Source organism: Colias eurytheme, chromosome 7 (genome assembly GCF_061535395.1).
Source record: "Colias eurytheme isolate Ceu_HAF_F1 chromosome 7, ilColEury1 Martin Lab GWU primary, whole genome shotgun sequence".
In the NCBI taxonomy this organism is placed as follows: Eukaryota; Metazoa; Arthropoda; class Insecta; order Lepidoptera; family Pieridae; genus Colias; species Colias eurytheme.
In genome coordinates, this window is record NC_142986.1 from 7,748,484 (window position 1) to 7,820,572 (window position 72,089).

The 72,089-nt window shown below is 34.4% G+C and overlaps 2 protein-coding genes across 2 annotated transcripts; both read left to right on the plus strand.

Annotated features, from left to right (window-relative positions):
* The first annotated feature begins 4,387 nt into the window (after positions 1–4,387).
* LOC149907183 (uncharacterized) lies at positions 4,388–9,784 on the plus strand. The gene has a single exon (XM_090103864.1). It carries the CDS (start codon positions 4,388–4,390, stop codon positions 9,782–9,784), a length of 5,397 nt encoding a protein of 1,798 aa, XP_089959990.1.
* A 9,866-nt stretch (positions 9,785–19,650) lies between these two features.
* Positions 19,651–54,848, plus strand: Cph (BCL11 transcription factor chronophage). Its single transcript, XM_090103553.1, has 5 exons — positions 19,651–20,430; positions 40,757–40,933; positions 41,220–41,420; positions 41,817–42,002; positions 51,522–54,848. Exons 1-5 carry the CDS (start codon positions 20,394–20,396, stop codon positions 53,510–53,512), a joined length of 2,592 nt encoding a protein of 863 aa, XP_089959679.1. The 5' UTR covers positions 19,651–20,393; the 3' UTR covers positions 53,513–54,848.
* The last annotated feature ends 17,241 nt before the right edge of the window (positions 54,849–72,089 follow it).

Here is a 72,089-nt window from a genome sequence, read left to right on the forward strand (position 1 = left end):
CACATAAGGAACAAAATAAAATTGACATGCTATTTTCCGGCTCTCTAATGGATCAAGATATTGTACTCTTTTACAATAAAACTCCTGATAGAATTAAAGAGTTTAGTATTGGTAATTTTAAAACTTAAATATAAAACGTATTAGTTCAGTGAGCCTATTGCAGCATTAAGGAATATAATATGTATTATGGAGAATAAAAAGCCATGGAGGCTTGTCGCGTGGGATCCACGGGACGGTTCTTTGGCATCATCATTATGTTATATGTTAAATTAAATGTAATATTGTCATGATGTTAGAGGAATAGCTAAAGGGTTTCTTGCCGGTTCCATTCATGAATGATGCTATCCGAATTGGTGGTAAAGCGTGAAATTATGTTGCGACGGTTCAAAGAGCTTCTAGAAGAGGTCTTATTGAATGAGTAAATGTTGAGTTTGTGTTTTTATTTAACGAAAGGTATATGTTTCAACAAATAAAACTGGAAGAAGGAGAGATATTCGAGAAGTTGTAGGAAAACTGCGGAACCAAGCTGGAAAGTTGAATATACAAACAAGCTCCGAAGAACAAACGATGAAATGAAATTCTTTTGGAAAACAAGGGCATTCTCTGGAAGACAGAAAATAAAGATAAAATTTCCTCTCGGTTGTATAACGAACAAGAATTTGACAATTCCGATGTTAGAAAAAGGGGTTAAAAAACAATAGAAAATAACATACAGATAGAAAGAGGAGATTTTAAGGTCAATAAAAAGTGATAAAGTATAATATGTAAAGGAGATGGAAAAGCGTAACAAACTGACAGCAAACTTTAAACCAACTCGAAACAGTGTAGAACGATTAGAAGGTGGATACGTACTTGTCAGAAACGTGGATACTAGCCAAAAGCATAGAAGTAATGTAACTTAATAAGAACAGAGGGAGAATGGAATGGAAGGGGTCCAGAAAACTTAGGATACAGGTGGAGACAACGGTGATGTAAATGAAAGCGAAGAATACCGCTTATGAAATACCGAACTAAATCAGTCTGATAGCTTTCTATAATGTATGTCTATAAAGTATGTTGTAAACGATTATATTTTAATAAAAGAAAAAAAATAGAATAAGGAAGGGATGTAGTGTTTGAGTAAAGTATAGGTACTATATCCCCGGATGTCTCGGGTTCGCGGGTAGTGGGGAGCATAGTCACGCAGCAGCATCAGGCGTGAGCGGACGTGTGTTTACCCTAGTTACTGGCGACGTAACGAGCCATTCCCATCCATTGCGTATACGAGTGTGAACACGTATCTACACTACTTAAAAGTAAAACAGTCATTCAAACGAATTACCTACGTCTTTATTTTGTGTGACGCTAATAATAATGAGTACCCATAAAATCTATAGAATTTCGTTAGTTACAAAACCAAGGAATGACTAGGCAGTTTGTATTAAAAAAATATTTTAAAGCTTTTTGCGAGGGTTAAAATTAAAAGTTTGTAGGTACAAGGATTAAATTTTGAGTAGGTATTAAAACAATAATAATCGTCCATTATTACAATTTTTGTTACTTTCTATCGATTCATCGCTCTATAATATTATTCACAATGACCCTTTCGCGACGACAGCCTGCCTGCCCACGCGCATGCTCATTCTAATCACCCTCTTTACCAATATATTTTAAACAATAACATATAGTTGAACATACACTTTACTTCAACGTTCATTACTGCTACAGTATGCATCGTGCTTTGATCGTTATCAAAATAATCGTCAATGTACGTCGAAGTAGGCTATAGACACGTCATAGCGCAACACAATGGTAAGAGTCACACCTATCGAAGCTTACACCGTCGTCCATTCATGAATATTTGGTCGATTTTTTATTGCTCTTTAAACGCACGAGTGTGCAGACGTTTTGTTTTATTGTAAAACAAATTCGATGGCAAATTGCTTTATCATTGTAGCGGACTTGAATGGATCGTTTAAGCGTGTATTTTAACGTATGCGAGTTTCGATATTTTTTGTGTATTAACAACTGGTTATAAATGTTATTGTATAGGTATAAGTTTAGCCATTAATTTTTATAACGTTATTAAATGATGAATGGATGAAATGTTTAAAATTTTTAAACAAACATTTTTCGCAACGTTGACAAAAAGTATTATAAGAAAGTCTAAATTGTGATATAACACTACAATAAAATTATTATCCGTAAACATATTTAAAAACATGATAAATATCGTTAAATTGAATGCTCAAACCTAAATCTTGCGAAAAGTAGAAATTTTACAGTTTTATAATTTATTATGCCAAACATATCCTGTACCTATCCAAATTGGATGAAGCTCTAAGCTCTACTATTGCAATAAAATGTCCACTTAAAGTTTTCCATAATAGTACTAGAAGACCTCAGTTGTCAATTTTGAAGCATTGACCCATCCAGATGCAGACCGCGCCAACAATTGCTTACCATTCAACAAAAGAAGAACACAACTGACCATGCATTAATATTCAAACATTTTACGAATATAAATGAGATTTGTTTACATTGTAGTTATTTAAATCGCATTATGAAATCTTAATAATCATCAAAATAAAAATGAGTGACAGGAAACAAATTATAATAATAAAAAAATATGAATGTCAGTCGCTGACCAGTATGCTAATCGCTTACAAAATGTCAGCCTTTGTGATGTTGATGAGTGTAACAATCACACCCTCTATTTTTAAATAGTTTTATCGGTCATCTTTTATTACTTGAAACATTTAATGGATGGTTTAACTTTAATAATGTTGCAATATTTTGAGGAGCTTTCTATTGCTGTGCGGGTAAATCGTAAAACAAGAAAAATTACGCTAAGTACAGTCAGCCGATACTTAATAGCATAATATAAAATTGAATTTTACTACTTACTGGTATAGAAACGTGTATTTAATTAAGAATCTCCTCTTAATTAATATTGCTTTGTTTAGACACTTATAACTATATTAAGAATATGTTAAGAAAATGTTTAATTAACTACAATAAAATATTATTATTTCTAAATTTGCATTTGTAAAGTGAACGTTAAATATAGTCTCTTCCTATTAGAATCTGCCCTTTATCATCACATTGTTTTTGTTTACGTGTGTCATTTAAGGTCAAAGTTAAGTGACCTTTCACAACCCATTTCGCAACTTCAACCATCCATTACTCCATTTCACTTCACCTTCCTAATATAGAGAACAATCCTACGCGCCGTGGGTCGAATCTTCTCTTACTCGCTCATTAATTACGCGTCATTTGGACTCATTATAATCGCCAAAACCAATTACATATTTCATAACGTTCTGTCAATGATTAATTCCACCTTTTGTTTCGACAGTATTCAGTTAGCCGTTAGAAACTATTGTGATTTGTGAATATTTATCGTCCGATGTTTCGCTTCCATTTATAAATTAAGTGCTTTTAAATGTTTTGTTCTTGGTGTATATTTTAGATGTTTTTAATTAGTTTCAAAACGCAAGTAATAACTTACTCTTACTCAACTGAGCCTGTATGATTGAAAAGTCAAATTTGAAAAGGTGGGATGAATAAAAGTGCCTCAAAACGATCCACTACGCGATGCGTGTTAGCCAACATAACATTTTCGTTCATACCACATTGACCCCTGTAATTGCAAGGTCCACAAATGCTATTCTTCCGAGGAAGTCATTACACCATAGCGTAGCATTAGCCACATGTCCATCGATTACCGTTTAGTGGATACCGAAAAATTCATGAGCTTTGCGGTTAGCTATATTGATTAAGTATTTAGGCTTGGTCATTTTGCTTTCACCTGCTGCGGTTTTGGCTTGCGACAACAGTTGGTTAGGCTCAGCTTAGAAATTAGCATAATCAACATATCCTGCACATGGGATGGCATTTTTCCCCTTGTTTGCTTTGTTACGGTTGAGTTGTGCAAAGCCTAATTTTACCGTTCGTTAAATGATGCTAATGGAAGGTAAACAAATATGTGTATGTCCTTCATAAGTAACAAAAGGTAATAAGGTTGGTGTTGAGGAGCGACGAGCGGCCAGACAACGAGGCGTCCGGCTCGCGTTGAACGCGCGGAACCGGAACTAAACCCGGTAGTCGACGGCGCGCGCGTAGGCGACGGCGGGGGTGCTTCCGTCCCGCAATATCGTTTCCCACGGCTGTTTAGCCACCTATGTTATTATACCATTGTAAATTGTTTAAATAAAGTGAGATTTTGTTGTAAATTTGAGATCAAGTTTGGAGGAATAAAAGCTATCAAGGAAGAAACTGAGTTTTCATCAACCTACATACAGTCCACAATATTCAGTGGTCCATCGAGCACCGGATCAAAAGTACGAGCGAGCTGAAACCCTACTGGAAGAAGAAGCCATCGATATCTACGGGTTAATATCGAAGCATGGTCGTCACACGCAGCCAGGGCGAAGCCGCGGACATGGAAGACCGGGCTATGGAACAAGTGCGGCAGGAGAGGGCTCGACGCTTAATACTCGACCCTCCGGCCTCACCGTCGGAGTTGAGGACTACCACAGCCACCGAATCGGCTGACGTAGCGCAACCACGGCGGCGATCACCTACGAGGTCCGTCAGATCGGCACGGTCCACGGGGAGCACGGCCACACGAATTAAAATGGCGGAATTAGAGGCGGCGGAAAAACTCGCGGCCATTCACCGCAAGGAGCTCGAGCTTGAAAAAGAGCTCGTAAAGAAGCGTCTTCAAGTCGAGGTGTCGGCAATAGAGGAAGAAAATCTACAAGAAGACACCACCACCGCACAAGATGAACATCAGAAGGTGGACGACTGGCTACAGGCGAACCCCATAAACACACGGGGGGAGCCGAACAAAGACGAAAGACAGCTACGGTTCGGCGTGCAACGAGGGCGATCTCCCACGCCGACTAAGTCCCGAACGGGCATCGAACAGTTAGCAGCGTCGTTAGAGAAAATGGCACGACCGCGGCTGCGCCACGTAGAGCTCCCAATATACGCGGGCGCTATTGAAGAGTGGCTGCCGTTTCGCGCTGCATTCAAAGACACGACAGAAATGTACAACGTCTCAGACGCGGAAAATATTCAACGATTACGCTCGTGTCTGAGAGGCGAAGCAAGAGACGCCGTGGCGGCATTACTACACACCGCGACGTCGCCTGCACTGATAATCCGAACACTCGAACAATGCTTCGGACGGCCGGAGATACTCATCGATAGAGCATTGGACGAATTAAAGAAAATGCCGAGGCCGGGGACATCGGCGAAAGAATTGAATAGCTTCGCCGTTAAGCTACAGAATATAGTCTGCACAATACAAACGATCGACCGCAAAGGATATCTATTTAATCCAATGCTAGCGAGAGAGGTGTTGGACAAGCTAAGTCCACATATTCGATCGCGTTGGTGCGACTATGCGTTCACACAAGAGGGAACGATAGATCCAGAAATCATCGTGCTATCTCGCTTCCTCATGCGAGAGGCAGATCAGGCGCTGCGATACACGTACGCGCCTATGAGCAACGCTACGACAACAACGTCGAAACCTGCGTCACGAAGGAAAACTGCAGTCTTCAATATTGTATCAACAAATGAAGAAAAGAAAGAAAAAACATGTCCGTGTTGTGGGCGTGACCACGAACTCACTGCGTGCCCGCAATACACAAAACTCAGCGTAAACGAGCGATGGGCGCTAGTAAAACAAAAGGGAATTTGTTTTAAATGTGCTACAAGGAAGCACAGACGCAATTTCTGTAAGGCGAAGTTGTGCGGCGTAAACGAATGCCAGCGCTCACATCATTCGTCATTGCATAACGAAGCACCGAGGGAGGAGCCGTCGACACCTGCGGAAGAAACCGTTATGTCGGTTGCGGACCGCGCAACTACACATCGACGCAGCGTGTTACTGAAGATGTGTCCCGTCACCGTGGTTGGTCCACGGGGGGAGATCAAAACTCATGCGCTATTGGATGAGGGATCGACTATATCTCTCATAGACGAGGATATCGCTCGTCAAATCGGCGCAGAGGGCCCCACATTGCCTCTTTGCATACACGGGGCGAACATGGAACAAAATGAGAAAAGCAGCAAATTAGTTTCCATTCAACTAAAAGGAAACAACGAAGACATCACACACACGGTGAAAGCGCGAACGATGAAAAATCTAAAACTTCATCAACAAGCCATACCGAACTCGCTTCTCCGGTATGAACATTTGCGCGATATACCCACCGATGAAGTGTGTTACGAACGAGCGCACGCGGGCCTGCTAATTGGTACAGATCACTGGGAATGCATCGTATCGCGTGAGCTGCGCACGGGCGGTCCCGACGAACCGGCCGCGTCAAGAACACAACTCGGCTGGGTGGTGCACGGAACCGCACCTCAGAGAGCACTTATAAACAAAAATAATGTGCTACACGTGCACGACAGCGAGCATCAACAACAACTCGACGAGCGACTGCACGACATGGTCGCCGAACATTTCAAAATAGAAGCCTTATGCATCGCTAACAAACCACGCATTAGCGACGCCGACGCAAGAGCCACAGAGATAGTTCAACAAACTATAAAACAAATAGAAAATGGTTATGAAGTCGGACTACCGTGGAAAAGAGACAACACTATCATGCCTCTCAGCTACAACAACGCGCTTCGTCGCCTAACAAACATCGAAAGGAAAATGGACGCGTCACCGGAGTTTGCCGACGAGTACACGCGACAAATAAATAATTTATTTGCAAAAGGATACGCGGTACCGTGCGACGGATCGGAAGCAAAAAGCAACGTGTGTTGGTACTTGCCGCATTTTGCCGTTACCAACCCGAACAAGCCCGGCAAACACAGACTCGTGTTCGATGCGGCGGCGAAAAGCTACGGAGTTTGTCTCAACGACGAGTTGTTAGAGGGACCCGACATGTTGCTATCTCTACCGGGCATACTCTTCCGGTTTAGAGAAGGAAGCGTGGCAGTAACAGCGGACGTGCAAGAAATGTTCTTACGAATCAAGATTCGCCCTGAAGATCAGCCTGCACAACAATTTCTGTGGAGAGGTGATAAGCGTGATTCACCACCGCAACAGTACAAGATGACATCGATGATCTTCGGCGCAGCGAGCTCGCCATTCATGGCACACTACGTGCGTAATCATAACGCACAAACCCACGCCAAAAAGTATCCGTTGGCGTGGGAGGCTATCACAAACGGCCATTATATGGACGACATGGTCGTTAGCTACGACAACGTAGAAGAGGCGTGCAGAGCCGTAGAAGAAACAAGAAAAGTGCACGCTGTGGCAGGCTTCACATTGCGTGGGTGGAGCGCGAGTAACGAGTGCGTATTGCGAAATATACCGCAAGAGCTGCTCGCCACCGCGCCGACTCAGCTAGGCGGCTCACAACCAACGCCCAAAATACTCGGCCTCATATGGGACGCCGTACGAGACGAATTGGGATTCAATACATCTATGAATCGCGTGCCGGCGGAGGTGCGAGAGCGAGAGCGACCGCCGACAAAGAGGGAAGCACTCAGCGCTGTCATGTCTATCTACGACCCGCTGGGACTTCTAAGCCACTTCACTATACGGGCGAAGATTATACTACAAAGCTTGTGGCGCCTTCAGATATCGTGGGACGAAGCGATACCGGCAGAGGAGGGCGAGTTATTTGCGGATTGGCTTGCACAATTGAAACAAGTCAGCAAGCTACGCCTACGACGGTGCTACGACGCTACGAAGGCGCGGGGCGTCGAGCTACATGTTTTCTGTGACGCGAGCGAACAGGCCTACGCTGCAGTCGCGTATTGGCGTACGCTCAAAGACGACGGCAGCTACAACATCAAATTGATTGCGGCTAAAGCAAAGGTAGCTCCCCGACGCACACAAACCATACCGCGTCTAGAGCTACAAGCGGCGGTTATCGGCGCGAGACTCGCCGATACGATAAAGCGGGAACATCGCTGCGAGATCAAACGTACGGTCTATTGGACGGACTCCTCAACCGTCGTCCAATGGGTGAGGAACGACGCGAAACGCTACACTCCGTTCGTCGCACACAGGCTCGGTGAGATAGCCGAGCTAACCAACAAGACCGAGTGGCGATGGCTGCCTACGCAGCATAACGTCGCGGACGACGCTACGAGACTTTCCAACGTCGACGTAGACCTACGTAGATGGTTTTACGGACCGGATTTCCTAAACGAAGACGAAGAACGGTGGCCCACCGAACGTGAGGAGTACGAAGAGGACGACGTGGACGTACTACACATCGACGAGCGGCCTACCTTGTACAACTGGCTGCCAGACCCCGCACGTTTCTCAAAATACGAAACGTTAGTGCGTACTATAGCGCGTGTGTTAACCTTCATAGACGTGCGTATTAAACGCACCGCTACAAAGATGGAGTATCGCCACATTCAAAGCGCAGAGCGAATGCTCATTCAGCGCGCACAGCACGATAGCTTTGGCGACGATATAAAGAGACTACAGGAAGCGCGCTCAGTCACCAAATCGAGCAAATTATTCAAGTTAGACCCAGTATTAGAAGAAGGAATCGTGCGAGTGAGAGGGCGCATCGACGCGGCTACGGCGCCGGTCGAAACGAAGCGACCGATTATTCTAGACGGCCGACATCGAGTCACACGACTGCTAGTTCTAAAAGAACACTGCGCAGCGGGACACGCAAATAGGGAGCGTGTGACCAACGACCTAAGGCAATTGTATTGGATCATACACTTGCGACCAACAGTACGTGCCGTCGCGAGAAGCTGCGCGTTGTGTCAAGTGCGACGTACGAAACCACAAGTCCCAGCCAAAGGGGACTTGCCTCGCGCACGATTAGATGCATTTCACAGACCTTTCACTAACTGTGGAGTGGATTATTTTGGACCAATGCAAGTGAAAATTGGAAGACGGCGTGAAAAGCGGTGGGGCGCGTTATTTACATGTCTCACGTCACGCGCCGTACACATCGAAATCGTCGCATCGCTGTCTACCGACTCCGCAATCATGGCGCTAAGACGTATGGCGGCGCGTAGAGGCTGGCCGCGTCTCATTTACTCTGACAATGGGACTAACTTCAAAGGCGCCAGTGAAGAATTAAAGAAAGCACACGGCGAGTGGGCAGCGGCACTGAGCGAAGAAGCGTTGCGACACCGCACCGAGTGGCGTTTCATACCGCCGGGCGCGCCGAATCAAGGCGGCGCGTGGGAGCGGCTAGTACGCTCCATCAAGACGGCGCTCGGCGCTACGCTTCACGAGAGGGCCCCCAGCGAGGAGTTACTACACACGCTACTTACGGAGGCCGAGTTTTCCGTCAACGCACGACCGTTGACGCATGTGAGCGTCGACCCGCACGACCCGGAGGCGCTTACGCCTAACCATTTCCTGTTGGGCTCATCGGCGGGCCTACCTACGACGACACAATGCGACGTGCAAGACCGGCAGATGTGGCGAGCGAGTCAAGCGCTCGCGGATCATTTCTGGCAGCGCTGGGTGAAAGAGTATTTACCCACGCTGGTACCACGCGGCGAGCCACGAAACACAGCAAGGCGCGTACTAGAAGGCGACGTGGTTGTAATCATAGACCACACGTTGCCCCGCAACACATGGCCGATGGGTGTCGTAGTGCGCACTCATGCCGGCCCCGATGGCGCTGTGCGGGTGGCAGAGGTACGAACAAGGAGCGGCGTGTTTAGAAGACCTGTAAGCAAGCTCGTCGTCGTGGCCAAGGAGGCTACGCATGCTACGCCGGGGGGAGAGCTGTTGAGGAGCGACGAGCGGCCAGACAACGAGGCGTCCGGCTCGCGTTGAACGCGCGGAACCGGAACTAAACCCGGTAGTCGACGGCGCGCGCGTAGGCGACGGCGGGGGTGCTTCCGTCCCGCAATATCGTTTCCCACGGCTGTTTAGCCACCTATGTTATTATACCATTGTAAATTGTTTAAATAAAGTGAGATTTTGTTGTAAATTTGAGATCAAGTTTGGAGGAATAAAAGCTATCAAGGAAGAAACTGAGTTTTCATCAACCTACATACAGTCCACAATAGTTGGGATGTCTTAAGCCCAGCGAAAAAAAATTGTTCTTATATACTGGTAAAATCAGGATTCTACTCACTTTTTAATTTTATTTGTCATGTTTCACTCGCATTGTAAGAACTATGCTTGAAGTATGTAGTGGTTATAATTCGGTTTTTACCGAGTATAATAAAATCATTATTCAATTTCTGTTGTCAGATGACGACTTTTTTTTTTTTTTTTTGTGTGGTGTCTCTCAATGTTAGCCAGAAGGGCTTCTACATGTTAACGCGGACGCGGGGGTGAACTGAAGGTTCACCCTGGTAGCGACATGCACAAGGGCGTCCCCCCTTGACGGGGACCACGAACCTCGGCTTGAGCTGTCGCTTGAGTGGAGGAGGCCGGAAGGGCCCTAATCGGACGGGAAGATGACGACGGCTCGAAATTGCTCTATTGATAATGCAATAAATTTATGCAATGCTTTGTCCGAAAACAAAAATCATTCTTCGATCTGTAGAGTCGACATTATTATTTTTATTAAGAAAATTTTGAATTTGATAAAGGAAGACTAAAAGAAGACGCCTTGTATGTATTGGTGACTACCCTCATTTTATTAAGATTTGTTTCTATAAAACAAAGACAATATTTTTTTCTTTAAAATTTCAACACAAGCATTAATGGTGTTATATTATTATAATAGTTATAGTTCCACTTACAACATGAAAAGTGATCATTTTTTGGTCGAATGATGACTTTACAGCACAATATTGCTACTCCACACATTTTGCACAACCATTGAAAAGACGACTCAATACATTTCTTTGTCCAAGCACGTTTATAAAACACCATTTGGCTGGACCGCAAAAGTGGGATTTTTATTGTTTGACACACGCGAACTGCGACCAACGTGTCATTACGGGATGAATTCATTTTCAATACTTTCCAATTGCAAATTATTTCGGTCCTCCTTCTTATTGTTATGATTATTTTAATAATTACTTCTTCAAAGGACAGCTAAAGAATGTATTGCAGTGTTGGTTATAATTTCAACACAAATCTGTATTGCTTCACGTTGTATGAAATATTGGGAAGATGTAGTGAAGTTTATAACATAGGTATAATATTATGATGGACAAGACAGATGTTACCTATTCATGAATCAAGGTGGCTAGGTATATTTGAGGTAAATTTCATAAGTACGATATATTTTTCAATGCTTCTTATTACGAATTTAAAGTAATAAGTAAACCGCTTTACTTGATGATATTATGTCTAGCTTATTTTCATGTAAATTCTTTGAAATTATTATGGTTAGATTTAATGATAATGCATTTCCCAAGAACACGTCACATTCGTATTCATAATATCATTTCGAATAGATTACTCATAATACATGTAATTGATACTCTGTTAAAAATCGCATTTGAATTTGGAACATATGACGTTTGACCTCCAGCCCACATGGCTCCTACAACCTCTCATTAGGATTCGGGCCGCGCATCCATTGTTTAACTTTTATTTCAATTCCGAATCGATGTTTCGATATCTTGAGCCCACTGTGTACCCAGCTTATAAAGAACCTTCTTTATTCGTACAATTGAACAATATTTACAAACAATTAGAGCTCAATTTAAACTGGTCAGGATTATATGGTCAGTTGTTTTTATGGCTTTCCCTAATGTTCGTTGAATTTAATGTTGCAATATGCATATTGGCCGTCAACCAAGTATTTTACGTCCCGGAAAAACAGACACTTTCATTTTTGCAAGATCTCGAGAATATCAAATACCTAAGTGCTTCACAATTTACTGTTAAATAACATTTTAACCTAAACTGCTGGAAAATTATATTTCTTAAAGCAAAATACGTCGTTTTTCTGTATATTAGTTGAAGATTAGTACAAAAAAGCAAGGACACCTTTTTGTAGCTACTGTAGTCTCCATTCACTATTGTCCTTTAAGTAACTCAATAAAAGGGATCCCTGTCAAAATATTTACTTAGCCAGAATTCGCACAATGCTAATGTCTATTCAGGCAAAGCGTATAATTGTTATCAGTTAAAAGAGCTATTATGCAATCTTGTCATTCGAGTGACAAAATCGATTCTTCGTGTGATAACATCGATGTATCGAATTGCAATGTTAATACGATACCTACTGTTAAACGTATTGTCATGTATATTGTAATTCCAAGGAGGCTGTATTAATTTATACGCACACTAAAATGATGAATAAAACTTTTCTTTCTATTATTGAATATAATATCTACTTAACTACTTATTTTTTTAAAATAGTCATCATTTATCATTGTAAATTTTTTGAAAATTTTGTGTCTAGTGTAAGACGGAAAATAAAAACATTTAATTACTATCAGATATCACAATATTAAATATTATAGAACGTATTAGCTATGTACTGTAAACTGCACAATAATTATGTAACGATTCATTATCATTGTCTTAATATTATTAATTCTAAAATTATAAAACGTAGAACTATTTTTTCTTCATCCAACAATACAATAATTCTCAAATATTTGATTTAAATATGAAAAAGCGCTCCATTGTTCGTAATTCCGTAAACATTAAAACAATTGACGGACCAAAGATGTTCTTCCACTCAAAAATTGAAGTTTCACGAAATTCAACTGTATCGTCTTGTAATAGAGTTCAAGTGAACACAATGAACGTAACAAGACGAGCAAGGTAATTATAATAATCTTAGAAACGTGACAAAAACTTGACCCTTCCATAGCCGGTCATTAGTCAAGTTATGGCTGTTTGTATGTAAATCTAGGATCTGACCTTGTAGTCAGGAATCGAACTTGACCAAGGGGGCGGGTCATACGGGTCAGTTATGAGTGACGTTGACGATCCTTTGTTGTGATTATAATTTTTCTTGAGTGGAAATCGCAAAAACTTGCTGTGTTTATTGTGTTATGATGTTTGTATGAGGACATGGACAGCGTATTAACTAATTAATATGAACGCTTTTTAAACGTTAAGTTTTTTATAAAGGAAAATTAGCAATTAACAATTGTATGTACATATTTCTAAATCAATCTGTAAATCTTATTTTTTCAATTTTTAATTATGTATTTCATAGTCTGAGCTTTGATATAACATTGCGACGTTGAAACATCGAATTTGTTTTATGTTTAGTCTGTCATTGCAGAACATTCTTAAATACTTTATAATAAGACCCTACTGTTTCGATCATATTTCTCAAATAGATCAAATCAATCAATCAAATAGATAATTAGTCTTTTTTAAGTTTGAATTGCCAGTATAGATACCTATATAGGTACATAGGTTTAATTATAAACTTATTGTATTCGTTCTAAAACACGAAATATATGCTTCGTCTGACCGCTAGGAATTACCGGTCAATACTTGGTGCCAGGCAGTGCCTCTCGGTCTCAGCTTTTTTACCAAGGGTGGTATGGCATTAGCGTCACCATGGCAACGGTATCTTGATGATAATTGATTATGCGGGTATTGGTAAAGGTGTTTCGCTGACCAAATTATCGTATCTACTCTCTGTATCTACATGAGCCAGCCTAAAAATGGTACTGAAAATGTACATCACCGATCGATTTACTTCATTTAGTAAAACTAAACAATTGCGATTAAAAATTGTAGTAGGTATCCTGTTTAGACATACCGAAAGACTATCTATATAGGTATCGTTAGCGATTTCGCACATTTCTATCAATCTAAAAATAAAGTATTTCAATAGCAGCATGTAGAAAAAAATGTGAAAAACTACAATGCGCAGGTTTTAAGCTAACATTACATACTTACGCCGCCAAGAAAATCATGCTTCTATAAGAATAAGGACATAATATTATTATCAGATATTATATAAATCAAATATGTACTTACAAAAATATTACTATGGTTTTAAAAACTAAAATAAATTTGGTTTGTTCGATAAATATCGATGTGCACCTTGCGAGAAGTGACGCATGACGGTAACAGTGATAACAACACACGCTATTGAATAATATGAAAGGTTATTAATAATTTTGTAACTGTTGTTGTAATTTAATATTTATTTTATGTAAGCATTAAAAAGCTTACATTATAATAATATGGATTAAAGGGAACAATAAAGCAATAGGCGGTACGTTGAGTATAATCCATATTCCATACTAATATTATAAATGCGAAAGTAACTCTGTCTGTCTGTCTGTTACTCAATCACGCCTTAACTACTGAACCAATTTGCATGAAATTTGGTATAGAGATATTTTGATACCCGAGAAAGGACATAGGATAGGTTTTATCCCGGAAATCCTACGGGAACAGGTTTTTCTTTGAAAACGCGGGCGAAGCCGCGGGCGGAAAGCTAGTAAGTTATAAGACTATGAGTAATATCGTATGGAAAACTAAGCTATAAGTAAAACACATTAATTAAATAAATATTTTATAGGTAGTAGGTACTTACACGCATAAAATGTGATTACGATTAGTTACTCGTATAAAAAAAATAAGCAATCCTTTTCTGAAACTGCTTGCACTTACATGAATGTAATGAAAGGACTGAAAAAAGTGAGGGTAGATTAATTTTTTCGCTACCTTCCAATATACATTCATATTTCTCAGTATTATATTTTGCAGTCACATAGGTACCTAATTGCATCTCCATTTATTTTAATTTTTTTATCATCCAATGTTGACGTTAGTTTTTATGTTTTTCTTGCATGACACTGTGTTCATTCATCCTCACTTTTCGATTTGCACATAAGGTAATTAATAATCATGAAGAAAGCGAATGAAGAAAATGTCATCTACAATCCCATGTAAGTGAACCTACGATTCTTATAAAAAAACAAATTAACCTCACTAAAATGTAGGCTAATCATCAGATTAAAACAAATTAAATATAACATCAATCATAGATCACTATACCATATTACTTACGTCTTAAATCGACAATACTTCGATTTATATTAATGGTTCATTAAGAAACGTATTTCATACAGTACTTTGTGATGATTCAATGGGAACCTGTGTGGGAGGGTGTATGCAACTGAGGTTTGATTTAATATGGTAATATGACATTTAGATTTGATGTGAGGGTCACTGTGATTGATCTGTGCTTTGTAATTAGCGTTCTATGTGTTAATCTAAAATTATATTAACACTGCAAATGATTCTAGTGATTAAATTATCTATGGTTATTACCCGAGATTGTATTAGGTTCGATGTAGTTGTAAAGGTTGTACTTGTTATAATTGTTTACGGAAGTCATTGTGTTTGTAAAAAATGTTGAAAGTTTTTTTTTTATTCTTAGCTCGACAAATTAGCTTAGATATGTTCCTATAGACATTGATTGATGTCGAGAAGGTAACATAGATGTTAAATAAAACTAATACAGCCAGATATCTCCATACCGCGAAATTTCATAAAGCTCTTCAATAAACTCAACGGTACTTGTGAAAGAAAAATTATTTCCATTAATTCATTTCCCTAATACCGTACATAGGAACTAATTGCGAGCAGACCCACAAAATGAATGTAGTCTCATCGCAATTTATTGTTGACGTTGGCGGACATCGCTTACCGCTACCGAGCTTCTAGCCTAGGTCTAAAGTTCACGTCTAGTGACGTCATCGTGTCGATAAATGAACAGGTTAAGGTTAAATTATTATCGAAACAAAGCGTTGGGTATTTACGAACTTTTTCTGCAAGGAGTTAAAAATATTTGTTCAAACATCGATTACCTATAATTATGAATTTATTTTTACTATATTTTTATGGATCCTGAAACTGTGTATTATAACAACTTAGTAATATTATTGCAATATAATTTGTGTTTGTGTCTATAACTCAATATGTAACTGTTCTTATCCTCATTGATAGATATTAATATGTTACGATTAATAAATAGCAAGTCTCGCTTGTTGTTGTATTAAAAGCCTCCATGTGCTTTTGCAGGATTGAAAAGCTCCAGTAGTATAAAATAAATCTCATCGTTATCTTTTCATCTCTTAATACTTTAATCACCTTCTAGAACACCTTTAAATACATAATTTATTATCCCCAAGTTATATATTATAGTTCCCGCAAAGTGTAAATTTTTATTTATACTTACCACTATCGTGACAATACGAGCACATCACTAATATCTACAAGAAACCACTTACTTATTTGGCATAGTCCTTGATTAGGTCGAGGCAGTGGGCGCGGTTGATTCACCACCATACATCCTAATTACTCCTGCTGCCTCGTAAAGAAAGAACTTATTGTTATGAAGTGTTAGATCGTGTAGTAATTTTGTGTGATTTCATGAGAATATCTTTAGATACTAAATATTATAAAGCTGAAGAGTTTGTTTGTTTGTTTGAACGCGCTAATCTCGGGAACTACTTTTCCAATTTGAAAACGTCTTTCAGTGTTAGATAGCCCATTTATCGAGGAAGGCTTTTAGGCTATATATCTATCATCTGCACGCTACGGGCAACAGGAGTGGAGCTACGAAGGTGAAACCGCGGGGAGCAGCTAGTATTAGAAATAGGATATTAGTAGAATCAGATACCTATTTGTAAAGCGGAGTCTTCTGCAGTAGACTTCTTTTGAAAAAGAACAAAAATAAATAAAGTATAATACCTGGTTTCGTATAATAGGTATTGAATTGATATAATTCAAAGGATTAGACTTTGATAAGGCCTAGCGACATTTCGTGAAAGTGGAAATAACTAAGCATTTTTTGCAATGTGTGACAGTTATATTATACAGTTAAATTAACAAGAAGTTAATTTGGAATATCACAAAAATGCTAATTAAATAGATTTTTTTTCATTTTTATGAAAATATTCATAACATTTTAAAAAATAATGCAAAAATACACCAGCTACTAACAATAATAAAAATTATTTTCAATGCATTTTATCGTTCAAATGATACAAAATAAACTTGTAAAATAAATAAACATCTAAATTACCTTCTCCCTCAACAATATATTATTCTCATTCGAACCAAAATAGTATAAAGTTTAGGGTGGGTCGACATCTTAAATTAGAACGGTCATAATTCGAAGGACTGTGTCCATTAGACATGGAGATAAATAAATAAATACTTAACTTGTGAAAGCTTTATAACGCTTTTAAGTAATATTAATTAATTTACCGTTTATTATAATGGCGTATAGGTAAGGCTGCTATATCCACATAGAGGGAGAGATTGAATTGGAGCAAGAAGTAAGTTAATTTTTTGTTTGTCTAACCTTTAAGACGAGCCTAAATAATGATAAAAGTGTAATAATAATATAATTATTTATTAAGACATACCTAAGCTTGTTTTTTCATATTTACGTTTGGTTTGTTCAAATAAGCAATAAAATTATATAACAAAGTTCGGAAAAATAACGAAAGTCTCAATTCTTACAGTATTTTCATAATTTCATGCTATGCTACTAATTAATAAATATGAAACGAAATGTTTTACCTCCGCGTTGATTTTCTTATTGTCCTCATTTATTAGCCTATTTATTTATAAATCTAAATCCTTAAATGTTTGATCCAATAAATATAATAGGAAATAATCTGTGATTGATTGAAATAATAAAATACGGAATAAATAAAAAATACAGTCTCATAGGTTTCCCTAACGTAACTCTGGGTTGTTCTATAATTGTAAGTTACGACGGATATTTTTTGTCCACAACAAACAGATGTGGCACAGGATACAGAAAATTGCTCAATTTGAGACATGTAACGTTATATTTCAGAAAGTATCGGATTTAGTTTGCGTTGACATGTCATTCGTTACAAAAACATTAACAGGTTTTGATTTTAAAATGTCTGGTAACCATTCAGCCCCTGTGTTTAGAAATTACTTATACTCATCTCTGAAGTACAGGGAGGACATCGTACACACAAAGGGCACTTCGAAAACGCACTGCTTTATGCTTAAAAAAACAAAACACGATTATATTTTCTTCGTTTTTCCCGTAACTGCGTATACAACCCTTTCAGGAGTCCTGTTTTCACGCCGCCTAGCGTCGAGTAGCAGCAAGAATCGCATGCGAGATTTCATCTATGCTATTACCATCCCTCTCAAGGCACCCTCATACACCTACATATGAACGAGATGAACATATATCGGCCGTCAAATCCCCTGATTTTCATTTGGGAAAACTGACAACCCTATACGTCTCTATTTTCAGCTTGCTTGTATTTAGTTTAGAGCGAGATAGTAATAGTTTATAGCTTCGCAGTGGACATTGGATGACCAGGCGAATCGTTTATTTTTATCTGACCTATTGGATATCAATTGGTTATATCGGAACTGCGGTAGACTCTAGTTTATACAAACAGATAATGCGGCTATTTCCTTTTTTTTAATAAAACATTTGGAAGGTCATATTTCATTGACTAAGCTTTTTATAATTACAGTTACAAATTACAATCAATGCTCATTAACACAGCGATACGATGTCCATCTTATTATTAAAAATCCTAGCTAGTTTCGCCACATCGTAAACGAAAAGAATTCAAATGGAACACAAGTTGAAAATTTCAATAATCGAACACGCAAAGTTCGCGAAGTCAGTTCAGAAACAATTATGAAAAAGTTGTCCGCCGTTCGCGCGCCAGTTAAGTCTCGGCTGACACTCATAAAACTTATTAAAGTCAAGGACCGACCGAGATAAGTTCTGCGGCGTCTTAAGTAAAATAACGTTGAAAAAATGCAGAAAGTTCGTACAAGAGTGAGAGTGAACGATGTCGACTGAACGACTCGTCTACGTGTTGCGTTCAGCGGAGTGTACTCGTTTATCTTGTTTTATTATTTACGTTGTGTTTATGTAATGAATACTTTTACTGATAGCGTGATTACGTTCTTGACGGTTTAAGTAAATGCCTTAATTTTTTTGCTGGTTCTTACTTGCTCTAGGAAAAAAGTATAGATTTTATCACGTGAATAGATCTACTTAATTGTAATGTTTCGATAACTGTTTTTAAAATAAGCAAACTATGATGTATTATAATCAATGAAAACGGAAAACAAATCAAAGTGATGTTAACATTAAAAACATTGCATTGTACGTAAAAATCGTAGCTGCGTAGCGAAGTGCTACGAAAAAAACTCTATCACTAGTTCATATCAATTAGGTTAAATTTATTTTTGTACACTGTACAACTAAATAACTTTATGTGGTGAATCAGATTTTGTTATAAAAAATTTTGATTGATAATAAAACAATGCAAAATGAGAAAATTATTTACAAGTTTAAACTTATTATGATTTAATTAAAATTAAAGAAAAGCTCTATCTTGTTATCTTTTACGGTTGAATTAATGAAATCGTAGCCGTAAGTTCTACGAAAGAAATTTTATTAAGACATACAAACGGCGCGCTCCATAAAATTTTACTTACGCCGTTTTTCTCCGAGCTTTAAAGTGACCGTGCGACAAAAGTCCATTCAATTAAAAATTCCATCTCCTAATCGAGTCATGAAATATGCAGGCAAATATTATCCCTTTTCTTTTGTACGCGCTGCATCTTCGCCCCACCCGCGCACGCACACTGACGCACGGCACTTATGAATTCAGCCTATCTCTTTTCCGCCTACGCACAGGGGGTGAAAGGTGCGCGGCGCGGTCTCACTCTAGCAGCCGAGGCGGTGGCGACCGCGAGTAACCCCTGGCTACTTCATACGGACTCGCACGCGCCGTAGTCGGCCGGCTGAGCGAGACGGCGCGAGTTGGACACGAGGCCGCGGAGCCCTCGCGCGAAGGGACACAGGACAGACGTACTCGGACATCGGGCGAGAGCGGGCGGCCGGCCGCGCACCTGCTCGAACCGCTCCGCACGCGACATACTACATCGCGAGACGCTACTAAAATTGCAAACTAAATAGACTATGAATTTCTATTAAATTCTGTTGTATCGTTATTATTTTGAGAATTTTATTTTACGTATTGGACTCGAAATTTATATTTTTAAACAGTGAATTTATCCGGTGAAAATTTAGCGACAAGTGTAAATAAAGCAAAATAGCACAATCAGCTGTAGATGCGAAAAGATTAGATAGGACATTGAGACGTCGATTCGAGTGCTCGATAAGATCTCTATGTCTCTTGTTTTAAATAATAAATACTTTGTCGACACGTGAACTGATTTGCAGTATGAAAAGGAAAAAGTTGACGTGTTAATATATGTTACGATGATGAATTTGGGAATGACGAAAATTCTCGTTGAAGATCACCGTCGGACTTCTGATAATATTGTGATAGCGAGATCTCTACCTAAAAGGTTCTAAATAGGACGATAAGCCGGACCGACGGCGGCACAAGTGAAGTGCGCTAACAAACTGTCGTATGATAACAAGATATTGAGATAACATTTTTAGAGGATAAAAGAAGTTATCGAAGATCTAAAAATAGGTGACCAAATCAAGATGAGAATCAAGATGCCAGCTGTACGCATCGCGCAAGGTATGTTTATAAAAATATTGCAAACTGTTGCTCTAACAAATAATTCTGCGTAGTATTTTTACAAAGTTATTTTCAAACTGAAATTAGTTTGGGATTGTCAACATCTATGCGACTATGAGCTACTTTAGAGCGTATCTTGCATGTCAATATTTACACTGTGGTCATCTGATGACCGAAAGGGATGAATGAAAAGACTGAAAAGATCCTTATTAGCCATCCCCACAATATTCATACTTTTTCCAACAAGAGAAAATATTTTGTAAAATGTAGAGTTTGCAAAAATACGAGACAAATGTTTGACTTTTTTGCGAAGATATACGAATTCACAATCTATATTATCTTAAAGGCCTCATGAATTCTATTTATAAAATTCTATCATCTCATATCAACTGTAGATATCAGTTAAAAATAACAATAATACTTATAGCTACTTTTATAAAGAAAATATATTTAACCATAAAGTTTAAGTCACAAAAGTTATTTGATCGTGCTAAAAATGACCATTAATAAACAAACTTTTACTAGAGCACGTTAAATTTTAACGATATTACGTCAATACATTTATGCGACGTAAGTAAATTTTTATTTTCATCACGACACAAGAAATTAATGTCAAAAATAATGCCTAATATGTACTTAAGAATCGTTCATGTATATTATAGCTTATTTAAAATATATAAGCTTAATAATAATGACCAATAAAATTATACGCAGTCTGAATAATTACACCACAAATTAGCTCTATATATTTTTCTCTTAAAAAAACAAATAATACATAAAATTCTCTGCAGTTGATTTATTAAACTATCATTTAATAAAGAGATAAATATACATCATAATTTGTTCATCAAAATTGATGATCATTAGCGATAGACAAAAGAAAAAATATAAGTGCATCAAATGAATAATTAATTACAAGAGTCTCGCTTGCCTACGTTAATATGACACAAAGAGCAAATTTTTTCTGACACAGGTAATTATTATTTTAAAAATAATAATTTTACCATTAAATCTATTTAATTCCAATCATCGGTTACATAAAAATGAATATGATTTTATCTAAACACTGATTACGTCTAAAAATAACTCAATTTGCATTAATAGAGTTATTTTTTGTAAAATTCGCTCATTTATACCACATTAACCACGTAATTATAATTTAGATTTTACATAAAATTATATTATAATAATCAAATAGTTTTTACATACCAATATAAAAAGTCTTAATTTAAAATACGTAATATTTAAACTACACAGAATTTAAATAGGTATAACAAATAATTCACATTTCTTGAAACGAAGTACCTAATGAATTTATTGTATCACTTTTTTAATACGTACGTTAAATATGCAATATTTTGCAATCTTTAAAAATACTTACCTAGTACCTACCCCATTTTCTTAAAGCAATTGTATCATTTAAAATTAGGTTAAATATTCCTAAACGCATAAATATTTTCATAACTTGGTTTTACTTGCAAGTTTTTGTAGGTACGAATAAAGCACTCAACAAACAATGAATCCGAATATTACTCTTACTATTCCTGAAAATTCTCCTTCTAAGTAAAAAATAAAATTGTTTATTTTCTTTTAACCACATCTATAGTTCTCTTTTAATCTGTAGTTTTAATTTTATTGTCAAAATACTTTTTTTTTCTAAGCAATATTATTATAGTTATTTAGTAGTGTAGATTACTATTCTTCACTAAAATACGTATAATTCATAAAAACAATTTATGTCAGTACCCATAATACGTGTAATCAAAGTTAGCGATCATTCGGTTCGGTAGCGCGGCACCGCACCGGCGCAAGCGCATAAATTCTTCTCAAATCGTTATCGCACACATGGGCAATTAGTCCAAGTTGACCGAAGGCGACAGGCCGATCCCATTGGTCGGTGGCACCGTGACGTCACCAACGACTGTGGCCTTCGCGCCTGATTGGTCGACACGCGTCATTTCGTCGATCACACGTTTGTTCTTATTTTAAACGTAAGAGGTTCGGAGGTAAGCTTTTGTGTACTTCGGTCCCCCCTCGATGTAAAGCATAACGGTAAGCCGCTGCTTATTAGTTCCCGGCTTGTTTGAGTCAAATATGTGTTGCAAATTCAGCGATGTTAAACTCAAAAAACTGTAGATTATCTAATAGAAAAGTATAGTAAACACATTTTCATCGTCTTTGAAATGGTATCAAATTAATTAATTTATTGAAATAAATTACAAGAACTATGCCGTTTTTGTTAAATTATGTCTATGTGCGCCGCTTACACTTTACTTACAAGTTACAACGTAGACTTTATTCAACACGATTCTGCAATTAAAACATGACAAGGATTCACCCTTGCAAAGGAAATCAGAACAAAATACGACAGTGGTTAAAAATAAATGACACGTACGAAACAAAAAGTTAAGGGTATCTGGTTTTAAAAACCCTCTTCAAAAGTGCGAATTAGGGAATCGCAAATTACTTTATCAGGTGCGAGACTGGAAGGCTGAGGGTTCGAGAAGCTTCCAAAGTTTAAAAATGTTAACTTTACTTCATAAAATATTTATTCGTCAACCAATTTGTTTTTACTCTCCTCTGCTAATTGACACGGGCTTTTCAACTCATTGTTTCAATTTATTTTTATGTTTTCATCATGATTCGTGTTTTATTTCTCCTAATTCAGGTATAACAAACAGTGGAATAGCTCGTTGTATTAGACCATTGTTTGGGTTTTTATTTTCGAAATGCATAATGGGAGCGCACGTCAATTTAAAACATAGCTATATCTTGTCTTTCGCCGGTTGGCGATTCAATATGTCTTCATTAAGAGAATATCGGAACATCGTATTCACAAGCGGAACTTTCAATCTTGATCCTTGTCCAGGAATTATTGCTTCAAGATCGCTTGTAGTACATCTACATAGTTTAGTTCTGTAACTTCCATGCGTTTGATATTGCAAACAATGAAAATCGTTAAAACTATTTAATGAGGGTCTTATTAATTCGATCTTTGTTTAATCATAATGATTTCTGAAGTACTATCGTCAACTATAATAGGACTGTCCCTGAATGTATATCGGACACGCCTAGCATAAATATTCAAGATTCGCTAAATTATAATTGCGTGATCGAAATGATTGTTGGCAATAATTTAATTGCAATTAACAAAGGTAACAGTGTTTTACTTTTTACTTGATAGCTATTTGTCAAGGGTATCATATTATCTTTGTCGTATTTATGTTCCAAGCCCCATAATGTATTCTATTTTTATTTTTCTCAAATCATAAAGCATAATGTTTACTTGAATGTGTCGCAAAACGTTTAATTAGTATTTAATTCAGATAATTGTTTCAATTCACGTCAGTTTAAAAATATGCAAATGTGAATACGCCGATATTAATTAAATGATGGGAATACAGTTAATTTAGTATTTAGAATAATGAGTGCGGTCGGCGGCCACCCGACTGAAAGACTGGACCGTTTTTTAGATGTCCCTCTCATTCGTTTTGTTTTTCTGATTGCGAAGATAAAGACGTATGGATTTACATATGTTATATCGCGGAGGTCCACGCAACATTTAAATTGGATTTATTAGTCCGTTTAAACAATATATGCAACGTTGGAGGCTTAAGAAGTGACGTCTCAACTCATTCCCATTTAACATCTTGTACATCTTTAATCCTTTCTCCGAGAAAAGGATTATTTTAACAACAATACAAATCGCATTACAAACAACGAAAACAGAAGCTCACATTTTTTGCACTCTCCAAAGGTGTTAAGATCGTTACAGATTATTTCAAACACTACAATAGCGTTAAGCACACGTATCTATCTCTGGTAATCTAAATGTTTGTAATTGCAATATTTAACAACAATTAAAATATTATTTTGGAGGTAAACTTTTATTTTATGAAACTTGATAAGCCTTTACATTGGAACGGCCTTTGGAAACAAGAACGCGAGCCGCTTATAAAGGTTCTATTCATAAGTAAATTCAATTCAGTCTTATTGTGAACGAAATCTCCTTTGACCAATGTCCGCCCATTAGGCTCTATTACGATCTAGTAAAATAAACGCTCTAACAATAGAATAAAAAATGTTCATAACAGGAATTAATTTATTGTTACAATCAATGGATGGGAGTGGGTGGACAGTTTCTCAAGAGTCCATCTTTGTCAGGCTTTGATACTAATTTGTAAATGTCGACGTTATAACGACCCGGCCTATTTAAACTTGGGTAGATGCAAGAATCTTAATGCTTAGATTTCTCTATCCATCTTGAGGTAATCTATTAATTAGATCAGATAAACTTTAACAGCGCTATAAGGTCAAGCAAATTTATAGAAATTTTATAGAAATTTCACACAATAAAATCAGCCAACAGGTTAACAAAGCGGTATGCGATAGTGCACCTGAACTCGCAACATTTTCCCATGGTCAATCTTCCATAAACACCTCAACAAAAAATAACACCAGACTGCAATTCCCAAACAATTGGTCAAAGAGATTTTTTTTTCCAAACAAACTCAAACGTCCGCGCCCACATTGTCGAGCGCAGAATGGGGTTTCTGAATCGCCTGTAGGCAAAATATCTATTGTTGATCATTATGTCATATTCTTTCAGCAATTTAGAAGAGAAAAGGGTATGAGTGTCAAGTTTTTGCGGAATATCCGTTTGTAGTAGCACCTGTAGAATTGAACGAATAATTACTTTGTATTGTGGTGTTGAAGGAAGTGAAATGGTATCGTTTGACGGCCATTTAATGAGCTGCGGTTTTTTACATTGAAAATAAAATAAAAGAGTTGACTTGTTTCTCTACATTTTTTAAAATAGTAAACTTTTTATTTCAAAGATTCCAAAATGTACCTATTTTCTGTCTCATTTTTAAACATACCTTCCTATTATTTCTATAAAAAATTATCTATAAACATAAAACTGATTTCACCAAATTTTTCTATTTCACACAAAAAGTCCACATATGTCTGACATGAAGATTGCGGTGTATCGAATTCTACCTGATCTTTTATATCGACCATATTTCATACGTCGCCTTTAGATTCCGTGACCATTGTCCAACCGGCTTTGATTCGGCCAAATTTATTTTTTTAACCATCCGCTTTGGCTACACGTCAAGTTGATCCCGTTGATAGAACATGGAGGCTGTATTGAATTACAACCAGTCCGTTTTTTGTGGTAGCCCTAGTTTTAGAAATGCCTGTAATTAATTTTGAAATGTGTATGGCATTTTCAATGGCATTCCTACATTTCTTTATTGTTCTCGCTAGTAATAATCTTCATGTCTATTTATTATTTAAATTGATATACAAATTAAACTCACAAATTAATTGTGATAATCCCAGATTTAAACGTTAAAATTTGACAGTTCCACATCCTAATTCATTCCTTTTCTTTAACTTACTGAATAGTTCTTAATTAGTTCTTTATAATGACATTATATTATGCTTGCTTAATGAATTGCAGAACTTTCTTAACCTATTATCAAATGTCGCAAAGCTTTATTGTTTTTAATGATTAAGTGGGTGTTAAAAATCATAAGACAGTCAAAGGAGTGAAAGATAGGCTCATGTTTATGATTTATATTGTGTTGTTGTGTATGTCTGTGTATTGTTCGCTTGTAGCGTGGGCGCCGCTAGATTTATAATAGCCTGCCCTTTCCTTTAACTAAATACGATATTTAGTGGGATTCAATAAGCTTAACATGGTTCATCGCTGATTCAATGGTGAGACAAGCGGCGTATCAAATATTTATGCCTTGATTTCGATTTCAGGGAGAACATTATGTTTTGCATTACGGTTACTAATATACTATCTTACCACATTTGAGCTACTATAATAATCCTCTGTATATTCCGAATTATTTCAACTCTTTACTTATACTGTGGTATACTCAATTGCAAGCCTCAAGGGTCATATCAACCTACTGCTAATCTCAACTCCCGCGCAGACAATACCCTGCCCGGGTCACTCATCGGTTATCTGCCGATCGACGATCAGCCGCCGTCAAATTTATAGCACAACTCGTATTTACAGTTACTCTGTGGTTACATGCAAATGGGTTTACACCTAGCCGATTTCATCAATACACATGTTTGAAGTGTAAACGATTGTGAACGAAAACTAATTTAGGTTAACATTTTTATTGACATAATATCTGGCCTATATTTTTATTTTTAAAATGTATTTGCCTACTGTAGACTTTGTAAGGGAAATAATTATTTATAAGAACATGTAACTAATAATAAGTTTATTCATATCATATAATAAACTGATCTCAATGTTGGATACGCAGCTACATTAATTACCGACGTTTCAACGGTCAAACATTTGAACGTGGAGCAATTAAATTAGCATAATACAAACAAAAAACGGACAGAATTTGCGGACGTCTCCAAACCGAATATTAGACACAAAAAGTGATCATTAACATCACAAATCATTTTAATGGCACGGACTAATTAATCACATTGTTGGAGTTTACCGCGGATCGCGAAAAAACATCACTCTTTGTATACATTTCACATGACCTCAATTAAGCAGTCATACGGATGAGAGTGCATAATCTCTAGTCAGGTCATCGCTTAACAAGGCGAGCGGTCATGAGTGGCCGGCAGCTTGGGAACTCTCCCAGGTTTGTATGCAGATTTAGTGCAGCGGTGACAATTGGTGAGCCTATACCTGTGATCATTACGCGATCTAGACTGTTAGGTGTGTCAGTTTGGTCGGTCTTGATTTATTTATGAAAAATTGGGTGATACGGTTCCTAGATAATTAGAATCGGAACCATAAATAAATCATCCATATAAGTATTGCTTCCAATAAAATTATTTCTTTCTATTTTCATAAGTCATAACTTTCAATATTCACATGCATTCGTTTAAACGCGGTCATTTATATATTTATATATCGATATTTGCAAAGATTTGCAATTCTCTCCCACGCTGTCGCCGCATTTTTTGTTCCATTAAGGTGAAATCCAACCCTTTGGCATTTCAATCTATCAATGCACACAATAGTGTCCACAAAGGATTTCTTGACCAGAATTAGAACATGTGTGACATTTTTTTTGTACTCCTTCCGTTTCATTACACTGTTATATGAAGATGTTTCTAGAATAAAATCATTTATATGTAGTGTAGGTACAGAGCAATGCATGTTAATGAGCCTTTATATGCGCTAGGTATATATGAATTATAATGGTCAAGCACTAATTACCATGATGACCTGAGAACGTATTATTTATTTTTTTCCAATGCAAGCTGTAGAGACTGAGACGGCTGTGTAGACTTAATTTTATAATTTTACATATCCCTAATGTAAAAAATATCCGATGCCTACATCCATACCATATTAAAACAACATTTTCAAGAAACTTGTGCATATTTTCCTTTTTCTTACTTTTTATTATGTACATCAACATCTATTGAATTTTAAATCGAACAGCGGCGAATATAAAATTTACACGAAGCAAACCGCGAATCCGAATCACCATTGTCCATCCCATAATTATCAGGTTGCCGGAACCACAATCCCACCTGTTTTATTTTCACACGCTCAAACAGGTAAGGTCCATTCCCAAAATCATGGTAACTGTATTATTTTTTTGCTTATGCTTGCTTATAGAACCTTTTTTGATACGCGGAAAATCTCGTCACAGGTTCACCAAGATTGGTATGCTTCTAAACAATGCCTAGATTGGAATTTAGCGTGACTAATTGCAAGTTTGGTGTGTGTTTTGACCTGATATATCATGATGAATTACGGGCAAATGAACCCAAACATTAAGAAAATATTTGGACGGTGAATTTTAAAGACAAAAGGAACCGTTTTTTTTTGGAAAGTGCTAAATATGTTCAATCTTCATCAACAATTAAAATTGCTAGTTAAAGCTTTGTAATATTTTTACTAAATTAAAAAAAAAATAAAGCACATGGTGTGTTGGTGTGGTTACAAACTTCTATAGGAACATTTGTATGAATAATTTTAGCTTTTTCGATCTCTTTACAATGCTAATCCGTTAGCTGCAATAAAATACAAATGACTTACCCACAAGCTAAGTAAAAACAAGAGCTTAGTATATCCAAAAAATAAATAGCGAATATTCGTTACGCAACACATCACGCGCAATTTGTCGCAGGCCACAGGAAAATTGAATTATTGTATTGTTTATCACATCCCCTATTCAGCCTACCAGATGTACACTCAATGTCAATCTTCGGTATTTATTTACCTAGGAATAACAAACATTATGGGACTAGGGTCATTTCGCTTGCAGCTATTCGATTGTCATAATTTTGTTATCGAAGGACCAAATCTGCGGTTATTAATAACGTTTATTTTGGATTTTGCTTCGTGCTTTGATTCGAATCTGATGAAATTCTATATCTCATTATTCTTACATCTGTTGTTTAAGTTTTTGTCTGTTAATCAATTACAACATCAAGCATTTTTTTCATGATAACTTTAATTTTGTACATGTTATTTTTTTTGATTTACTGGGCCATCCATGAACTCGATATTACATCTTATTTCCATAGTTTAAAAGTATAAGCAAATTTCATATGTGTCCAAATAAATAGTAGAGCTTTTTCGTATTTTCCAAATTTCAGCTATACCCAACATTAACGTGCAGCTTACTTTGTTAGCCCGTATTACAAAAACCACGTCGAACCAATAATTCATGCTAAATATAGCGCAGCACAATTATAAGTCAACCATCCATTTAGATCCGAAATCATATTCATTCACTAATACCATTTTCGAAGTGACATGCAGTTTTTGCTATTCAAATAGGGGACAGTTGTGTTTTTTCTTTATGAAGCTTTCTCTGCTCCCTGTCTGTGTCTGGGTGACGTCGACGATTACGCATATTTTCGCTCACACGTTATTAGGGGTGCTGTGTGTGAAAAAAATGTACTATTATAAATAAAAGGAGCTCAACAAAGGGATGGGAGAGTGATCGGGGTCACTAGGAAACGGCGGTTTTGATACGGATTTTTTTACCTGGAGCTCTGGGGGTCTCTTTTTGTAAATCTTTGGGTGCCGATTTTAATCGAGCTAGCCAGTCAGTCTGTGTTCATCTGCGAAGATGATCACATGTTTTATGACTTCGTTTCTTGAAGTGCCCAGTGGTCTAAGGAACGTTGAAATATTTCGGTGTACTTCAAGGTGTGCGCACGGAGTCGCCTAAGTGACTACGAACTTTATAAACTTTTAAGTGATCGTTAAGAAAATGGATTTATCATCAAGGAGTAAGTCAAGATTTTTCGACTCTGGCATCGATCTTAGGCGAAAAGGTACATAGCTTTAAGAATGCGCTTGATAATTTCATCAGCTTTTATCCATGGAATATATGTACCTATAAGTTTCTTATTAGTGTTGAGGTCTTGTGATTGTTGTCAATATATCGTCAATATCTATACAGTCTGTGAATATAGTTAATGTAGATGGAGAGGGTCGCCATAAACGAGGCAATAACCAATGTTGAAGACAAATTGGAAAGTAATAAGGCAGTGAAAATGATATGGCCCCGAAACATATCTTTGTACGAATCTGTGAGGATGCCATTTACATTAACATATAAATGAGTAAGTTAGTGGACTGGTGTATGTTTATATGTATCGAATATTTTGCTATAAAATATTGGATATTCTTTCAAATTATAGCTCTCATTGATTGTCTATTAATCGAGAGTTCGTATAAATATTCTGATCAAATAGTAAATAATAATAGTGTTGTACAAGTAAGAAAATGGGAGGATAGAAAATAAATTGATCTCTTCAAGATGTATTCAAGTATTAAATTAGTTCAGATCCAGAACTGAAATTTACAACCCAGACACAAAGCAAATATAACAAAATATTGGTAAAGCAGACAGACGACTGCGCAGCAAAATCTTAATGCAATGCACTTATGCCAAGAAACCTCAGCACTATATCAACATAAAGCGATATTTAAAAGTATATTTTAAATAAACTGCATTCCTCGGTTGCATTGACCGCAAATTTACCACGAAGGCTGTTTGTCAAAATAATGACCATTCGGGGATAGGCAGAGCGCGGCAATAGCGTATTATTCAAAATTATTTATATCTAACAGTTATTTCTAACATCGACTACATATTTGTAGAGGTTCTTATACGTGTATATCTACACTAATATTATAAATAGGATTTGATTGTTTGTTTGTTTGAATTGAATAGGCTCTGAAACTACTGGACCGATTTACAAAATTCTTTTTCCATTAGAATCTTTACATTATCCCTGATGAACATAGGCTATATTTTATGATGTAGTATTGTTCTAATGTAAATAAAATATATTAAATTTTAATGTCTTATGCATATTGTGCCCATTTAAGCCAATTATTCCATATATTAATAAAAGTCCTATTAAGACCACTTCACAATGCGTCACATATATCATTTCATAATAACATACGCTCCTAATTATGTCGCTTTATAGCAGTTTCAGTCATTCAAATCTCATTATAATCTCCAGAATGATCCGTTAAAACTTAAAAACGGGAGCGAGCCAAGAAAATCTGCAACTTCTATATTATTTATACCGGTTTTCAGTGTAAGGGTTGGCACCACTCCGACCGGACGCAGTTTTATGACCCTAGTTTTATTGCTCGGGGAAAACTATATTATCTCTTGTTACTCTGTCTGAAAAATATAACTTTGTGACTTTCTTAAAGTTAACTCAAATTGGGTAGGTTATGCTACCTTTGATTTATAAGTATCAGGTCAGTTTTATAGACAGGTAATGTTTTTTCATGAACTGAAAAATGTAAAATTATTAAAAAGCTCTAGAACAGATTTATTCCATTTGTCTTTGAGTTTTTAACTTCACCAGTAGGTAGTTAAAAATAACAATCAAAACTTTTTAATTATTCGATAACAATTGCAGATTTATGATCAAATATTATATTATAATGACCAGAATCGAACCGTGTTAACAATACAAAAGTATAACGAGAATAAGTCGACTTCATTATTTTTAATTATAACTTATAACTACCTCGCAAATTTAAATTCTATTCTTGTAGGCACGTTCCAATAACATTTTTCAGCACTTATCAGTTATACTCATATAAATGTACCTATATTATAAAAAAGAGAATTTATTTTTTGTTTGTGAACTAAAAATTAGTCGATTAATAGAATATGTTTTAAAGTCATAATGCGACGTATCTACCAAGTAAAATGAGCTAGAAATTTATTTTCATCTCGACTCCACTTGGGCAAAGCCGGGCGAAGCTGCTAGTATATTATATGTATCGGTAATAGATACAATTGGTGGTAATAATTAGAGGCGGGCAGTTAACGGCAGCGACGGTAGAATTAAGATTTTTGCCATAAACTCCGCCGAGCACTGCTGGGGATTAGGGGTTAAGTGTCCGCTTTAACGGGCCAGTGATGTGCCGTGCGCGTGACGATATCGATAGAATAGATTTTAGGAGGTAGGTAAGTAAACTTATTGCGGTTTGAGAGGTTATTGTTATATAGAGAGGTTATATGTTAAGTAGGTACATTGTAAAGACTTTATCAAATTTGAATGTCGCGTTTTTTGAATCGGGATACTTATTTAATGATTTATATACAATTATTATACATATATGTACTTCAGATAGTATTAAACGATGCGATTTTTACTAATAATTATGGTCTAAGCACAAATAATAATAATATTTTTTTACAAGAAAAAAATAACTATTAATGTTAAACCTTTTTTCATCACTCAGTCATTTTAGTAGGTAGATACCAAGAAGCTTATATCTTATACACTGGAGATTTCGGTATGAACATTTGACGTGTAACAAGAAAAATGTTGTGTTTTATCACTTTCACACCTAACTTGGTATTGCCACTATTAATACGAAGTTTTCCCAAGGCTACTATGTATGCTGTAATATTCTGTGCAAAAGGTTAGTTTTTGTACATGAGTATGTTGATAAATTGCCAACAACGTCATTCAGAAGCATTGTTGGATGAGACAATTATTATTTATGCTAAATAAAATAAGTATCTGAACCAATTATTAAAAAGCGATACTCCCTGATTATGGGTAGTTACCATAATAAAATTGTAGCAACTCTCACTTTGACAATATGGCATAAGTGTCAAAAAAATTGCGTCACTTTGAATATTTAAGTTAATATTGTTGCGTATTTAATAAATATTTTCCGAATATAAATAATGTATTGCATTGTGAAAAATTGCAGAAGTTTTTGGACACCAAATTCTGGCATAAAATTTCACAGGCAAGTGTATATTTACGTTATTTATAATATTCCTCAATACTCATGCATTTACCTGTTTAGAATCATTTTAATGGCAAAAATCGTCAAATTTATCATCATTTTACTAAGCAATCGTGTTAAATAAGTTCTTTTCCTAATACTTTCATCATTTTTCAATAAACCAATTTAACAAGTAAGGTAACCATGATGACGAGTTTTTACGCATAGCGAAGAGAAAATATTGTAATAGTTAACAAAATTATGATGAACATTTAGAACACCATTTCAAAGATTTTTATACTAGTAATGAAACAACGCACGACATCGATATTGCACTCACATGTGGTTTTATGTTTGTTCTTCTTTAACATAGAAATTAATAGTTCTTTTAACTTACCAAATTTTTTTGTTTTACTTATTTCAGCTTTCCAAAAATGAAATAAAAAGAAATAAATGGCTGGCCATAGTGCCTATCAAGGGTAAAATTTATCAACATGCAAGAATATGCAGTTTGCATTTTAAGCCAGAGGATTACGGTCCAGAAAAAAAATACCTTTTGAAAAGTGCTATACCTTTTTATTTACCACATTCTTGTTACTGCGTCTCAACTGTGGATAAAGTAATTTTAATTATATTATAATTAACCACCATGAAACCATTAGTAATCGTAAGTACAGCTCCTGAAAGACATACGAATTTCTGAGAACTGTAATATCGTTACCACACATCAACACTAGCGATGCAACTCTCCCTTTGGAATATTGAAAAGTTTTAGACTGAAGCTTGAGTAACCAAAACGATGTTTTAATGTATGTAGCACTCATTTTAATTAAAAAATCGTAGTATGAGATCAAAAGTTATCAAGCGTTATTTATAACTATCATTCTCTACCAATTAAAATGGTATGTACCTATAAAGATGATAATTATTCATGTAAGTTGACCTACTGGTCTATATTACTATATTATAATATAAATACTGTTAAAAATATATGTCGTTATTATTTATAGACCATGATTTTTAGTTTTTTTTTATTTCGAAAAATCCTGAATATACAAACCAGTGTGGTCACCCACAGAAAGAGACAAAAAACAACACTGACGTCATTCAAGGTTATATTTTCTTGTGACAAGTTAATGGTCATAGTGCAATCTCCAGTGTATTAGATATAAGCTTCTTGGTAGATACGTATGGATCTACTTCATTGTGACTTAAAACTATTGAAGTAACAAACAAATTTTATGACACATTTAGAAATAACAAGCTACTAATAATCTAAAATATTCTGTTTTTAAAAAAATTCCGACCGAAAATGTTATAGTGTCAAAATAAATTTTATCGATAAAACTGAACTGAGTCACATCACTATCGCACGTAGTGTAGTGGCATACAGTCCGGTGTGTCGTTTTTATTGACACTCGTACCGTGACAAATATCCTACGAATGAAGGCCTACAATTCTTTCTTTTACGTATATAAAATATATTTTCTTTTATAGTTATTGCGTATGGGTGACATAATTATCTAGAATAATAATTATGTGGCTGTTAATAATATTTAAACCATCTTTATACTCCAATAAATTCAAATGACGGTGTTACGGGTAATTTTAAACTGAAAATATATTTTGATAAGAACACGAATTATTTTAGACGTTTAATTTCATTTTTCATGTGAATTTTCGAAAATATTTTTAGCAAAAATATATTTGCAGTAAAGCAACAATATTTTGAAATATTATTAAATGTAAATATGTATTATAAATCAGTAGTTAAGTAAGACATTTAATTATTAATAACATATTTATATGCAAAATTTTTGTTTATATGATATAACTTATAAGTAGGTACTTCGAACAAAAGGAATAGGCATTTTAGTTGCGGCTTCAAAAAATTCAATTATCGGCCAACCAATTTCGATAAAGATCAGCTTACAACAGTTACTTTATTTCGCGTAAAAAATAAATTTACAATTTTCATATCCAATTCTATTAAGGGTTGTCCATTTCCCCAGGCTCCATATCAGCTTACACCAAAAAAAGAAAAAAATTCAAATCTCTCTAACGAAGAGGGCAATACACAGGAGAGGTCTGTTTTCTTTGCCGATACTTGATATTAGATATCAGTAACACGATTACTGACCCGGCCTTAATTTGATCAGTTGTAGCCGTCATTTTTTTCTCTAAGGGAAGTTTACCTGCTTCGTAAAAACGTGGTAAACTCATAATTCGTTTATCTCGAGATAATAGGATGAACTTGCGTTAGGTGGTCGCATAAATAATGAGTGGTAGAAAACATTTTGTGTTTTGAATGAAAAAAATGTAAGTAATAATAATAGTACAATATTTTCCTACCTACCTAAATACTTAATACTACCTATTAATAAAAAATGTTTTTACAAAACGCAAATGTCAAATTAGTACCTATTTGCGCGCCAAAAAATTTACTTTTACTATTTATTTTTCTTAAAGTTGCGTATGTTTATTGTTTACCACTGCCCTAAAGCTTTATAATGCTTTGCTTTTAGTATTTTTAATTGAAGCTAGTATGTGAATAGTTATTAGTTCATGATTATAATTAAGGAAAATTGACCCACCATATAAAGAATACCTGTTTATATTTACTACTAGCGGTCCGCCCCGGCTTCGCCCGTGGTACATATTTACGTTTTATCTACATAAAAACCATCCTCGTACTTCAAGGAATATAATAAAAAAAGAATTATCGAAATCGGTTCAGCCGTTCTCGAGTTATGCGCTTACCAACACATTTTGCGATTCATTTTTATAAATAAGATTCTCTATTATTTTTTAACTTTCTTTTTTTTCTTGCGTCGCCCACATCAGATTTACTCCTTACATTATTCGTTTTACCATGATTTATTAAAAAAAAATAAGACGTCACCACAATCATTGTACACTCAAGTACACCAAATTCAACATGGCGTCTTAAAACAAACAATAGCTTTGCCCCATCGATTATAGGTATATAGCAAAAATAAAGCACTTCATATACATGGGTTATAATAATTATAGGTAAGGGGGTATGACGTCATTAGCAGGCTGTTGACATAGCCCGCCTTCCGCCTGAATAGCCAAATGTACAGGGCGTGGTATGAACCGTTGGAACAAATATGATACTCTTTTTTAAATGTATTTGACCACCATGATTTTTTCTTTCCTATTGGTAGGATTTACCCGCGTAAATAATTACAAGAGGTTCTCGATTTAAGGTTACTAATATGTAAATAGAAGTCACTAGAAATCTTAAATATAAGTATTTTCACATAGGTACCTATACATTACTATTTATTGTTACAATTATTTTAGATACGCTTATTTTACCTACCAACACTAAAAAACTTTAATATAAGCAGATGACGTAAAAAGTAAAAACTATGAGCTTTGGTTCAGTAGTTTCAGAGAAAAAGCACGACATAGATTGGTATTCATTAGCATTTCCGCTTCATTGTATAGGCTTATGATATAAATAATGTTCCTCGAAAATAGTACGAATAAATCTAGAACCGTATTGAATAAGGATTATATTTTATGCAGTAATAAACTAGTATTTCTATATTTGAAATCGAAATACGGAGAAATAAATTATACTAATTATGTTCTTAATCTTAACATTAAACTATAAATATTATAATTGGAATGAAATTTCACAGAACTGTTTTCAAACATGCAAATGAGCTAATAAGTTTCAATTTATTAAAATAAAGCTTTCCTCATAAAAAATGAAAATCGAATTTAGAATAATAAAATAAATATGACGTTAAACTTTTTTTATTATCTGTACTTACGAACGGTTTCGTAAACATGACGTTTTAATTTTTTTTTATTATCTGTATCTTGCAGTAGCTGGCTGATAAGAGGCAACATTAAAAACAAAAACATCGCATTATTGAGCCATTAAAAGCATAAAACAAATCGCTTGAATCGGAATTCGCCGACACAAGGCTTTATTTGTACAGCCCTTTGAACTCAATGTCCATTTCCGACAACGTGGCCCATTCAATGAATACATATCAAAGACTATGATAGAATTGTCGCTTTCAATACGGGAAATAAATCAAAGTAAAAAAACAAATTGGGCATTAGAATGCCGTCCTGTGATGCCGTCTCATAATATAAATTCGAATTCCGCAACATCTTCTCTAATCGAACTCCTTTTCAAAGATTCATTTAAGATTCATAATTACGTCGTAAAAATTACTTAATATTTCCTAAAAATACTTTATACTTACACAATAATATCGATACGATATTTGCGAAAACACAATAATCAATAGTCACCCATATAATCATATGACGTTTCGCCCCCGCTCGGTATTATTTTTACCTCATGTTATTGTCGCTAAAAATGTGTGATTTGTATGGAAACTCACAATGGGGTGCCTGAGATCCCCTGCCAATTAATATCGGACACGGTGGTCAGGATTGTGTCAAATTTGGACACGTTTTTTGTTTGATACCGCGTTATGGATGGTCTGATCAATCTTATACGTTCTATACAAATTTAGTTTATAATATATAGAAATTAGATGACATTGTAATTCCTATATTATGTATAATTTTTCGACAGTTTTATGTGCAGACACAGCAGCACATTTTTAGTGACTTATTAATTTGCAATATTCGTTTGCGCATAACATAGAGCTACATTTTTAAATAAAGAAACAAAATATTTATCTACACGATATTATCTCTATTTTTATAAATGTGTTCTTAAGTATGCTTAACAAAAATTATAACGATGGCATATTATCAAAATAATTTGGAAAATCCAAAAGTGCACGCCTCATAATTTTTTTTTAATAAATATTTATTAATTATTATTTTTGTTTATTTAATAACAATTAAACCACATCGAATCAGACCCTGAAAAATGAAAGGGTTCTATTCCTGAGCATACTCAAGCGTAAGAGAAAAAAAAAGACTCGATTATAGTAAAGTATTTCGGTCGCTATCGTGTTAACAAGAAAAAGGATCCGCACATACAGACACACGGACGTCCAAGACAGAACTTTTTTAAACTGTTTTTTAACTAGTTTAAATAACAAAAATGACATCAAAAATATCATGAACGTTAAAAATAGTGTTTTTTCTTAATATGTGTGTGTATGTATTATCTTACAAGTGCAATGTATGATACATAAAGACATTTTAAGTTTGAAAAATCAGATGTTTTGCGCGAAGCGACAGTAGTACCCACCTCAACGCTTCGCTTATGAGGCGTGCAATAACAAAATTACCTACTAATGAACGTTAGATCTAAATTATACAATTCTGCAATTTAACTCAAATCCAATTAAACTCCGTAAAATCCAAAGACACATCACATGTAACAAGATACAACAATTTGTAAACCAACATTGCAATTATTAATTCACATGACGACGGTAACTTCACGCAAGTTTCCATTGACCCTATGTGAAAAAACAAAACAGATTTAGCTCCAGAACGTTGGTAACGAGCTAATTTAAACTTTTCAGCGCGAACCTTTTGAAGGGTGGCACCCCCGTCACCTGAGGCGTTTGACAGTTCAGGCTAGACAGACGTTTTCAATAAATCACAGATAATGTATAGCTGGGATGTACTCAGTTAAAAATGTTGACATATTTATGTAGGTATGCTCGGTTTTAAAACTAAAGGGATCAAAGATGTTTGAAATACAAACTTTCTATGTAGGTATGCTATATTCGTATTGAATAAAAAGTTTTGTAGAGATAATATAAAATTATGTTAAACAGGTAATTATTGCTAAAAACCTGTTAATCCGTTCTTTACTAATAAACTTTTATATCTACTATTTACCTTATTTCCAAATGGCCAACATAAACTTAGCTACGCCAGTACAGTTTTCAACGACCAATGACGACTAAATTTTAAACCACATTGACAAATCAAACCTACCAAATCCTTACAATTGATGCACATTTATCAAACCTCAACCCCATATCAATAAATCGGTTCGATCAGTGGGTGTATTTGCCCATCGCGCATGTACTGACCACTGTCCACTCCCGCCCGGGGGTGTGGCTACCTGCTAACAAATAGATCACTAAATTCTCATATTTCCCCGGAAAACGGACGCGATAGGGTTCCACTTGATAGGGTTTGACGGCTATGTATAGATTCGGTTAAAGGTGTATATCGTAGTTGTATAGATTAGGTTTATGTTTGGAATAGGTAGTTAAATGAAATGCTACTCAAATTGCTTTCAAATATTTATTTTTAACCAAAATAAATCAGTCTTTCACAATACATGTAACGATAGATATTGATCAGCTTTAAAACTTTGTGAAACAATTAATCAAGTTTATAATCCAATATAAACTTTAATTCTTAAACACATCCCACCTTAAATCAAACCCCAGGAAATCTGGACCGCCTCCTCGGTACAGTGGTTGACGCGTGAGCGTAGAACCGAGGGGTCCTGGGTTCGATTCCCGGTGGAGACGAAAAAAAAAAATGTCTCGGTCTGGCAGGACACAGAAGGCTGATCACCTACTTGTCCCTAAAGAAAAATCGATCAGTGAAACAGATGTATGAATAATGCATCTGCCCCCTACCCCACTACGGGGACACGGGACTTCACTTTAGGAAATCTGGGCTAAATTTCAATTAATTACAAGGAAAATTATTTATGTTCTAGTCAACAATGTAAAGCGTGTCTAAATTACGCGACATTCACTGTATCACAGTAATCATTCAACTAATTTGTAAATATAAAGGTGCGGCCACAACGGAAGGAACTATTCCGACGGAAGCGCTAAAAAACCATTTGCATCGGGACACGAGCCAAGCCGCTGCCTAAATAAATCAGAAAAAAACTACATCAATACCACGACACATTTACATAATAAACCCCCTAAACAAACTAGGTAGGACATTGCAAACAATGAGCGGGAATCATGTAGTTTTTACGCTATATTAATTTAGTACTCGAGTTTCAATCGACCCCCTGTACATTATTCCGTAAGAAAGTACCGGCCTACTTTCCTCACAAAGCGATTGAAGGAAAAATAATAATAAAAGCGTAAGGAATGTAAGGGAGTCTGCATAGTACTTATGTAAAATTAGCTCCGGCGTCTTTGATGTGCCGACCAATTGTGCGAGGCTTGTGAAAGCGCCTTTATAATTCCCAAGCGTCGATGCCGGTGTCGGCTTATTTATTAGGCAATTAAATTCTTTACTCGTATGTACAACAACTCATGTGGGTTGACGATTTTAGGAACCATAATGATCCAATGTACTGATTCCCAGGAAATAAAAATAATATAAGAATAAAGTATTATAACATAAAATAATAATACCATTGAAGAGATTCCTTTTCAAAATAAAACACATTATTACAGGTTTTGTTTCTCCTCCTCAGTATGACTATAATATATAAGTCAAATTTATTATGACTAATGATTACACAACAATCAATTAAACCCATAACATCGGACGAATTAACATATAAATTACGTATTACAAAATAAAGGTCACACAAAAGATAATTAGAAAGTGTCATTTCCTTTTGCAAATTACGGCTCTCATTACACATTCAATTATTCAAGTCAAAACATCGAGACACGGCCGTCACATCTGTTTTGAGCTATTAACTCTGCTGTCCCAATAAAGAACCCTCAAAGACGAACCACAAATTTAAGCCAGTTATTATTCCCTTTGTCCCATTGAGAGATAAGTGGTCAATCTCACAACTGACACCTTCGACCGTGACTCGATGTAATTATATATAATTTAGCACTCGAAGGGTTGAATGCATCATTGTCCATATGTCACTTGGACTATATTTTAATACGATGTTATTCATATTTTGACCTGTTTTTTGACGCTGTTTTACGCATGTCGACCACACGCACTTTTACCAAATTATGGAGATGGTATAATATTATGGTTTTGAAGTCAAGAGTACGATTTTAAAACGACGTAATTCTTCAAACTTAACTGTTCCTTAACTTGATATTCACGAATATTTAAATCCTAAAGTGAAAAGTAGACTTTTGTTTATTTATTTTTTTGCTACAAATCTTCTAGAACTCTCTAACGTGAAGGTTATTTCAGCGGATGCGGACAGCGCGGCAGAGGGCGGAGGCTCTCCAACTCCCGGAGTTCCAGCCGACACCCTCACATGCGGCGCGTGTCGGCGTGCCTTCGCGCTGGCTGACATCGTGCGGTTCATCCAACACAAGGTCTCCTCCTGTGATAAGGACCTCACCTCCTACCACTGCTTCAGTGCTGGTACGTCAATATTTATAGCTATTAACTGTTTATGTTTAACAACGAGGAATTAAATTAGTACAGATCTATATTTATATTTATGCTGCTGTATTTAAAAATGCTTCTAAATATTCAACAACTAAATATACTCTGTAGCAAAGGTAATTAAAATATGTTACGTAATTCTATATCAAACTGAGCGATAGAAACTAATTTCCCACACTGGCCTTCGAAAGGAGAATCGTATTTAAATTTGTAACAACGTTGCAATTATGGAAAGGAAATGAGTAAATAATCTATCGTACAGGTCCGAATTCCGACCAAGAGGATGGTTCAAGGCCAGGACAGTTGACGGGGAACTCCAGTAGCAGAAGACCATCTCTGTTGACTGCTAGGAGACCTCCGAGCAGTCGGGTCCACACACCTCCCTTGGCGAGTCCGTCGATAGCACCTCCTGACTTATTGGAAGATGGTGGCGCATCCAGCACACCTAAAAGATTACTGGATGGTAAGTTCAAATATGTATGTTCTAATATTATATTTTAATACCTATTTTAAAATTATTGTCAATTACTACATGATTACATTTCAATTACAATAGCCTTATCGCCTTCACCCACGATAAAATTTTGATACCAAAATAATAACTCAAAACAAAGAAACTTTTGTTACTTTACTTCAATTTTACTTTCATCAAAAAGTAGGTTAACTTAAACGGTAGCGACTGAAAACCTAGCTAATTACTTCGTAATAAGAAATCAATTATCTTGAAATGGTATCATGTAGAAATTAGTCTAATTTGGTTTGTTTATACTTTAATGTACCATTGATATATTTTCACTAGTTCGGACTAATTTCTATAGATACTTTTAAAGTATTGGACTAAATAAAAATATATGTATAGATGCAGATGCGCAAGTATCAACCCCCAAGAGAAGAGCATCAACATCACCGATGCCTTCAAGTTCCCCTGATGAAGACATCAAGCCGAAGATCAAACAGGAACACATGGACACATCTGGATCTCCTGAGGACACAAAGAAATCAAGAACAGAAATGGCTGACGCTGAATCAAATACAATGCATAGTGGTAAGTTCCTACTGAAAATTTATCTGCATATGCAAACTATTTCATATTTACTGTTGCTCAGTTGATCACCGAACTGAATCTCTTAACCACGCTTCTCGAAATTATACTTATTTAGAATATTTTTTTCTAATCAGTTAATTAAAATTTCTACAGTTTTGACCTAAATTATTTAAAGTTAAAATAGAAGGTTAATGTACTAAAACGCTTACAAGGTAAGATATTAGTAAAAGTGATCGAATTAAAAATCAGTCTAGCACGAAAGCATAGATCAACTTTAAAGTTTTGGTGACAAAAAATTATCAATTGATACAATACCTCGATATTATAAAGCCTTTCCGTTCAAATTAACTCAAAAGAAAAATGCCATCGTGTATTCTTGGCCCGATTTAGTATTATTAATGATTCTTTCAATTCGCTGTCAGCTTCAAAGGATTTTGTACATGTAGACAATTTTATCGTTACGCTTAAGCCTTTGCCACATTGTGTTCGTGCAAGATGTTGCACAACAACAATACTGGACAGCGTTCGTGAAATGCTGATGTCATCGTTGTACCATACATTTGGGATTTTGTTTAATCTTGTCATATATACAGTGTGTTCTCTGTTTGTTCTTTAATTCACAACAATCGTATTATTCTAAATCAAAATCAAACTTTTGTCCAACCTTTCAAAAGTATATTCAAGTCGTCAAATCTTTTAAAGTATAAAGGCATATAGAAAACAACAATGAACTTAATAAAAATACTAAACAGTGATCAGACGTTTAAGTCAAAGTAAAAATAAAGTGATTTAGGAATCCTTATCATAATCTCTCAACAGCTTAACAAATACACGTGAAAAGGAATCGTTCGGAACATCTGTATAAGCCTTGCATAAGCGCAATCTTGCGGGGGTGGTTCGAAAAATAATCTATCCGAGCATAACCCTTTGTACCAGCAGATGTGCCGTCATTTGACACTTTTGTATTAAACCGTTGCACAACAAAAGCTTTCTTAAACCCGAAAATTGTACAACGTTCAAAATTTCAACCCGCATTTTGCCAACTGCTTTGTATAAATGAACGGTCACTATAAACAAGTAATACAAAAATTAAGCGAAAATAACGGAGCTAAATGGCCGTGGAATTTTGCAATTCGAAAAATATAAAGGACGTTAGAAGTTCTGCCACAAAACGATTGCGTTATCATCCAAATGTCAATTGCAGGTTTCGCTTCAACACCAGTTGTTTCGGCTTATTGAGTTTATCCTAAACGCTGATATTAACCCCTTCGAGTGAGCTGTCAAACCAGCTACATTCAATAACGTATGAGGGTCCGTTTGTAATAAAATTATATGATATTTCATTTACCGAATTAAGTTGAATAGAAACAAAGCAATCGCGTCTATAAATCTACTAGTTCGTGCATATTGTCAAAATAAGATCATAACTCTAACATTGAAAAGATGCCCCGAACGTGCCGGTTAAAAAAAAGATCGTAAATTGAATTATAGTATTTTATACATATTAATTAACCCCATCGTTTTACGATGAGATAAAGGGGATGTTTTGGAGAAAAAAATTATTTGCATGAGCACACGATTGACGTACGCGCATTGTTATCTTCTGCTTTTGTGATGACCCTTATGTTAACCATGACGAAATGACGCACAAAAGAGATGATGTTCTGTAGACTAGCCAATGAATATTCAGTTGTGACCCTATTTGTTTAGAGTTCAATATCGAAGGACGTTTCGGTGGCGTTAAAGGCGTATCATTTAAGGTTGTGTATGATATTATAATTGTCAAAGATGCTACTGAGGTTCCATTGTCAGGCGCGGTCTTTTATAATATTTTCAAAGATAAAAAATGTTTGGCGTGCTCCTGACACGTACACGTTCATGTGTTTGCCGTGACCTACGGAACTTCTTTGACGGTGACACAATGGTCGAGGATATTTTTAGTTTTTGTGAGACGAAAGGTAGCTAAGTGGCGGTTTTGAATAAGTGGCTTTAATTTTAGAACTGACGTCTCTCTGTTAAAGGTAAGGGGAGATTGTCTCGTGCCTATCGCGTGTCCTTTGACTATGTGTTAGTTATATTTAGAACGCATTTAACGAAGAAATGAGGTAATAAGGTGACGCTCCTTCCATATTTATATGTTGCTCATGAGTTATATCTGTAACAAAGAACCCGTCTTCGATACTTGTGTCCACAAAATGTTTTTGAAATCATTAACATCACTATACACGGGAGAACTGATGGTCGTCACTTGTTTGTATCAGAATAAATATTGATACAAGTGTGTATTGCGTCCAGTATTTGAACGCTTTATTTGGTTTACGAATTAATGCAGGATTGTAGAATGAGAAATGTTCACTTTGAAATTATATAGATAGAAATTTGATTCAATTTCTTTTCATTTTGTGGATTTTGACCATGATTGCTTTTTTATATAAGAAAATAAAACTTACATACCTATGATACTGAACGATAATTACAGATAATATAGACAGTTCATTATTATCAATTAGAAATAAACATTTCATTAAAAGATATATCAAAGACGGTAGGTACTCTTGATCACGCCCGCAAATGATTCTTCTAAGTTCCGTCCACGATATTTCCATATCAGGACGTTTTCTTAAGGGTCGACCACAAAGGGCCATCTCTACACCCAATCTTTAATCCTATCTCGAGACCTTTGCGGGCAAATTTAAATTTCTTTAGAAATATCACCTCTATTATACATGTGCGGGTTCTATTCCTACGTTCGTGGGCGAGATAACGTAAGTTAAGTCCGAGAGAAGATTGTTGAGAAAAAACTACCGCCAACTTCGACTAGATCCCATCTTCGAGCGACGGTTATGGAAATTTGATCTTTAACACTAAGTTTTAAAACAGCATCTCGTCCGAACTATCTAGGATTAGTACAACCTTATTTTGTATATGAAGTGATAAGTCTTTATGAAGGGTCAACCTTTTCTATAGAGAGCTCACCCTTTTAGTGAAAAGAGTCCGTTGATAGCTGATTTAGGATTGGTGATAATGCATTCACTGTGTGTAAATATATCATAGATTTATTCTATGATAGATTGCTCTGCGAAGAGCGGTATTTGAATTCATTGAACGTTTTTAACAATGGACTTTGACATGTCAGATATAGTGGTTGAATCTGACATTCGTCCCCTAGGTCAGAGATTTTTAAAGGATTGTTGGTCACGTCGATTGGATAACGCAGGGCGCATTGAATAGCTATCATAGTTGCTTTGTGGTCACATGAGGGTCCACGCTGTGATTGTTCGAGAGAATTTATTAATTAAAATTTTCTGTTACTATTGATCCGTGCCCTTGAATATATAGCGAATCGATAGAGCTCTGCCGTTATAGCGTGGTGAAAAACTGTCAATTTCGTGATTATTAAAAAATTGCAATGTTTTCATACACATATTTAAAGTAAATATTTAGTATTTGTATGATTATTATTTTCTTACAAGTGTACTCAGAAGAATACACAAGATTTTCAAATTTAGATATACAAAATATGACATATATGTATTAAATCAACCTCTAGAATTCAATATCTCACAAAGCTAGCGAGCATTAATTTTAAACCGCGTCCATCACTGTCCCCCATCCCCAACATTTTATTGTTTTTCTTCAATTTTTTGTAATATGTGGTAATGGTCGTTCCACACGTGTCGACAACGGTTATTACGAGTTTAAAATAGCGCACCACATCTGGCCATCGCGGACCAATTTTGGAGATCACATTTTTGGGAATAGAGGTTTTGTTTTGGTCGTTACGTCATTTATACACTAATAAAAAGAATTATTATTTGGTCTATTGCTTTTATTTTTAATTTTACATATATATTGACGTTTGATATTAGATGAGATATATTATGGAGTGAAATTATAGATTTCCCAGATGTTTTTACTCAAATTGATCAAACTAAAACTTGGTACATTTGCATAACCATTCCATAGTTTAGATTAACTCGAAACTATTAATGAATTACATAATATCTGGGCAGTTGAAAACACAAATTGAAATCAAGTTTTAATATTTAAGTTATCAATAACATCACGCCCCAGTGAGGTGGAACTGATTGGCCGGGGGAGTAACAATTTGCGAAGTAACATTATAGTTTACAGAAATCACAATTTTAGCCGCTCTGGGTGCGGCTGGATATTAAATTTTCATTTAGATTTACGTAGCTATTCCAAATATTATCCATCTATTTCTGATTCTATAGTCTATGGAGTTTCTTGCCGGTTCTTCTCCATAGATATTTATGGAGATATGCTTTCCGAATCGGTGGTAAATGGTAAAAGTGCTTTTAGAAGAAGTCTAATTGAATAAATAAATGTTTGAGTTTGAGTTTAATGTTTGAGTTTGAGTTTAATGTTTTAGTACACCTACTAATATCTACTGTTCTTTTCGGGAACAAGAAATATCAATTGATTTTCTTACGTACGAAAACTCCAACTTACCTACATTTTTTCCTGTTAGGTATATATTACATAAGCACATATATTTCAAAGTACATATATAAATTATAATAATCCTCAGAAAAACCTAAGGTCGCAGCCGGGGTCACTAGCATTGTTGCGTTTACACTTGTGTTTGTACAGACGCGCCGATCGGACATAACTATACTATTTGCTTATGACTAAGATGTGAAGGTGTAATGTCATTTTTGCTGCTATCCAAGGAAAATTATTTACTTCATCATTTTTTTATGTGTATTGACGACTTTGTTTAATTAAACGATGATAATGGTGATGATGTTTTCCAGATTTCTGGTTTGTTGATATTACAACGAATACCTATGCGAATTTTGATCAACGAATCGTATTTATGTGTAATTTAGTCACTTGCTAATCATGTAATATTTTATAAAGAATAAGAATAAAATAAATTTTATTTTCTTCGTGACGCATGTAATATGCCTTCAGGATATAATTAAATGAATAATCTGTAAATATTGTTTTTAAAATGGTATTCAAATTTATGTTATATTACGTTATACTTACGTTTAAAGCGAATCACACCTGAGTTCTTAGTTAAGAGTTCTCTTAAACAACTTTTCTTATGCCAAAAAAGTGCAACTAATTTATGCCTTTCCACATACAACATACCTCAGTTTTACATCACATCGTAACAGTTATGGGTCACAATTCGCACCGGGCTGAGCCGGGGGGTGCTGGGGGTGCCGGGGGGTGGGGGGTCGGAAGGGGAAGACGGTCATTCAGAGCAGCGGCGCGACGGACATCCGCCGCATAACAAGTTGATGGTCTAAGCTGTGGCGTTATAAATGTACTTTTTTTCAATATAAGGTATCTGTGGACTGTGGCTGCGATTTGTAATCTGCAATTATGAGGGCCTCTCTTGACAAGTTTTAAATAGCGCTATTACATATTTTAAAAATGCAAATATAAAATATGCTTACGTACTAAGATTAACAGTATTGTTTAATCTCGATAAACAAATAACAAGTTGTGAACGAGTTCTTCAAATATTTCCACTATTTTCAGATATTTCCTTCTTCAAACTTTACAAATTCGTGATCGTAGAATTTTCTAGTTTAACGTTTATATATGTACGCATCAAAGTGGCGCGTCTTAAAAATATTTTGAAAAGCCTCAAAATGAGCTCATTCACGGTTTCTATGCGTGCAGGCACACACAGAATATTTAACGATCTATCTATTATAGTTTAGTTTTAGAATTTAGGTAAGGAGCTTCTTTGTTATTTTATCCTGGATTTATTTATTAATAACATAATATTGAAGTTTACTATCTGAAAGTTGCGGGTCCGCCTAAAGCAAAGGGGGCGCAAAGTAAGGACTTAGAAAATTTTTGATCCAATTACAAATTGTGAGAGGGATTAAATAAGTTTGAAATAGCAGCCAAAAACTTAATTTACGATATTCTTATTATGAATATTAAGTTGTATTGCAAGCGAGTTCGTAACTTAGACAGTTTCTCGAGGTGTCCACGGGAGGCGCTATAGTGCACAACTGTTGACAGGAAGTAGTGCCGACGGCTTCCGGCCGACGAATGTTCTATATGACGCTGCATTTTCCATTTTCAAACTTAAGTTTTTAAAATTTTAACACTTTTTTGTATTTCGTATCTTTCGAATCCTCCATCTTTCATTCGAAATTTAAAATGTAACAATTCTTGGATTCGATGTTTGAATAATTTTGAAGTTACAAAAAAAAATGATTTTACAGTAGTATTGTTTTTTATGTAGGTACATACTAAACATAATAACTTTTAATATCATATCATACAATGAGAAACTGCAAAGATAAAGTCAAAACTCACGTATTGTACATTTAGATGCAAATCGGATGTCGTAAAAGCGATGTCAGGGAAGATTAATTAAATGAAGAGCGTTTACCACCTTTAAGTACAGACATAAGAAAATAAATAGTAATAAGTAGCTCTTTTCTCCCTTTTTCAAAAGATAGAGCTAAGATAAACTCGGTAATTATAGAGGGAAGCTAATTTAAACTTTATCATAAGTAGGAATTGATATCAAAATTTGCCAGTAAGAAAATACCTATACATAGGGCATTTTACGCGAAGCGGACACAGATTTCAGGGTCAGGTTTCAGATTTCGGTTATATTTTAGTATGTTACACCTGTATATATCCTCGGTATGTATACGAAATATTTTTGCATTTAGAAATGCGCCACATGTGAATATAAGATCGAGAAGTATGATGATAATTAATTAGAAAATGTTGTATAATTTTTAAATAAATTTTAAAAGATATGTAGTATTTCACTGGTAAAAAGTAAATAATTCAAATCCAAATCTATAACATAGAAAATTATTAGCTAATTCCCTATAACTAACCAATTACCTGAATAAATGCAAAAAAATCTAAAATTCCGCTAGACAAAATAGATTTCTTTGTCCAAGCTACCATCCTAGTATCCCCCGAGGGTGGTCCAGGGGGGTGGCGTTTAAAAATTTTACCCCCACTGCCTTTTTCCTCACACAATGCCCATAATGAACGATTGCCTTTTGAAATCGAAACGGTTGTTAGACGCTGACGTCATTCATGCGTTTTGTCCGGTTTGGTGATTTGTAAGGGGTTAAGATACGGTATTTGAGATAAATCCAAGCCTAAATAGCTAATTACAGGGTAGGTTTTGTGGTCATGTTTTATTTGTGTGTCTAGATAAAATGCACTTTTAGACCATCATTCTTGTATTAAACGCCATATATCCATCCTCGATAAATGGACTATCTAACACCGAAATAATTTTTCAAATCGGACCAGTATTTCCTGAGATTAGCGCGTTCAAACAAACAAACTCTTCAGCTTTATAATATTAGTAAAGATTTAACTCGAATTTCATCCAGAATCTCTAGGTACTAATTCGCAATATGTAATGACTAGGTATATTAAGGGATCCTTTATATACCCTATGTTTATCGTACATGTAATAATACATACTACATCCATACTAATATTATAAATGCGAAAGTAACTCAATCACGCCTAAACTACTGAACCAATTTGCATGAAATTTGGTATGGAGATATTTTGATACCCGAGAAAGGACTTAGGCTACCTTTTATTGCGAAATATGTATCACGGGCGAAGCCGGGGCGGACCTCTAGTATTATATATGAATACATTTACCAAAGTAGTATTTCTTAATAACTCCTATCGACCAGTCAATCAATAAATGAGCTTTAGAATCTATAACTTTTTACTGACTGACTGACTTAAACAGAATAATGTCCAATGTCACAATACGATTCGTATCATTCGCCCACACATTATGTTTAATTATCACTATTATTACGATCGAGTTTAGAGATTGTATCGCTAAAGAAATTATGAGGTCGGTAATCTTATAAGCGGTACAATATCGACACAGCTACTGATTTTAAATTGACAAATGTACGGTTGGCAAAATATGGGGATATTTAGATTTATGTTTACAGTAATAAGAATAAGAATATCAATTGCTTTGAATTTTTTGTAAATTGAAAAAATATAGTCAGGTCTGTAATCAGTGTTTTAGCGATTATTAGTCGTCGTTTTTTGTAAAGGAAATTTTCTGTAAGGAAAACCTTTAATAAATACACCAAATGTTTATTTTTTAACAGTTAAGAGTGTCACATTTATAGTTAGTTAACCTTTTTGATATAAAAAACTGTCATAAAATTAAAATTAATAATTTCAAAACTTAAAATATCTTAATTAGTTCGTCCATTTTATATCAATTGAAGTCCAAAGATACAAAAAAGACAGCTCAACACAAATTTTAATGTCCAACACTACATTGTAATGATATTTATTTGTCGCAAGTACATCGTATTGACCAAGATAAAACACAATGGACAATGGCTCGGATAAAAAGGTCAAAACTCATTGATGTTTATGATACATATTTTTTGATGTAAGGGTGTTTAAATAAGATTAGTTATGTTAAGATTATGAAATAAATATTTAAAATTTTAGTTAATAACAATGAATTCGATGTTTATAACGAGAATTACACTGCAAACCATTTAACACGTATTCTCTACATAATATTATGATGATGTTTTTATATTGGTAGGAAGTTAGGAACTCTCTTAAAAATGTTTCAAAGCTGAAGTCTACTCTTATGTGTTTCTTTTTTTTGTATAATTTAAAGCTTTCTTTATGAAATAATTTTGCTTAAATACTTGTACATTGATAGGATTTTGCCTCATCTAATAACATTTCTTTATTTATTTTTAAATCGTGTAGGTAGGTAATGAGTTACAACAATTCTCAATTCGGCTAAATGAAAATCAAGACGAAAACGGGCGTGTCTTGAATTATACATCCTGTATGTGACTTCTTTCCGGTCGGTCACAGCCTGACCGTTACATTTCAATAATCGTCTTAACAAGATCGCTTATCTGCCGCGCCTACCATTCTTAGTGATGGGCTTATTTTTATCAATATTTTTTGTAATATGTTTTTCGTAATTGAATGCAGGAATGTCATGTGCTCGTGGTTAGGAGATTTAGGTGTTTCTTGATTTTGACTGATAGCAGTGAATTAAATGTTTTTATATGTTGTGGATGGTACTTGTATGTTTGTTTACTTGTAACAATTACAATGTCATTATAAACAGTGGAACTTCGCATTCTTTATACAACATGTATCTTATATAAACGACCTACAAAGTGGAAGCAATAAAGAAGCTTTTTCATTTTCCGTATACCACGATACATTTACATATAGATTTCAATATCAACACTCTTAACCCGCGCATCCGTACGTGATTCCGCGCCGCGTATATTTCATAAGATTTTAGAGGTGCATGAATCACGCGGAACACGAAGGGGCTATCCGTCACGCCTGCCGACGGGCCCTTGGACCTTCTTAGCATGCGTGCCACGCGCCCTCCCTAGGCCTACTCCACGATATGTGAGGGCTATTACTAGACACTTTGCCCGCGTTAATATTGCTGTAAATCCATCAAACGATTCGATAACCGTTTTTTTAACGTTCATCTTTCTTTGTCCACAGAACCGAGCAACTACGTCTGCTCAACTTGCAAGGCTCGCGTGCATTCCGCGTGGCGACTGGTGCAGCATGTGCAACATGTGCACGGTGTGAAGATATACATGGAAAGCATACCACAACAGCTTCAAAATAAGCAAAACCATTCCACATCGAGCTCATCATCAAGTAGCTCAGGCTGTTCTTCAACTGGCGCCCCGCTACCACCGCCATCTCTGCGCCATCACCCCTTATTACCACCACCAGATATGCATTCTCCTTTTGGCGTTGGTGGGCTATTAAGAATGCCACTACCTGGTAGCTTACCACCTCTAGCCCACCCATCAGTTCCTCCTACACCATTGTTCGCTCGCCCAAACCATCACGATCATCGTTTTAGGATGGAGCAACTAGTATCGGAACAATTTCGCCATCATGGTCTCAACTTGGCTGCAGCGGCTGCTGCCGTAGCGGCAAACTCACTTCCACCACATCAGGCGTTTCCATCTCCCGCCGATAGACCCCCAGTAGTTCCCACATCGTTATCAGCTCGAGATCGACCTCCAGTTTCACAACCTTTATCTTTGGAACCCCAGCTGGATTTTTACTCGCAGCGCTTGCGGCAACTGGCCGGTACGACCAGTCCAGGGGCGGCCACAGGCAATTCCAGCTCTCCTAGCCCCAGGAAGCATTCTCCTCCGTTCGCTTCCCCGTCGCCCTCCCGAGTCGGCCAGACTCCACCGGTGGGCGCCGGACCCGGAACGGTGGACGCGCCTCGTGAAGCAACGAGAGCGCACAGCTCTATCTCGCCCGAACGTAGAGTGGAGCCACAGACGGCGGACGCGCCTCCTGAGCGCCCTACATCATCCCCACCGAATAAACGCACTGATGAAGCCAATCACACCTGTGAATTCTGCGGTAAAAAATTCCGATTTGAAAACAGCTTGATGGTTCATCGGCGGATACACACTGGAGAAAAACCATTTAAGTGCACTGAGTGTGATGAAGCTTTCGAAAAATCTTCCAAATTAAAAAAGCATATGAAAGTGCATCGAAGCTCTGATGCCAACAATGAGGAAGGTGAATCGGCTGGTGACACTGGTGAGGATGATACGGAAGATGATTTGGAGGACGAGGAATTAGATGGCGAAGAGGAAGAAGAAAACGATGATGGAGAAGACGTTGAAGAAGCAGAAGATCTAACTGTATCAAATAGCAGTGCTCCCTCTGCACCAACCCGAAAAACACCCGCTTTGCCAGCACACCCTCCAACAGCATCTGTTGTTGGTGAACTGATGGATAAGTTTGGTTTATCAAACATAGCACAATATAGTGAGGCATTCAAACAAGCTTTGCAAGAGTCTGGTAACTCTCTCAAATGGCAATTAGCTAAAGATCGTGATAATAATAACGGTCCTCCTTCTGATAAACCAAATGGAATGCCACCGACTGCTGCTTTGCGTTTAAAAGAAGAATTCGCGAAAATGCCACCTCAACCACATCCCTTGTTCAACCCTTTCGAAAGTCCGTTTGAAGCTTCGAAGCGTATGAAACTAGAAATGGATAGAGGTGAAGGTTGGTGGTTGCCCACGCTTCATGCACAGCGACCGCCAGAAAATATCTTTGACGGTCTTAAGAACAGCGGTAACGGGCTTCTACAAAACCCTTTACTGAAATCAAAAGATGGGCGACGTAATGATACTTGTGAGTTCTGTGGAAAAGTATTCAAAAACTGTTCAAACTTGACAGTTCACCGACGATCTCATACTGGTGAAAAACCGTATAAATGTGAGCTCTGCTCGTACGCCTGTGCGCAGAGTTCCAAACTAACGAGGCATATGAAGACGCATGGTCGATTAGGCAAGGACGTATATCGCTGCAGGTTTTGCGAGATGCCCTTCTCGGTTCCTTCGACTCTAGAGAAGCATATGCGGAAGTGTGTCGTAAATCAGAGTAACGGTGGTGCCGCTCTCGCTCTCTCTGACGACTCCAACGCTTGCCGCGACGAGGCATCGTGACTCTACCCCTGGGGTGGCCTGCGATTCCCACCTCCTGCGCCACCCAGCCAGATTTTCTAGAAAAAACATTTCGCTTGAACGTTACTTTGCTTCTTGCAATTAAACAAGTTCAATTTCTAGTCTTTAGAAATCATTGATGTGGCGAAATTGTAATATGACTATTGCAATAGCTTCCGAAAGGGGCACTTTCCTTTAGTGACATATCGTTTGAGCCAGTGTTAAGATTTCCCGTTACGTTGTTAATGTTACTTTGAAAGTTTTTAGTTATTTTCTTTCAAGGCTTGTACATGATCTTTACGTTATATTTCAACTTCGTTTTTGTTTTATTGTAGAAATGTGGAAACCAATGCCAAAGTTAGCTACGTTGATTTATACAGTAATTAGTTTTAAGCTGTATAGTGTCAATTAAATAATTTTTTCCAGTAATTTCTAAGATCTTCATAGATTGATGTAGTAATTGTGTATTTGGATAAGCTCTTTGTTAATTTTAGGGTATTGTATATTAATAAACAAATGTTTCCTATCCTAGATAACTTATGTAAATACTAAATGTAAATGGAGTACCTACTTATTGATGTTCATATTTATAAATATGTTTGGCAATTTTAAAAAATTACATGTTCTCGGCAAAACGGTGTGTTTCCTGTAAACAATATGATAGGGAATGTAGAAAACAAAATTGGATGCGATTAAGGGTAGATGTTAATGACAAGGTAATATTTAATTAGTGTTAAAATTTATTAAATTATTTTGCGAGGCGTATAATCTTCATTTCCAAACGTTAACTTCCTGTGGATGGAAAGCCAGTTATTTTATTAAGACTGAAAAATATTCCAGTTTTGTTTTTTGTGATTCGTGGAAGTATGTTCACTCGTACCTAAATTTAGTCCAAGTGTGAAACCTTTCGGTATACGTACTTAATGTAAAATATAGAATTTATATTAGATAATGTTAAGTAAATTATAATAGATGCATACGTTATGTCTCCAATAGTTATATCCTTTCCCATTATTTGTCCTAATTAGGGCCTCTCTTAGTTGCTTTTGTATTAAAATTTTAAGGCTTCTAAGACGGGTCCTAATTCGCACCATAATATACCAACCTCTCATTATATTTATTATGGTGATTGTTTGGTCATTTTATGTAAGTTAAATTCGTGTACAGATTACAATAAATATTTAGTCAAACGAAGGGAGTAAGGTAGAGGAGACAAAATAGATAAATGAAAAAACTAAGACAAATTTTATTGTGTAACTACGTGAAAGATGACCTGTTTTTATTATTTTTCATTTTTATTATTTTTATTTCAATAAATATCCATGATTTGTTAATCAAATATGTTGTTTGATTTCCCCTTTCATTACTAGTCTTAACTGCTAAGAGAAGTAAGAATAAATAGATACATCATACACATTACATGCTTACAATATGTTTATACTGGGTTCGAATCCCACCTGAAAGTTCTTGAGAAAATAATAATTAAAAATTATAGGTACTCAAAGTTGTCAATATATCAATACCTATAGCATTTAATTGTATGCAAAATTACGTAGGTACCTACTTATGCACAAAAATAATAACTTGTGGCGAAAATAAATTAAGTTTTATTTTTAAGTAATTTGTATTACTAACTAGCATAGTAAAGTGTTAAAAATAAAAATAAATAAAATAAATTTACCTTTTGAATAAACTCTTAAGTAGGTAGATAGATAGGTAGTATAGATATTAAATTCTTTCGCTTATGATGATGTTTTGATAATAATATAAACTTACCTATTTCGCTTTCACAGATAGGTAACTCAAAATATTCTCATAGGTATCTGTAATCTATAATCTATTAGCTAATAATAAAAACAATTAACAAAATGACCCAAAGGAAAAAGTTACAATTTTTATGAGAAAAACAAAATATATTATGTAATATCTTAGGGTAATATAATAATTATCTATGTGATCTCATTAATAATCTAAAGTGATAAATTTAGCGAAAAAAAAACCTATAACTGGTACCTAATACTTTAAACATATTATTATGTAGAGGGTGTTACCTACAAAGAATAGGTACGATATTTTCTCTTGGGTGGTAAAGTATTGTATAAAAATAACACTAATTAAGTCATTATTTCAGAAAATAAGTTTAATAAGACTGATATTAAAAAGTAGATTTTATTCGCTATATTGTAATCATGAAAGTTCTTCCACAAGAATACCTTTTGAAAGAAACGAGGAGATTTTTCTTGTACGCCTATCATACGCTCCAATTTTATTTATTGGTATCGAATATTGATAGATTCATATGAATTACTAAATAAATAAAAATTGTGTATTCATACAAATCTACAAAAATAAAAAAAATGTACAGATCGAGATTCAAGAAAGGATTATATTATAAGAATTTATATTTCTATTTTGGCTTAAGCCGATCGATCAGTATATACCTACTGCTTAGGTACACTGAGATGTCGCTTCTTGGTAACCAATTTCATTAGAAATTTTATTCCATATAGAGCCTTTACAAAATCATGTACCTAAACCATTTATACCTACCTATACGTAAATACTAGGAAAGAAAATACTAACATGCATTTAAGATCCCTCTTCGAAGTGTAAAATCTTAATTATAGTATTTTTATCTTAAATTTAATTATTGTGTCCTTTCTAAAATTTTTACAAATTTTATTTCAAAAATATCTACCAATAGAGCTGAAGCTTTCTAAATGTTCACTTATTTTAACCGACTTTCCTGAAATTGTCTGAACTAGTAGGTAGGTATTTAGATTCGTAGCAAATTGCATTTTTTGATCACACAGGATATCATAATCCTTACTATATTGTTGGGTATTTAGGCATCAAATGAGTCGATCGAAATAATTGTAGATACCGCGATGCTAGAAATATGTTTAGGCGAATCAAATCCAATAAAAATTTAAAATATTATGATCGAAACAAATTGTCCTACATTAACCTTACCAACGGTATCAAAATATATGATTAAAAAAAAGCATTAAGCATGAATTATTATTATAAGTAATAACTATTGGTAAGTTACAATTAAAACATATAAATAAACATTTCAATCATCCACACTTCCCCTTCTTAAGGACAATCATCCTATGAATGGATGTTAAAAGAATTTTTATTTTACTAGGCTTATGAAAAAAATATAAATAATTTATATTCTAATTATCCTTTCAACTAAATAAAACAGATTATGTATAAAAAAAATGAAATCAAATTCTTTGTTAAAAAGTCACAATATCAAACTTTTTTAAAAACTTTCGTCCACAGTTTCCGCGTAGTACTTACATGAGTTACAACATTGTTACAAGTCGTGGTAAAACAGTTTTGCAGCTACGGCGCGCTACTAGCGCCATCTATAGGCGAGTAGCTGAATCTATTTCGCATATTTCGTAGAATGAACCGAAAATAAATTGTATTCACTTTAAAAACTAGTGTTATCATTCTTATATCATAAGAATATAAATTATTATTATTTAATTTAGAAAAAATAATAATAATGAGTAGGTACCTTATTGTGTTTCCTTACAAGATAAAACTAATAACGTTATAAGCTGTTGGACGTAAGGAGATGTAAAAGATAATTAATACTAAGATATTATTAATTGTAAAATTTTATTTATTAAATGTAATTAACGATTTCATAAAATACATTTTGGTGTAAGGTAATACTTAAGAACATTAAATTTAAAAAAAAGATAGTTACCTAAATATTAAATACCTAGTTATTAAATCACACGTATCGATTCTTAGACAATAAAATGAAAACTATATGCTTATCTTGCATAAACTATTTATGTATTTTGTTCTTTAAAATTAATTAAAAAAACATGATAATATTTTAGGAGTACTCAAAGAGGTTAATTTTTATAAAGGTTTCCCTTCTATATATTTCTAAAATAATATTATGCTGAATTATTGTTGTAAGCGAGATCTAATTTTGCGTAAAAAAAGTAATAGTTATGTTATAGCTCTTATGAGACTAATTTTCACTCAAAAGTTTAAAAAAATCCCATGAGATATCGACCGAATAAGATTCGTATTGGAAAAATCATCCGGTTTCTTATTACGATCACTAGATGGCGGTATTTAATGTATTTTTAAGATTATAGATGTCACTACAGAGTAACAATATACAAATATCTAGGGTCATTTTTAGAAACTGAGTGATTTTTCCAATACACATCTTATTTAATCGATGTCTAGTAGGAATTTCAATAAAATAAAAACAACTTTTCAGGTTAAAATTTTGATACGAATTCATAATAAGGTAAGTAATTTTTTTCACTCATGCTAAATAATTAATTTTATCCCAGTTACTTTATTCGTAGTATAGAGTAGGTACGCTAATTTGAGGCTTAATGTTTTACTTTTATAATTCATGCTTTCATTTGTATCAAACAAAAATACTTAGATAATCCTTTGAATTTTGAGGAAGGTAGTAGGTATAGTAGGGTACTTAAATTATGTAGGTATACGTAGATGTATAGGTAAAATATTTAGATTGCATGGCATTAATCAGGTAAGCTTAATTACCTATTAGATTTTTTGAGATGATAGACAGATAGAAAATATAAATTTGAAGAATTCTGTGATAATATTATGTATAAGTTTAATTTATTAGATTAGACTATAATTTATAGTAATTTTAATTACACAAAAGTTACATTCAAATATTAATAAAACTATTAATATAATAGAACAAACTAATTTGAAAATTTTCAATAAGTTTCATACGAAAATTACCCAACAAATTCCAATAAGAAAAATCCTCTAAAGGGTAATAATATTATGTCTGAATAGAATATTTTTCACGTGTGTGATTGGATCCCTTCCCCACTGACCAATGGGCAGTACAAGCCACACCCTCGTATCGATATAGTGATGTAGATAGCGTGTATTTTTATCGATTAATTTTTGGTAGAGTCACATAGTTTTAAGAGCGATTAGATTTAACTTTTTATTTTTTTTTAATTAATACGTATAACAGTCTAATATCGATAGAGTTATACTTAGATAGTGTGAATTTTTATCGATTAATTTTTGGTAGAGTCATACCTATAGTTTTAAGAGCGATTCATGATTTTTTTATTAACATTTTAAATTAATACGTGTTTATGAAACAGCAATAGTAATGCATGCACTATTATTGAGCGCATGTGATGAAACGAAAATAGGTGATGATTTTTTAGAAATATTTTGATATTTTCGCTGGCTAAAAAGAATGATGTTATTCCAGGATACATACATAATACATTATTGATACAGATTATATTTGCTGAATTATTAGTTAGTATTAGTTCAGATTTTTTTAGATGAAATGTAGGTAGGTATCTCTAACCCAGGACCCAGGTAGAAGTTGATTCAGCTAAGAGTCTCCAGGATATTCAACTTTTTGGCACGAGCGAAGCACTTTTCAGTGAATATTGAAAATAAAACAGTTTAAAAAAATTGCTAATGTGTTTCATTTGAGTTACCTATATTTTAGGTACACTCCTTTAGTTAGAGTTTCTTGACCTTAGTTATCTGTAGTAAGAGCTGAGGGCGGGGATTGTAAATCATTTCCCTTTTTAATATTATAGGAAATACAATAAAATAAAAAGCCAATGAAGTATTTAAATTTATTTATTTGGATAACTTAAATACAAGTTAGCATTGTTTCCGTTTTATATTTTAGGTAGACACATATTTTTACATTAATTCTGTAAGTTATCACAGCTTCTGGGTAAGTAGGTACCTAAAACATTTGTGAACATTTCGGTAGGTATATTATTAGGTACTTCAAGTATCTTTCATTAACAACTACTGAATCTTTTTAATTTATTTAAAAAGATGAAGATTTAAAGTATTTACCTGACGGGATGTTTTTATTAAAAAATTAGATACCTAACTCTTGAGAAGAAATGCGTTTTGTAATTTTGTAAGTTTGAAAAATATAATGACGTTTGTGCGTAAATAAATCAAAATGTAAATAATAATTAACTGAATAGATTTTTATTTATTTAATGAATAGAAATTGTTTTGCGAAAAATTAAAAAGAACGCGTGCAAACTCGCAAGCCATTAGTTAAGCTAGTTTCAATATAGATAATAGTATAACGTATGTTTGTTTCACTATCACTCGGAACACAATACAAGTTATTCTGACCATCTGCCATTTTTATAATGCACTTTTTGCGAATTTGCAAAGGGGTTATCCGTTATATTATAATAAAGACAAACTGGTTCTAACGCATAGTTAAAATTTCTGATTGTTAAAATCATTTACTATCTATATTGTATTCTATCAATGAAGTTTTAAATTTCAGGATAATAGTAGATAACATTTCTATTTTTGTATAGGATTCTGTAGGTAGTTCTAGAGTAGGTATCTTCAAGAGTGGTAGGTATAATTAATAAAATTTAACTTAAGTTTGGGTAAGAAGGCTAAATAAAAGACGGTACAATATTTTAAAAACTTTTATTAAAAATATCGTACCTACATCAATGAATAACACATAAAATTTATAAAAATAGAAATAAATCACATATTATATGCCACAATCTGTCAACAACTTTGATAAATATAAATAATATTACAGAGAAACAGCACGCGCAGGGTTAGATTTAACAGAAAGCAGGGAAAGGGTTAGAAAGGTCAGTGCCTATATGGGGAGCAGGGAAGGGTTAAAATGCCCTAATAACTGGCCAGTAGAAATATTAGATGCTACAAACCGGTATAGAGTTATGTATTTTTGTGCTTTTAGCAAAGCCGTTACTGCATTTTCCTCTCGTTATAAATGTGTTCGTTTTTGCTTGCCATACTTTTAGCTTTAATAACTTCCTGATAGATATTATGTTCCTATTTAGCTTATCGGTCAGTTATATAAGACAATTTTTAGAGTGAAACTTTTATTACATCGTCTCAAACTTTTTGGTCTGTGTAGCGCATGTCGCGTGTATCGCGGATGCCGAGTAGGTATACCTACTCGGCAGCCGACCGTCACGCGACATGCGCTACACAAAGCAGTGTTCGGAACCGTTCGAACAGTTTCACTTTTACCGTGGTTTCATAAAACCACACAACATTTTTTTTTAATTTTGTTCTAAAATGTCAAATAGGCTAACAAAGATATCAGCAAATGGGGAAATCGACTCTAAGTTGTTCAGCATAATTAGTACCAAGATACCTATAAACTCAAAAACTTACTTATATAGACTTCGTTTAGAAGCTCTTTCAAACCTTAAAAATTTAGAATTGTATTACCTATTTACCAAATAAAAACAAACAAATTTTATCGAAGATTTTAATTTTCCTATGGAATAGCTCACTATGACAGAATTGAGAACACACACATTTATACACGAATAAAATAAGATAAATTATACATTTTATTTAGGGCCGATTTTTCAATGCTTGGATAAAACTTATTCGTCCACGGTCCAATAAAGTATTACACGATAATATTAAAATGTCACGTAAACTGTCAAATACTGGTAATTAGAATACGTTTTTAAAATGGTAGTTTTAGACGAATAAGTTTTATCCAAGCATTGAAAAATCGGCCCTTAATCATCATAAAGATTCATAAGTAGGTAACATTTACTATTTAGGTAGAAATTTTGGGTACTATCTAATAATGAATCAATATCGGACACTATATTCTGACCAGTATCCTATTCTAAATATAAACTGAAAATTAATAATATAATATAGGTAATAAAACGAAGCTGAATAAGTAATAAATAAAAGCTTTACAAGTACGATGTAACATCTATTTATAACCGAAAATATTCGCATTCACCCAATGGAAGGTACAAAAAGATTTTTATTTGGTAACAAAAAGTGACTATTAAGATATTAAATTTGCTTTAAAATGTTTTGAAAATTTTCTTATAGGTAGGAATAATTATAAAGCCCTTAGTACAAGTACTCAAATTAAGGGTTTATATTCACCACACTGATAATAACATTAAGATAAACAAACTGTGTCATCTCATTCCAGTTACATGAAACAACTTGAAACCTGAATAAGGTAACCTAAAATTAAAATTGAAACACAAAACTAGAACGTTAACAACTTAAGCAACATCACGTCCATTACATTCAAGATCTTCATTTCAAGACCTTTCTGTTGAATGTAACCGCGGCCGTAGACAAAATAGGTGTGCATAGACCGACCAGCTTCACCTGACCTCCCCCGCCTCGAACAAACTCGACAATCAGATTAGAAAACGACCAACAAATAATCCGAGAGAGGTCTAATTTGAATGGCCGAGTTGCTACAATCCGAATCAAAATTCAAAACCGCGCGCTCTCTTAATCCGCGTTGAGGATCACAATAAAAGGTAATACATTTTAACTCCTGTTAGTATGCTGAAGTAATTTCGACCTTACAGCATTAGATAAAGAGATTAGAACGCCTTGCCGGTGACAAAATAAGATTATCCAAGCGAAAGTAGAAGGTGAAAGGGAGACATTTTGTGCTAAGGTTTGATTTGCACTGAGCTTGCAAACACTAACAAAAATAGCTGAAGCATTCATTTTCATTCTGATAACTTACACGTTACACGTAATACGTTCGAACATTATATTATTTTATTAAAATGACGAAGGTAATAGGTATCTTTCATATTCAAGCAGAAAGTGATATAGACATTCAGTTCTGACGCAAACGAACAGTAGAGCTTTGTGGTATGTAATATTATAGTCCAGATATTATCACATAATATATACTTAGGTAGGGATTATGATACCTATAGGAGATTATGACATAATATTATGTAACTGGTCCATTTCGTGATTGATTACTCTTACAATCTTTGCGAAAGTCCCCAGCTTTAAGCTATGCGGTTCTTGGTGTGCCACCACCCTTCCAGCAGGTGTCGGGCCGCCATAACCAACGCAACTCATTTGTGCCTCGCAATTAACCCGCAGGAATCGTGATTCGAACACAACACGAAATAGTTTCACATATTCGCATTCTGTCCTCCCTTGGAATTGCGTGCATGTCGTTACGTTCCTTGTGATGGTTTTATTAAATTTTAATCTGGTTTATTAAAGACTCAAAAGAAAGAAGATATATAAAACTATTGTTACTATTTTTGACTTCTTCAGAACTCCATAAAATAAAAATTATCGGTAATAAGTATTCCGTTCAGTTGTATAATCTACTAGTAAGAGTGTCTTTATATACCTACATAAAGTCTTAAAGCTATTAATAAACCTAATTTTCTGGTAATATTATGTACCTAACCTATGTTTTTAAACATATTGACTTACCTACTAATTAAGTTCTCTTCGACGAATTTATTAAATCTTAAAATGATATGCTTTTATAAAGCAAACATTTGAAATTATTGTAAACGACTGTAACAATACCTATTATCTTCATAAATTCCTAATCACTACCATTATTACCTAATAAATGCATACACTTCACAAAACGCTTCACTTACAAATGCATCACTTACATATTTACATATCTAAATCCGTAATAGCTGGTAATTCAGGAAGGTAAATAACAAAGAAATATGTAACACAAAAGGCTTTTAGGGTGGGACGTGGACAATTTTACACGAGTATTTACAACCTCGCTGTCCAACGGTCTACGGAAATTGTGGGGGTAGTGTTGCGACGTGGATGTCGATGAAATTTAAATTAACTTGATGTCGATATTTTGCAATAATATGTTTTAGATTTAGCAACTAAAAATTACATATTTGTCTAAAAAAGTTTGTTATTTTTATTGTAAATATAGCCAACTAGAATATTAAAAGCTACATGCCTACGTAGTATTTTCAATTTGACTTTATCGCATTAATCATCGGTGACTTAATTTAGACATAAGCTGAAAAAAGATAATAACTCATATTATAAGTATGATATATAAGATATGAATTACTGTTTATCAAATTAGTTCCAAATAATTTTAATATAAATAAGTATTTGTTCAGAAGCGTAAGCGGTAATCGCGGCTATATGCATAATGGGTATGTATTTTTCTTCTCTTTTTTATATGTAATCGTGCGTACTGTTTTTATATAATTAGGTACACTATAATTAAATAAATTAAGCATCTATAGAACCGCAATCTTATATATTCACAGCAGATACCTAAGTTTCGCTATTAAAAATTATATTTACCTACCTAAAACTAACATCGATAACTTACCGCAATCACTATGCAACCATCATCAACACCGCATTCGGAAAATCTACACTTAACCGAAGAGGCAGCCCTCCCATTTATCCTTACACTCGCTGTCCTGTCGGGAGGGTGGGCGGAGGGACTAGGGAGGGAGGGGGAGGGGGGGCAAAGGGCGCTAGCGCAACTAAGCACTGATTTGCCCTTTGAATAAGTTCTATGTTTTACGGTATCCAAAGTTTTTGGCACAAATAACAATGTGTGCGAGTTTTCACGCGCGCCGAATAAGTTGGGACTTGGCTAAAATTGATATAGCGACTTGGTAATTAGATTCAAGGGTTGCTCTGATTTCTTGAAAAGTAATTTCGGATCTCGCATTAACTTTGTATTAGTTTACATATATTAATGATAATTATTAAATTATGTGTATTTTAAATTGTTCTTGAGTTAGTTTGGGAACTATTGTATAAAAATTGTACATATTACGATTTCGATCCATTAATTATTGGGTATTTCAATTTGCTATGGTTACCGATATAATTACTTATTATGACTTAACATTTACATTAAGCTAGAAGTTTATACTTAATGATTATGTATCATAATATCTCTGATGATATTTTCAATGTAAGTATATCTATTATCTATACTTTCTGTACTAGTTTATCAAAATATATAAATTATATTAGTTATAATAAACATAAATAAAATAATCTACCGTTCCTTCTTCTTATTGTTATTTAAACTTCAAAATATTTTCAATAAAAAGCCTATATAACCAAAAACATAGTAAAATAGAGTGGGCGGGCGGGGGTGCGAGCCATCAGTCTGGCCGAGCAATTGAGATGATGAATTAATCCAACAAATGTGACGCTATCACTTAGCCCTAATGTAGGGATATAATGTTACCATGAAAATTTTCGCCGGAATATCTGCGTAAGGACGGTGATGCTGGGTTGATATTTTTTTTGCTTAAATATTCTTCAGCATCAGCACGTGGAGTTATTTATTGTATATGATACTATTTTAATGTTATCTGCCTAGTATTACTGTAAAATTTTGGATGTGTATTTGTAGCGTTAGCTACTATTAAGTAGGTATTCTGTGGTTAATACCACAATAAGTTTTAACCAAGGATAGAAGAATACTTAACATTGTCAAGTAGGTATGTAGATATTAATAATTAAAGTGTTTATGTATGTCGCTACTATGTGAGCGTCATTTTATGTACAACTTCACATTTTTTACAGACAATTCGAAATGTTTTTTACATCAGAATTTTGCGAAAAATGATATCAAGAAAAATGAAAAACTTTAAGTTTCTCTATTCATAATAATAAAAGGTTATGCGTGTATGTTAACGCAGAATAAATTGTCCTGGAAACTAAATTTTAATTTCCTGTAACCCAAAGTAATTTATAAGCAACTGCATTCCACACGAGCAATCGAAATAAATCTTATAATTATTCACAAATATCCAATAACAGTCTCTTTTCATACGTGTATAAGGGACACTTTTGCGTACATAAATTAAACTGACGCATCATTTCCACAGGGTGACTGTACAATATCTACTTTTCTCTAAACTCTATTATTTGAATGTCTTTCATCCTGAGAAGGGTCGCGTGTGCTCGCCTGATAATGTAATTAAAACAACACCTCTATTTGAAACATTTAACGAGTTTTACTTTGATGTCATTATTTTTAAATTAACTTTGCTATATTTTTATTGGTACCATTATGTCGCTAAAATAGATACAATTTAGATCTTTTATATTTAAGAATACGCAAAAAATATGACTTAACTCAAGTAAAAATGTATACCTACCAGTAAATTATTATCTATATAATGTATTTATTTACGTGTACTAAATACAAATTAATCATTTTAAATACACAAAACAATATAAACAGTAGATATCAATTTACAGTTTCCAGCACACTAAAGTAACTTTACAGCGGTACACAAAAAGGATCACTCTTACCGTCGTACAATTATTATGAGGTAGAACGGGCAATTCAAGCGTCTTAAAAATTAAAATAAAGACCGCCATTTTAGTTTTAAACAATTAAAAGAGCGCGAATAGTTGCTAACAGCGCGGACAATTCATATTTCGAAGGGAGCTGAGTTGACCAATAGTGTGCATTTAACCCTTTCAGAGATTAGAGAGCATTGTTTCAAACCGTGTTTGTTTCGAATTCGGAACGCCCGCCATATTGTTCATTCAAAATGGACGTGCTAACAATGGGTCACCATTGTTCTAGACGGACTGCGTCTGCAAAGTGAACGAATGTTGGCTATTGTTTTACCGTATTCTAATTTTGAATTTTTAATATCGTTCCGTGTGTCGATGGTTGAGTGCTGCCAGTGTACTTATTTTACTGAAGACTTAAAAGCTACGCTGTTTTGTTTTAATGCTGCGGTTGAGAAGAATTTATCACAGAGTATATTTACAGGCTAGTGAGTAAATTAAGGGGGATTGTACTGGAGTTGCCATTCTTCCTGCCAGACTTTATGTGGCCAATAGGTATAATAGAAATAATGCTCATTAATTTTAATTTTGTAAATATAGGTAATATAGTCATCGGATTAACCTACCTAACTATAACTACCTACCTAACGGTAACTACCTAATTTTATTTTTACCCGACTACGGCAAAGCAAAAGGAGGGTTATGATTTTGACAGGCTATGTTACATACATAGCATGTATGTATGTTCATCTGTTCCCTCGTAACTTCTAAACTACTTATCAGAATTCGACAAATGACATATCATTAGAAGCGTCTTAATTGTCCGCTGGTTATAGGCTATATGGGGTTTCACAAAATCTAATGTGGCGCCCTCTAGCGGACAAAACATACAGAGTAAAAAAATAAAGTTAAGATAAATATGCCGTGTTTGGTATCATTTGAAAGCTTTTTACTTGCACATTTTGAATATATATATATATTACTAGCATTTGCTTGTGACTTTACCTGTATTCATGGGCTGATTGCATATTATAATTCACATCTTTTCGTTCATAGCTTCTTTATTAGTTCATCAATTTAACTTTTGTTTTATACTTTTTCAGCGTCGTTTTTTGTCGTAGTTGGGTTTTAGTTGTTTTACTTTTTATCTTGTAACTTTTAGTTTTACAATTTTTTTTATTAAATTTATTTTTCTGTAGACAGTTGAATTTAATATTCTGCTATCATTCTCAGATAACATGTGTAATGTGCATTGATTTAAATAGGAATATTTAAAATAAATGTCAGTATTTTAGTAACTTCATAGTGATAGTAATGTAAAATTAAAAATATGGTACCTAGGTATTGTGAATTCACGCGTTTTTAGAACTTATAAAAGTAATCTCTTGCAAAATAAATATATAGAGCAATACACTTTTTTACTTTTATTCCTTCTTCATAAAGGGTCATTATTTTACGTACAAACACGAAATTCGATCAACAATAATGAAATTAACATGGGTCGAATAATCCCGAAAACCGGAATTACTCGTTCCCATTGAAGGTACGCATTTTAGGGTTAAAACTAGATCATTCTTTTGACCGTCGCGGTGGGCTCGTACAAAAAATATTGATGTAATGTAGTCAAATTTTCGGTAATAAAGTTTTGTCAACACTAAAACGCTGGGGTAACATGACAAATTGTTGTACGAAATAATTGTTGTTGACGGCGTGCTGTAGCTTATATAGCATCGATCAATTTTGTGGGTTTTTAATGGAAGCCGGAAGGTACAAATATTGTTATTAATTATACCTAGGTGTATTTATGGAATAAATGATAAATTTGAGTGCTCGTTCGTTAAATATGTTGAATTTTATGGATAACCTAAAACTCTAGTATAATTAATTAAATGGTGCCATAGTTGTCTGCATTACTAAATATTACTACCTCCATTTATTCAAATAAATTTTGCAGGCAATTATATAATTTATTTACTGATAATAATTAAGTACCTACTTACCCAATTTTTTTCATGAATGTAAATTCTCTCTTTTATTGACAACACCATAACGCGATGGATATACAATTGCAAATATGCAATACAACGTGCAAATCCGACTAGACTATTCAATTATACTCAATAGATATAAATTAGTAAGTATACATGCTTCAGTAAGTCCAGCTGAGGCCGAGTCTACGTCAGAGAATGCCTTTGAAGTTTCTTGTTACATCTGAATAACGATTGCCTCAATCAATTAGACATGTTAGATGTATTTTTGTTCTTTCTTCTTTTTTAATAAACCGTTTTTTTGTTGGTAAATCTTTTAATTTAATTCCGTGTGATGTACCTTATAGGTACCTATATAATTATAAATTAATGATTAACCCATTTAAGGGTTAATTGTTGTAGTATATTAGGACTCGACCATCTCGACAAATCTGTTAATTTTAAGGCACTACGTTAATATTTACCAATAAGCAGAATAAAATAACATTCAAATATATTAACAACAACAAAATCCAACAAACACGTAATTACCACCAAGTACTTTCCGTAACTAACAACATTTTTACAATTTCCAAGTTATATTTTACCCCCCAGCGTAACCAATTAAAAACAGCAATTGTTCTAGTTAAATCGGTGAGCAAATTGATAATTGAAGAACTCCCATTGAAACGTCATGTGAAATGTCACGCCTGCAATAATTCAATAATAAAACATCTATGATTAACCATTCGTACGTGTTGTCTGCGATTGAAATAAAAAATGGCGACATCGAGTGCTTTCACGAGTGCAGCCTTATGCGCGCAGTGTAAATTACCAATTAGAAGCCTTTTGATACTGGTGCTAACAAAAAAAGCAATCGTCACTATTGCATCTGAGCTAAATAAGGTTCTGTATGATATTCGTCTGTATTATTTTTGAAGATGTGTGGAGTGTGAAAATAATTGTGTAGCTAGCTAGAAACGTGCTTTCCAGAAACCAAAATGTCTAACACAAGTGATAACTGCGTTAAAAACAACCGACTTCAAACTTGTACTTGCAACATTTACAAATACAGACAAAAATGTTCATAAAATAAAAACTACTGGGCCTATCCGAATAAAATTTTTATGGGACCAATTCGACACCATCCCGCATCGAACAAAAAAAGAATCATGTAAATCGATTCAGAAACCTCGGAGTAATCGGTGTACATACATAAAAAAAAACATACCGGCCGAATTGATAACCTCCTCCTTTTTTTGAAGTCGGTTAAAAATATAAATGCTCATATTAATAAAGACTATGCTTATGAATATATAGATACCATAAAATGTATTTAGTACGTATAGCAAGTACTTACCCTGGAATTTGTCATATAAAATTTTTGTTTCTTGTCTGTTAAGAGTTTTTTTAGGCCATATTGACTGATATTAAATTTATAATTTAGTTTTAAACTATCCACTATTTGGTAAACTACATAAGTTTTAATTTATGACACGGCCGTGTCGATTTTTCTTTTTAAAAACATTTTAATGAAACCTTCGCAATTATGTGATTTATTTAGGTAAATAGGTATGAAATGCTTTGAATTATTAAAATAGTTACCTACCTTTCCATTTGCCTTCGCAACTAATCACAATACGGAATCCTAAAAATGTATCGTACCTTGATTGTGGGACCTTAATTAGCGCAATGCTACAACACTGAGTGGTCGTGGAATTGCCACTTTTTTCCCGATTGTACCTCTTTTGCTTTTGATTGTACCGTCACGTGGCGATGTGCCAATTAATGTTGGATCATTTCAATTGTACCGCAACCTCTTTTAGCATTCCTTAGATCCTAATTAGATCAGTTTTGTTTGTCATCTCGCCTGTTTGGTGTTCGCGAAATTCCCTTTTTTAACTTTCGGTGAGGTTACATTTACATTGTTTTTTTATACCTTTTAACAACAGCTTGTTAATAGGTATGCTTACAGAGAATAAACTTTTATAATTACGTTTAAAATTTTATATAATTTTTATTCATCTAGGTATGTACATACTTATGGTGCAAATACCTATAAATGTATTATCCACATACATACACTTTAAAAAAAAACTAGAAAAGTAGTTGAATAAACGATAACATAATACGAAAAAATTTTAAAGAAGCCAACTTTAAAATATGTAATAATTTTAACTTTTTTTAATAATTTAAAAACACATGATTATTAACAATTCATTATTAATAATTACATTTTTATATCTATGTATAAACAGACACACAAATAATAGGTACATCGTCCTAAAAAGTTCGAAAATACCTTGATATGAAATATATCGAAAGCTATATAGAGCTTTTGAAATAAGTACATATAGAAGCAATATAGAGCTTCCGTAATAATGCAACATACAACAGTTTAAAGAATAATTGTTTACAATCGATTGCCAGCTATACAGCATTGTACGCCGATAAAACATCTATGGTTTAAGAAGCCTGCAGCACTCAGAGGGACGGAGTATGCGAGAGTGCGCTAAGAAAATTAAAAATAAATAAAAAACTTAATAAATTATGCTATTTTACAATTATTTTTATATCATTTTTTATTTAAATATCGATGATATGAAATGGTGTATAATTGTCATTGTTTTATATTCCAATACGAGTTACGCCTTATAAAATACTCAGGTACATTACTTAATTGTTAAGCATAAATAAAACTAAGACATATTATGCTATTTACATCTCTACTTTTTAATAAATTACAAATTATCTAGTCAATTTGAAATAAATTATTTAATAAATACATTAAGAAATTTAATGCCTAGATTTTAGATTAGCCGAATGCCAAAGATAATATTTTAACGCAATAAATAGTACAATTTTAAAAATAACTTCATAATATAAAACATTATAATACCTCTATCTATGATTTAATATCAAAAAAACACTATCTATAACAGTTCGTTATAATATTTTTAACAATAATTTCAAGTTTTGAAGTGTTTTACTGCTGTGAAAATTGTAGAGGCATGCGTTACATGTTGATATAATAAGCATTAAGCATATTGAAATTACATTTAAATTATAATCGCAAACATCGAAATTATTTCAAACACAATTTAAATATGTTAAACTGTTCCTGTTGCATGAAGCGATCCAAAGCCGATGGCTCCGGGCGGGCTGTCATTAAAAGGCTTTTAATTCTTGATGCTTTCCCCATTCGCCGCGACAATACGTGATTCTGAAATACAACATATAAAATATGTCATTTTTGCTTTAAAAATATAAAATTTGAGGTAAAAATAAGGTTTCCAATCTTTATTATTTATAGTACTTACTTATAGAACTAAATAGAACGTACCTACGTTTAAAAAAGTTTCAATAGTTTTTAACAAGTATGAGTGATACTGTTTCATGGAAATTTTCTTAAATAATTATGCAGGTATATCTACTACGTTTTAGAACATCAAATAGGTACAAATTTAGTTGTCTTTTTCAATTTCAGCCGTTTTCGAATACAAATTCTATCACCAGTACAATTACAGAATTTAAGTAGAAAATATCCGATAAAAATATCCGGCAAAGTGACATTCACATCTTTAAAATACATGGATTGATGGCAGAAGCTTTTTTTAACATACCTAATGAGAAAATAAAAAGATGGAGACGCTGTAATTTTATAATCGCCGCGAATTTTCCTCTACCTCTGAAATAAAAAATAATGTACCATTTAGTAATCATAAATCCCGTGCCTTGTAACGTTCTTACAGTCATTATAGATCTGGGCACATGTTACCACAAAACCGAGCCAGTCACAATAAGTATTACCCATTAAAAGTCGTTCTTTACAAGAACACAATAAAAGCTCTACATTCCGCGAACAAACTAACAACGGAACATCATTACGATCAAGTTTCCATAGCGTTGTATTAGAGCCGTATTTTTCCTTTGAAAATCATGAAGCAAGCCTTTTGTTGTGTCTGTAACGCTGCAGCTACATTCAACACATCGGAGGCTCATTACAGACTGCACATCATTTCCTTTAGACATCTTGAATACCTTGTTACGATTATAATAAGCTGGTATATGCCGATTGTTGGATTCGTTTTGTGTTTTTGTGAATGGATTCTGTAGTTTCTGGATCATTGGTATCTTAAGTTTTATAGTATGTAACTCATATTACTGAAAAGGAATGGTGAATGATTATTTATAAAGCGAAGTAGATGGGATTTATTAAAATAATTATAATCTAAATGTATATAGAATATAGATGTTTTGTAACTAAAAATATTATTATTATTAATGAAAATACACTGGTATTGAAAGGATCGAGGAATATATATTTAAGGTTTTACCTGGCTATATTTATTTTTATTGCGTGCATTTTTATGAAGTTTAAGCCTTATATTAAAAGCATATCACTTCACAGTAATGCGTTTTGTTAAACGTTAACCACTATAGACACTTCTTACAGTTATTTGTATTGTGAACTCCTTTTACAATGGTTTCAT

What these genes read in the sequence shown, in the direction of transcription:
- LOC149907183 (XM_090103864.1), top strand. Translation starts at nt 4,388, where the DNA reads ATGGTCGTCACACGCAGCCAGGGCGAAGCCGCGGACATGGAAGACCGG.
- Cph (XM_090103553.1), top strand. Translation starts at nt 20,394, where the DNA reads ATGAGAATCAAGATGCCAGCTGTACGCATCGCGCAAG. An exon ending in ACCTAAAAGATTACTGGATG is followed by an intron (nt 41,421 to 41,816) that starts GTAAGTTCAAAT and finishes ATATATGTATAG; the next exon opens with ATGCAGATGCGCAAGTATCA. An exon ending in ATCAAATACAATGCATAGTG is followed by an intron (nt 42,003 to 51,521) that starts GTAAGTTCCTAC and finishes CTTTGTCCACAG; the next exon opens with AACCGAGCAACTACGTCTGC.